This window comes from Schistocerca serialis, chromosome 1 (assembly GCF_023864345.2).
Source record: "Schistocerca serialis cubense isolate TAMUIC-IGC-003099 chromosome 1, iqSchSeri2.2, whole genome shotgun sequence".
NCBI lineage: Eukaryota > Metazoa > Arthropoda > Insecta > Orthoptera > Acrididae > Schistocerca > Schistocerca serialis.
Window position 1 is genome coordinate 387039623 of NC_064638.1, and position 72089 is coordinate 387111711.

Here is a 72089-nt window from a genome sequence, read left to right on the forward strand (position 1 = left end):
AATTTTACGGCATCCTGGGGGCTTTTCATCATGTACCTGCACACAAACACACACACACACACACACACACACACACACACACAGTGGTTGCAGCTTGGCTTGTAGGTCACATGGCTGTTTCACAGGCAACCCTGCCTTTGATGGGAAAGTACTGCAACACTGCCCGATGAGAAAGACCAATGCAAAGGAGTTGCAAAAAAGAAATGTTTTCAGTGAGAGTGAGAAAAAGTTAAAAAGCAGCAACAAGACACAAGTGACCAAAAAGTTTCCCTCCAAGCATTGAGGGGAAACATCTTGCAGAGATATTAAAGTATTGCCAAAGTTACCCAATAAACAGACAGTAGTATGGCAGCAAATTATCACCAATAATTAAGAGATAGTTGTTGGTGAAACACCATGGAAGGAGATATTTGTCAAGACAGTACATAATATCTGTGAGGTGATTAATGCTTTCTGTGTTGTGATGATATGGGATGATGTCTCCCAGTCAAATCCATAAAAGTTGATAAAAGAAGAGCTCCATTTCAGAAAAGACACCTAAACAAGCATGTCAAAGGGGGTTACAAATTATTTAGTAGACCCTGCACTGAAATTTCCACATATAAATATAGATTTTTTTCAATGTTTTATTCATATCTGACGCCTCATACTTCCTACAACTGAGAAACCTGAAGAGATCTGCGTGTGCATATATCATGAGAACGTGCATACTGATCATCCAGACCTACTATTAAGATGTCCAGATGTCATTGTGTTCAGTGGCTACCCCCGATTACAGATGTCGGATGTCAGGCTGGGCAGACTGGTAAAACAGGACAAGTGGTGAACTGCGCCAGAGCTAACATCAAACTTTAATGCTGGGCAGAGTACAAGAGCGTCTGACCACACAGTGCACCAAATACTCCTAACAATGGGCCTCGCAGCTGATAACCCATGCATGTGTCAATGTTAACGCCACAACATTGGCAACTACAACTGAAACGGGCACATGACCATCAGCATTGGACATTGGTGCAATGGCAGAGCATTGCGTGGTCTGATTAATCCCAATACCTTCTTCACTGTGCTGATGGGAGGGTGCGAATCCGTCATCTTCCAGGGGAACGGCTCCATGACACCTGTACTGCAGCACAGAGACAAACTGGCGGTGGCTCCATTATGCTATGGGGTACAGTCACTTGGGACATCCATGGTTCCAGATCTCTTTCAAGGCACCATGACAGCCAAAGGAGCATTGTACATCGGTTGCAGACCATGTACACCCTTCATGATGATCATGATTCCTGACAGCTCTGGTATTTTTCAGCAAGATATTGCACCATGTCACAAGGCTAGAAGTGTCATGGAGTGGTTTGAGGAACACAGTGATGAGTTCCAACTGATGTACTCGCACCCCAACATGCCAGATCTGAACATGATTGAACACATGTGGGATGTGACTGAACATGGCGACAGAGCTCATTGTCACCTCCCCGGTATTTATGGGAATTAGGTGGCTTGTGTGTGTAGATGTACTGCCAACTCCCTCCAGCGACCTACCAAGGCCTCATTGCTTCCATGTCATGATGTGATGCTGCTGTTCTCCACGCCAAAGGTGGACATACCAGCTATTAGGTACATGGCCATAATTTTCTGGCTGATCAGTGTAGTTACTTGAGAACAAACTTTGTAACAAAATATGATCATTTACAGGCAATGCAAATGATAAAACATTTTGCATAACTGACAATATCACACGTGGAAAACAAGAATTCTAAAATTGTGGAATAAACACTATGTACGAATTTCTTTCTCAGGTTGATGTTACTGAAGACACTTCCCTCATCCAGTGGGTCTATGGAAAACCAACTTCAACAAGGATGACTCAAGTCATAATTATCACAGAGACATTTACCCTTTTAAAAAGTAACTAAAAGATTTCTCTCTTCAAGCCTACAGCAGCATTATGCAGCATAGAGAACTCTGTGTACTGAAGGCAAATTTTAAGGACGGTGAAATAACTCTACATTCTGATTTCACATTGAATTATGTCATCAAGTTCAAAAGCAACCACTGCAAGCTCACTGTGATTCTGAAACTAAAACATTATTCACAGATGTGACATACTATTGTGATACTGGTGGTTCTGAACTAAAGGCAGTTTCATATGGTGGTGTATCTGATTCTACAAAACATAACAAGTATACTGTTGTTGGCTTTTATAATGCTATTTCAATGATTTTCAATAATGGGGTCATAAAATTAATTCTGTCATTACTGGACTGAATGGAACAGTGTCTCTGTTAAAAAGTAGATTTATTTTTGAGAACCTTCTGCACAATGAAGAAGATCAGAGTTTACAGATGACTGGAGCTTTTTGCAATGGCTCATGGAAAAGATATAGCTAAAGGAATTGTAGACGTCAAGAATACAGTAGGACTAAGTGTCCTGCATGGGAAGCTGCATCAAGGGTTGAGAAAACCACACAATTTATATGTTCCTGCAGAAGAAATTGTTCAGCTTACTGTTTGTCTTGAGGGACAACGGGAAGATGTGTAAAAAGGATCAAGAACATTTCCTTGCACTGTGTGACAAAAATGAGGTAGCAAATATATTCTTTGTGTGGCTGGATATATCAGACAAATACATTCTGGCTGATGACACTGACATAGCATTTGTTTTACTCATACAACTACTTGGTAAGAGGGAAGAACTGATTTTTGCTTTTGGGTTTTCTGGGAACAACATGTGTTAACTAGTTACTTTAAGCATAATGTTGCCTTGTTTATAATTTAATGACAGTTGATGGATGTAGCCTTGTCAAGTAACTGGGGCCTATAACATTATCTTGTAGAACACCACAAATAACTTCTGTTTTACTTGATGACTTTTCATCAGTTACTGCAAACTGTGACCTCTCTGACAGGGAAACACAAATCCAGTCACATAACTGACACAATATTCCATAAGCACGCAATTTCATTACAAGCCACCTGTGATTGGCATGGTGTCAAAAACCTTCGGGAAATCTAGAAATATGGAATAAATTTGAAATCCTTTGTCAATAGCACTCAACACTTTGAGTAAGTAAAGATCTATTTGTGTTTCACAAAAATGATGTTTTCTAAATCCATGTTCACTGTGTGTCAGTCGACCATTCTCTTTCAGGTAATTCATTATGTCTGAACACAATATATGTTCCAAAATTGTGCTGCATATTGAAGTTAATGATACGGGCCAGTAATTTAGTGGATTACTCCTACTGCATTTTTTTAATTTGGGTGTGATCTGTGCAACTTTCCAGTCTTTGGATATGAATCTTTTGTGAAGCAAAGGATTGTATATGATTATTTAATATGCAGCTAATGCATCAGCATACTCTGAAAGTAACATAGTTGGTATACAATCTGGACTGGAAGACTTGCTTTTATTAAGAATTTGTTTCACTACTCAGAGGATATCTACTTCTAAGTTAGTCATGGTGGCAGATGTTTTTGATTCAGTGGGGACACAAGCTCTATGGACTTCGGTACCCAAGAATATTGCAGCAAAAACGGTATCTCTGGACCTAGAGCAGTGTGTCCTGAGATGCCAAGTGTTTAAGTTGTAACTGTCCATATAATGTTTATAAATAAATACTGTGTATGTGAATCAGTAACACTGACAGTCATTACACATCATGAACATCATTTTTGCTACCCAAATCCTACATTGGTGACCCCGAGTTTTTTGACAACTGCGCCGTGACATTTTCGTGTGACGCGTTGCTCCACTTGCACCGAACGTGAGAATCCAACACCTTGCCAACGTGGACCCTACACACACACCAATGGTCAGCCAGCTACAGTCAACAATAGCACATGTTTGCGAGCATTTATCTAACGATTTTTCATCGTTACAAGACGGAAATTGCAATACTTCTGTGTTTAATACCCGCACAACAATGTAACCATTGTCTCATCAGTGCGCACATAGGGACTCCAATATTGAAATTACATCGACCACAGGGCCTTTAACGAACACTGAAACTAGTGCTACAAGTGCTTATGTGGACACTAACTTCATCAGACTACATAACGAACGGATGACGATGGTTGGCGGTAATGAACAATGGTGCTACCCTACCACCCCCATCATTTTCGAGTGCAATATTCCAATTGATATACTTTCAGCCAGTACTAATGCTACTCACAAGTCTCCCTATCAGCCGACTGACCACCGTTATAGAGATGTCAGGCATTGACAGGCTAATTACGGACACCAACCACAGTGACATATCAAATGCCGAACAGTCAGTGACAACAAACAAACACGCAGGCCAGTGTATTTGGTGGTCTCAGGGACAGATAGTGCCAGTTAACAGTGATTTTAAAATGAATGGCATACTTCTGCAAACCGCTTTCACTTACACACATCACACGGGTGATGTTATGGTAGCCACGCTGCGTACCACGTCAAACCTCGGGTGTGACGTCATGGCCCGACCCGGCCGGCCACACCACTCTCCACACCCCAGCTCACACTGGGATACGCTGATGCCTGCCACGTGCTCATATGGACGCATGACACGACCATTTTAATATGACCACACATCAACAGCTACCAGGATGCCACAACAGACGCATCAACAGCACTACGACCACAAGGTGGATATCAGAATTACAACCTGACTGCTACACCACCCGCACTGACAACGAAGAGCATGAACTTCGAGCCAGACATTACTGCCAAGCCTACAGTGAACTCCATACCATGTGGGCCAACGATCTACCACAAATTTACCCACCCAACAATGAATACACGATACACTGCCAACCCTATGGGCACACTGCACAGACCTCCTGCGCCGTGATGGCCTCTGGCCGACCGTGACTTCACTCCACCTACCGCAATGTGTATTAAGACCAAGGGGTGCAACGCCATTAATATGTAATTACTTGCTACACCACCTGTGCTGCGTGCTACGTTTCGTTACACCGATGCCACCACAGCAACCTCGATGTGACTAACGGAACAGTGTGCACAGTGGGCACACAGACAAATACCGCCAGAAAACTGTGATATCCAACAGAACTATATTTCCTCGCAGTCCACCAATACCTCTATATGTCACACAAGTGATGGCACAGAGATATAAACCATGCCACAACACTCGCTGCTCCAAGAGCATGATGCCACTGCCCGGCCGGCCACACTACATGACGGACCACAGCTCCAACCAGAATATCACACCACACCATGCCAACAGGCACAACAAACAGTGGACATACCTCATCAGGTCACCACAGTCGGTCTGAGCAACACTATGCTGTTACTGCATGGCGACAGCGCGGTGGGACCAACACAAAACAACCACTATGGAACCACCCGCCATCTATCAAACTCCACCCGCTGCCCATTCACACACTCACCTGAAGTGTTGAGAGAAAATAAAACACTTACAGCCATCCTTATGATTTTATTTTATTTTGTTGCAACCTACACTAGAAGTGTGGTTTGCTTTATGCGAATGTATGATGAGGACAGCAGGGATCGAGGACGACCAGAGCAAGCTGTTAATCCTTCTCAACCATCTCGGTGAACATGCAGATCTCGTCAGCAATCTGCTGCTAAATACTCCGACTGCGCACAAGTATAAGACGGTGAAGTCATTAATATTGCAATGATTATCATGCACACTGGAGCAACAACTGCACCTTGCCATAAACGAGATGACGCTGGACAATGACACACCATCGGTGTATGGCACAAACTGAGCCTGGAAATTGATAACAACCTACAACCAGACTGGGCTCTATGATCATTATGATTACTCAAGCTCCCAGAGCAAATACAGACAGCACTTCTAGAACATGCGGACACACCATTCGAAACATGCCTATAACAGGCAGACAGGATGCTGGCACTCACACACCACCCGACACTGATCAGTGTCAGGACACCTACCTACGACCCCCATGCCAGCAACAAATAAAGTGCACAACAGACGAGGACGGCAGCAGCCGCAGACACATCGCAAAACACTGCATGCCAACCCCAGGCAACTTGCCCCTCCTCCTACTCTTCCTCTGCCCCCCCCCCCCCCCCTCCGCAACTGGACCCCAGCCACCTTGCAGGCTGCAACCGCTGCAGTGTAGCAACAATTATGGCGCATGGATCCAGCTCCTGCAGGAAATAAACAAACAAGGGAGACAGGCAACACCCAAGCCGCCACAACACAGCCCAGCCAAAACAAGTCTACAAGCAGCTACAACCGGTTTCATGCGCAATTCGGCGCCAACGCACACCGCTGCCGACAACCGTGCGGCTACCCAAACTACACCGGCAGACTGGTCTAAGCACATCAGCCCGCCTCCCTACAACAAACTGCCTTTCTACTGGAGATACCAAAGCACATAACATGCCACACACATGGGCAGACAGTGCGCAACTGTTACAGCCACACACCACGTCCATGGACTTTCTTTGTGTCTGAAACAGTGGAACAGGTGCTCGGAGTGAACTTGCTCCATCATTACTGCTTCATTCCAGATCTTCGCAGGGCTCTGTTATTACAAGGCGATGGACTACACCCTACAGGGTGTGTCTGCAGTGACAGTCTACTGTACACCACAGATCCTCCCTCTCCATCGCTAGACATGGAGAACACAGCATATCTTGCATTACAACGTGCTACAATGTGCTACGAACTCCACAAAAAGATCACGGCCTACGAGAACATCTGCAAAGAGAACAACATAACATGTACAGAGAGCGAGCAGCTATGCACTTGCCATCACGAACTGGACAGCCAGTTGCAATGAATCCAGCAGCAACTACAGACGACCCGGCGTACCCGCGACACACAGGATAACTGAACAAGCACTATCATGAATACACCAGTTAGTACAGTGCCCACTATACTTGGTGACACAGCTCTTGCGAGCGGGTAGAACAGTGACAGTGTTTACGCTCAAGTGGGTGGGTCAAATAACAACAGTGTTTCTGCTCTCACAAGCGAGTTACCCACCGACAGGGCTACCACCTCTGAGGACAGATCAGACAACAGGATTCTGCCCCCTGGACCACACCTGCCAAACAAAACAGTTAGCATAGCTATGGACAGCACCGTACACAGAATTAATACCACTCTAGGACTGCCCATACACCACTGCTTAGCCTCCCAAAAGCTCAAAGCAGCCACAGCTGCCACTGAAGAATTTCTCCAGGATGCATGGGCATAACCTATCACTATGCGGCCAAAGAAATATGGTACATGGCGCCTATGCGGCGACTACTGGTACCTCAATGCCAGAATGATTATAGACAGCTACCTGGTCCCGAAAATCCAAGATTTTGCACACAAGTTGGCAGGGGCAACCATCTTTAGCATACTGGTCTGTAAAAGAGCGCACTCCCAAATACCCATAGCTCCAGAGGACATTCACAAAATGGCCATTATCACTCCATTTAGTTTATATGAATTCTTATTCATGCCGTTTGGGTTGAAAAATGCCGCACAGACATGGCAAAGATTCACTGATGTGTCGTTTTTCAATGTGCTACACTGTTACTGCTATTTACATGCTTTAATTATATTCTCAAAATCCACAGAGGAACACGAATGACACCTGTGTGGAGTATATGGCAAGCTGCCACAACACGGGGTGGAAATTAATCCTGACAAATGCCAACTGTAACAGCATTGCATCACGTTCGTCGGCCACCTAGTCGACGTAACAGGCATAGGGCCCACAAAGGACAAAATTGAGCAGATTACTAACAGGTACCCTGCAACAAATTACCAAGAACTACGTAAATATCTTGGTGTTGCCAATTTCTAGAACTACGTAAATATCTTGGTGTTGCCAGTTTCTAGTGACGACACCTACCCCATGCAACTCAAACTCTACTTTCCATCACAGAAGCTCTACAGGGGAAAAATACATGGGGGAAGAGGAAGCTAACATGGACAGCTGAGATAGAAACTGCATTTGACAACATTAAAACTCAACTAGGCCACACTCGCACTACCTTCACCAGATGCTCATCTTATCATTACATCAGACATGAGTGACCGACTGATAGGTGCTCTATTACAGCAGGAAGTGCCAGGGATGACACAAACTCTCCGTTTTTTCGCAAGGAAACTGACGGACTCTCAAAGGAAGTGGTCAACCTTTGACCGTGAACTACTGACCATGTATAAAGCGGTGCCCTACTTCTGCGACAATATTTAAGGGCGACCACTTACTACCTGTTTAGACCATCGACCATTAGCTGATGCAGTAAAGAATCCATCTGCCAGTGCCACACCACGCAGGTTTAGGCACTTGGACCACATCGCACAGTTCACAACAGACATTCGCCATGTGTGTGGAGCGAACAGTATAGTTGCAGCCTACCTGTCCTGCCTAGTGGCCATGACAACTCAACTGGATTTCGATAACCTCGTGGATGCGCAGGCAATAGATACAGAGCTGGAACGATTCTTGTCAGGCGGTGACATGGGATTACAACTACAACAATGCCCAGTGCCTGGAACCAACAAACTAGTTTGGTGCGATCTGTCAATGGGGAGGCAATGACCTTTCGTCTCTGCCAACTATCGCCGAACAATATTTGACTTGCCCCATAACTTAGCTCACACCAGAGTGCGCCCCACGATGAAACTAGTTTCGGAACATTATGTCTGGCTGAATATGAAGAGGGATTGTGCCACTCTATGAGTGTGTATTCCTTGCCAGAGGACGAAGACAAGATGACAACCAGCTGCCATTTAGGAGCTTCCCTGTCCCGAAGGGCCATTTTTCCCACGCACATATAGATTTAGTGGGGCCACAACCTGAATCTAACAGATTTTGTTATATCCTAGTGGTCATCGACCAAATGATTTGGTAGGTAGAGGCCGCTCCGTTCAGGGACATATCAGCGGATACAGAGGCGAGATTGTTCATCGACCTATAAATAACGAGATTTGGCTGCCTTGAGTCGCTAACAACCAATCAGGGTAGACAATTTGAATTGACCCTGTTTACAGGACTGAGCCACCTCTGTGGCTGCCATTGATTCCATACCACAGCCTACCATCCATAGTCAAACTGTTGCCTAGTTGAACAGTGGCACTGCACACTGCAAACAGCACTGGTGTGCTATGATACCGAATGCTCAGAGGCCTTACCCTAGGTGCTGCTGGGTATCAGAAAGGCCCACAAAGAGGATCTATATGCCTCACTAGCAGAGATCCTCTATGGTGAAGAGATTAGCCTCCCAGCGGTATTTGTCACACAGACAACAGTGAAGGCAATGAGGACCTCCCAGACCTCGTACGATGGATCAGAGAATGGACAGGCAGCATCAGAGCCCCCCACCGTTGCCCCACAGAACACCCACTGTATTTGTGCATGAAAACCTACAGACTTGCACTCACATAATGCTATGCACAGACACCATCAAGCCAGCGCTGTACCCAGCGTATAGTGGACCGTATAAAGTACTAAGATGGGAACACAACTCATCGAAATCATGATAGCCGACAAACCCTCTACTGTGGCCATCAATAGACTAAAGCCAGGACGGACTTTGGTGGAGACGCTGGGGAACAATACTGCCCCTTTGACCCCACGCCACGACACAACCCCTTTTTCCATCACAGTTGATGTTAAGCACTACCTTCTTGAAGATATCAGAGCGTCTCTACATGGCACAACGATTGTGGTATTTGCCACATATGAAAAGTGACAGGTCGGCAGCAGCATGGCGTTGCAATCATCATACCACTCCACACCGATACGACAATCAGTTGATACAGCTGCACTGTTATCTACACTATGTAGGGACGGCATCCTACATGTGTCAACCACAGACCACAACACGGAAAACTGGACACAGGATCACATACAATCACCAGCAGATGACCTAACCATGGCACCTCCAGTACCACTTACTCAGCCAGTACCGACGTCACCAACAGGCAGAGCGCTGCACCGACCAAGACATCTAGACGAGTATGAGCTAGACAGCATCTCCTAAGATGACCTGCACCACACAGCAACACAACTTCAGCACTCCATGCCTTTGAAAAGGGAGGGGGGGCAGGTGCCCTTTGGGGACACAAGCTCTATGGACTTCTATCCTCAAATCGCAGCAAAAACAGTAGTATCTTTGGACCCTGAGCAGTGTGTGCTGAGACACAAAATGTTTAAATTGTAACTGTCCGTATAGTGTAGATAAATAAATATCATGTACATGTATCGGTAACGTTGACAGTCATTACACATTATGAACATTGTGTTCATTACCCAAATTCTACAATTCGAATCCTGGAATATTTACTTCATCTTCTTTGGTGAATTAATTTCCGAAGGTTGTGTTTAGTAACAATGCTTTAGCAGTATTGTCATTGAAAGTGTTTCCATTGCTATTGTGCAGAGAAGGCACTGACTGTGTATTAACGCTAGCATACTTTACATTCAACCAGAATTTCTTTGGATTTTCTGTTAGGCTTTGAGACAAAAGTTTCATTTCATTGTGGAAACTATTATCAGCATCTAAAATTGAAGTCTACATTAAATTTTGAGCTTCTGTAAAGGATCGCCAGTCTTGAGGATTTTGTGTTCTTTTAAATTTGGCATGCTTTTTTCATTTTTCTGCAACAGTGCTCTGACCTGTTTTGTGTACGATGGGGGATCAGCTCCATCGTTTGTTAATTTATTTGGTATAAATCTCTTAAATGTTGTCAACACTATTTCTTTGAATTCATGCCACATCTAGTCTAAAATTACACTGTTAATTTGGAAGGATTGGAGACTGTCCCTCGGGAAGGGGTCAAGCAAATTTGTTTGAATAGATGTATTTTTCGTTTATTTTTGGACAATTTGGGAGTATTCACTCTCACTACAACACCCCTGTGTTTACTAATCCTGCTATCCGTTTTGTGCTCATTATTAGTTCAGGATTATTTGGAGCTAAGAGGCCAAGTGTGTTTTCACAACCATTTACTATTAGAGTGGTCACCTGAACTAATTGCTCAAAATAATTTTCAAAGAATGCGTGTAGCACAATTTCAGATGGTGTTTTATGCATATCTCTGGATTTAAACATGTATTTTCGCTAATGTGTCGAGGGTAAATCGATGTCACCACCACCCATAATCGTATGAGTCGAATAGGTTTTTGTAATAAGACATAAGTATTCTTTGTGGTCCGTATATCAGAGATGGCAGTTAAGTAAAAGGATCCAATTATTATTTTATTCCTGTTGGCAAGAATGAACTCTACTCATAATAACTCACAGGAACTATCTACTTCAATTTCGCTACAAGATAAAACTACTACCAACAGCAACAAACACGCCACTGCCAATTGTATTTAGCCTATCCTTTCTGAACACCATCAGATCCTTCGCAAAAATTTTGGCTGAACTTATCTCCGGCTTTAGCCAGCTTCAGAGCCTATAATGATTTTAGCATCAGTGCTTTCTATTAGCATTTGGAGCTCTGGTACTTTCCCAACATGGCTACAACAATTTACAACTGTTATACTGATTGTCCCTAGATCTACATTCTTCCTGTGTTTGACCTGCACCTTTTGAGACTGAAGACCATTTTGAGTTTCCCCAAGACACTCAACCTAAAAAACCACCCAGTCCACACCACACAGCCTCTCCTACCCTGTAGTTGCCTCCTGCATGTAATGGACTCCTGACCTATTTAGTGGAACCTGAAACACCACCTCCCTATAGTGCAAGTTGAGGAATCTGCAGCCTACATGGTCGCAGAACCATTTGTGCCTCTGATACAGACCCTCCACTCGTCTCTATACTAGAGGCCTGTTGACTGTGCAGAAAATGGTGAGCTCTGCTTTCATCTTGAAAGCAAGACTGGCAGCCTTTACTACTTCTGATAGCTGCTCCAAATCAGAGAGAATCTTTACCAACCCAAAGTGACAAGCATCACTGGTACCAACGTGAGCCATCATCTGCAGTTGGTTGCACCCTTTACTCTTCATGGGATCCAGAAGGGCTTGTTCCACATTTGGAATGATTCCACCCAGTATGTACAAGTGGTCATTGGCTTTCTTCCCCTCTTTGGCAGCCAAGTCCCTAAGGGGACCCATAATGCGCATAACATTGGGGCCCCCAACTACCAATAATTCCACCCTCTGTGACTGCCCACATCTTGCAGGCTGAGAAGTTTTCTCTGAAACAGGACAAGTGATTGCATCTGGCTGAGGGACAGTGTCAGTCACACACAGCACCTGGGACCTGTTTGTCAGACTAACTGGGAAGGCCTTATATTCGGCTCCCCAGGAAGTCTTTCGTAGCCTGCCAGCCCCCCGAGACGGCTTCCCACTCGACCAGGGGTCACGGGTCAACCTCAATGTGAGCAGTAACTGGGCTGTCCCACTGGTGCATACTCATTGGCGGACTCATGGGTCATGTTGAGTGTCCGTTGGATCCCCACAGCTGGTCTACAACAGTGATGCCCATCAAGCCTCAAGCTCTGTAACTCAAGCCAACATAACCTAGAGTTGAGAGCAAAGTGTCACCAATTCGGCTCGAATCTGCACACAGCAAACACAGTCCCTATCCATACTAAAGATTGTGGAAAATTACACTATATAGACAAACAAAGGACTATGAACACACGCTGCAGAACTCTATGTAGACACTGACAAAAACACAAGAAGTATGTCTAATAAATTAGATTAATGCAGAGATTAAAAAACTAACTATGCAAGCTTAAAGGAAGTTTTTGGCTACCAGTAAACAACAAATTTTCAAAATATTTCCTCAAATTACCAAAATGATTTTTTCCCCATATATTTTGTCTGTCACTCTCCACACAGATGTAAACTAATTTATTTTATATACTAAAATAAAATTCTAACTTGTGATTAGTGGTTACTCTAACTGTATACTTATTTGTAAATTAGAAGGTGTGTGAAAACTATTAAACTTTTAAATGCCACACAAGTAACAAAACACTGGGAAATGCCCCTCTTATTTATTCTGCAACAGTACGATATCAGCTTGCATTGATGTAAAAGCACATTGGATGATATACCTCTAGCCCTCTGGTTTGCATTATTGATATTAGAACTGCATGTTTTTGAGAGGATTTCTTACATTTTGATCAATAATAATAATTATTAAGTTTAAGATGAGATCCATAGATTCAGCCACACAGCAATGTTTTTCTTTTACAGTACCAATTTCAAATGCAATATCATTTGCTATGCATTTCTGTCTTTTGTAAGAATTTGTTCTAAACAAGTCTTAGGTGAAACCACTGTGATAGGATAGACAGAATGCTGCTGTCAACTAGCTGCAGCAATGTTTTACAAGATGTGTTCACAACAATATATTATACAATGTCACATCAGTAGTTAATATTTAGTACTGCCAAAAAAATTGGGATGTGCTATTCTGTTATTAGGTTGCCTCTTACATAAAATATATTTATTCCAAAATATTCAGTCACAACATTAATACTTTGTGTTCAGCTTGAACATCCATCTATATTTACAACAGTTTCAATGTAGAAATATTGCCTCAAGAAAATAACACACATTCTTAATCAACAGATGGCTTTGAGCCACATATAATATAGAATTCAGTATCAAATGCTATAAATTTTCTGGTCCTTGCAACATGACAGAAATGTATTGGTGAGACAACTCAAGTAATAACAAATGCATAAGAAAATCATTCATATACAACATACAGAAATACCATATAGAACACAGCTCTTTTAATTACAATACATATTATACTTAGTCTTTTAGCTGGCTCTATTCTCAAAAACACCCTAGCTTAACGTTAACAAAGGTATTACAACTTTCTTTTGTTAATTTTTTTAAAGACTGAGTTACTTTACTATGTAGTCAGAATCACATGAACCTTACAAATAGGAAACTTCAACTGTACACCACAGTTCACCATTTGTTATGAAGCTTCGCACAAAGTCCATACACCAGCAAGCACAATTGGCAGATTCAAGTATAGTGTCGACATTCTGTGTGTCAGGAAATGTCATATCTTGATAGGACACACTTTTTCTTCCATCAAGGCGAAAAATCCTCACTGTATACTTGAACCTGTAATTGAATTAAAAATATTACAGGTTCTTTCTTACAACTGAGTGAAGGTACAAAACTGGAGAATGAAATAATCAAATACATATTTAAGACAGACATAAAAAAGTGCAAATTATACGAAAGGAAACTGTTTACTTAATTAGTAACAACAGTCGAAACAAATCTGCTTTCTTTCAAAGAAATGTAATTCACAGACACAATTAGGTTAGCCAATGATGGGGGTCATCATTAGCCTTTACCAAAGCATTCAGCAAACTCCCTTTCAGATAGAATGTCTGCTGTGAGTTTTCAGGTGCACTAAATCTACAGCAGAATCCTTTATAATTAAGATAAACACTTTAACTCCAAATCTGAAGAAAATATAATTATACAGGGCTGAATGATGTCTTAATGTACATTGAACTTTTCTTGTGACAGTTGTGGAAGGCACATATTGAAATGCTATTGCCAATATTTCAGAAGGAAAAATAAATAAATAAAATGGTAGAATGTTGAAATTAGCACCCAGTACCTTGTTTTTTTTGTTTTTTTTTCTATAATAAAAAATGTGTCATTATTTTGTAGTATGATTGGACCTTTTAGTGAGAAATACTTTAATTTCCTTTACTTCATGCGTAGATACAATTTCAGTAACACTTTATGTAACATGCCTATTATGGCACGTAATATTCGTGATTTTGCTGAAGAAGATACAATCTGTTATAGTGTACAAATATTTAAGATTTGTCATTTGTTACAAAAATCAGAAAAAAATTGTACAACTAATATCTACTGTATTTCTTAGCATGAAAACTGATTTTTTGTCACAAAAAATATTCTACTTAATATTGGATTGAAAAGTCACACACAGAAATTATTTCACACGACATTTACTATCTCAGACAAAACAAACATACATACCCTGAAAATGCATCTCCTTAGTTACTTCGAATACATGCACCAAGTGTTTCAACATGTATTTCCCAGTAGGACAAGAGTTTCTTAGAACTCTACTGATTGGGAGAATACGCATTTGGGAATGATCAGTGTGACCTCGGCATTTGCACAGGATGCCTCATGCTTTCTTCTACAACAGGCCAAACTATGGACATCCATTGGTGTAATGTCAGGACAGTATGGCAGGTGCTAGAGCACCTGCAGCTGAATTGTGAAATCTTGGCACAAACAACATGGAACGATTCAGTGGCATGGGGCAGTCAGATGTTTCTGAGCTTCTGTTTGGGAAACACAATACTAATGCCAGAATTTTTTGGGCACTGATAGTATCTCATCTGAACTAAATTTCATTATCAGAACATCAAGCATGTCTCAGAACAGTAATTTAGAACTTCTTGGAATTGCATTGTTTCAAATTATTCCACCGACAGAAGGAAACAAGTGTGGAGGTTAACATTTTACAGACATGAAGTGCCAGCTCAGTTGCATACAACTGGGAGAAGAATATGGCCTTGGTTTTGCTGTAGGAACCCAGTCATTTATCTGAAGTGGTTTGGAGAGATCACAGAAAATTCATGTAATGTGGGCTTTTGAGCCCCAATCCTAACAAATCCGAGTTCAAATTGCTGACTAAAGAAATATCAACTTAATCCATCATTACAAGACTCAACATCATCATAAGCAACAGTAGCAGCAGGATCAATTCCTATTGATACACAAGAAGCAGAGGCCATCCACGAAACAGTTACTGGTGGCTCCATTTTAGCAAAATATTTTCTCTAATCTTCCTCTTTGATACTTTCAGTGCAATAGTGCATTTTCTGGTATTCTGAGCATTCTTCTGGCTGTCACTCTCCAGTTCAGCATCTCCTGCTCCACAGTTCCTTTAGAGTATTTTCAATAACTCTACTTTGCTTTGTTGAGTGAATAGTTTTTGCAGTGATTCTCCCTTTGTAGTGATGGAAAGAAAGATTCTACAATAATAATCACCACTATGAAATCTGCGTATTCTAGTCTAGGGGTCAAGAGTCCATCACAAAGTGGTTCTTCTATTTTGGATTCTGAAAGTGAAACTTTAATAGTAGTGCTATCTGTGAGAAGCTGGAAGAAAGGCTTCAGCCTTGGCTCAAGCTTATGGGTATATTTTTGTTGTTATCTGTGGCAACAGGCTGATTCTGTAACCACAAATGCACCTGTCATATGGTGATAAATGGACGTTGTGTTTGCTGCTGTTTTTAAAGCAGCGTGAACGAAGTGGGTGGACAATGCTGACAACTTTCAACTCTTTTCAACAATCATTAACAGCATCACAGCAGCACTTCCAGTAGATGGATGTATCAACAGCAATATTGCCTGCTGTTCTGGTCACTAGCAAAGTCCATATCTTTCCCACAATCATATTCATTGGTTGTATTTGGCTTATTTCCACCACCTCTCAGTTCTTCAATTCATTAAATGGCTGCTTTGCTGTTGCTGAAAAATCAACTGCCATATATCTTTTCTAGTGAAAGCCTTCTTATGTACCACTAGCAGAGCTGTACCAAGGTAACTTCGCATCCCTGGTCGAATTTCCAAAGCTTGCACGGTTCAAGGGAAGGAAATGCATACACAATGAGTGACAGCTTGGTGTGGCTTTCGGGTGGGTAGCATCATCAACCCTAATTTTTTTTTTAAGGTAAGGCAGGGGAAGCTGTGATAATTAATTGAAACCGATACCATACAATAATAAGAGATTTTTTTGTGGCCTCATTTCAATGGAATGGACATTCAAGAGTTGTTGTATCAAAAGGATGGTGCCATATGTCACACTTTCAGCAAAACAACCGAGTTGCTCCACAAGCAGTTTCTGGATCACCTCATCTCATGTAATGGAGACCAACACTGACAACCAAGGTCATGCAAATGAATCCCTTGTGATATTTTTTTTAGGGTTATCTTAAATCAATGGTGTATGTTCATTATTTCTATTTTCTGCTGAATTATTTTGTATGTTTCTGTACGTCCACCTTTACGGAGATGGTTGCAGGATCTCGGCTGTGCAGACTGAAATGTCAAGAGTTCCAAATTGTTATTTTATTGGGCTACCAGTTTCAGCAGTATATTACACCATATCCCTTACTTGGTTTGTAACATCATTTTTCTAGGCTGCACTACAATTGTGCAGTTACTATTTTGAGATAGTACAGATGATGTTAGTATTTTGTATTTTCTGAGTTTTTTCACAAATCCTGTATGACGTAAGTTAATATTGTCTTTGTGGTGTCACCGCCAGACACCACACTTGCTAGGTGGTAGCTTTAAATCGGCCGCGGCCCATTAGTACATGTCGGACCCGCGTGTCATCACTGTCAGGTCTCGCAGACCGAGCGCCACCACAAGGCAGAGACTGACGAGCACTCGCCCCAGTTGTACGGACGACGTAGCTAGCGACTACACTGACGAAGCCTCGCTCCTTTGCCGAGCAGATAGTTAGAATAGCCTTCAGCTAAGTCAATGGCTACGACCTAGCAAGGCGCCATTAGTAATATTGCATGTATCTATGGAGTCTCACTTATATCGTCAATAGCGATGTACCAAGGATGGATTAGTTAAGTATTCCAGAAGCTACGTACTTTTCTTTATAGCATTCATTACGTATCCTGTTACAGACCTATCTTTTGCCTGCGTGAACTAAACGCGTGTCTTTCGGCTACTTCCGTGGCGTGGCTGTCTTGCTACGCCACAACAGTCTTGACCTACTTATTTGCCTTATTTGCTTACCTTCAAAAACCACATCTTCATCTACACAGATACTCCGCAAGTCACCAAATGGTGCATGGTGGAGAGTACCCTTTACTGCTACTAGTCACTTCCCCTCCTGATCCACTTGCAAATAGAGCGAGAGAAAAATGACTGTCTGCATGCCTCCGTATCAGCCCTAATTTCTCATATCTTATCTTTGTGGTCCTTATGCGTGGTGTATGTTGGCGGCACTAGAATCGTTCGGCAGTCAGTGTCAAATGCCGGTTCTCTAAATTTTCTCTGGTTTTTACACATCTGTTGTCATTATGGTGTAAGCCTGTACATGTCAAGTGTTAGTTTTCATGCAACTGTTACTTTTATTACTTGACACAGGTGTTTATTCAGGTAGCACAACTGTATCTCTAATGCCTTGATAATACCCAACACAGTGTTCTGGTATATTCCCTGACATTCACATTCTCAATTAACCATCTTCTCATAAAGGTACCAACTGTCATATTAGACACTGTATGGTATACCCTGTCACATTTTCTGGTGGTTTCTCTGTCCGTAGGTCATATTGCCCTTTGTCCACCTGTTTAAGGGCGACATGACGTATAGAGGTACATGTCTTTGGTTGTTCTGATTGAAATGTGTAACTTTCTAATATTCTGTGTATGCATCGCAGTCTCTTCTTTAGACTCATTTCATAGGTTACGGTTTGGTATATCACCCAATCACATGCCTGCTTACCAACAAACCTATCACTTTCATGAGAACTTACCTCCAGTAAGTGGTTTATGTTCTTCTAGTATACGACAAAGTGTAATCAAATGTTTTACATTCAGTCTGTACACATACAGTGAATGACTACATTGTTTACTCCAGTTGTTTCACATGCATTGCATTAGATTTACACCCTGATTATCTAATTGTAACATGCAATATTGATCTCCATTTAGTAGGTTTTTGTTTATGATTATATGACATATATATTTGCCTCCCTAGTTTTTGTTAATACAGTGTGCAACTGTTCTCTTATTTTATTTCTTAAATTATCTGTAGCTTTGACGTAGCTCCCTGTACAGTTTGCTATTGTTATGTTATTACATATTACCACTGTATATGACTTGCACCACCCCCCTTTGTTATCTATTTCATACTTTTACCACTGATGTCTGTATACAGGAGCCTGAAGATGGCATAATATATTGTCCAAACTGATAGCCCAATAAAATAGCAATTTGAAAATTTAAACAGCTGAGAGGTGTTCGATTTGACATTCTATTTTGTATGTGTCCTTACTGAAAACATTTATGTTTGAAGCAAATTACACAGCAGGCAAGAATTGTTTTATCATAGAAGACACGAAATAGAGCACTGGAGAAAATGGGATCACGGATGACTTGCTCATATCGATACCACACTGGTGGACACCCTGAAAGTTATCCTGCAAATCTGCTACGTCAGCATTTGCTGGTGTGCCTGCATCACCCTTACTCTTGTGCAGTACAAGCTGCAAACTGCAATTGGAAAGGTCAGCTGCATCAGATATTTCACATCTCTGAGTTATATGAGGAAATTATATGTGATGTTGGTGAAATTCAAGTGGAGTTTTGTCATAAAATCATAGCGAATTCATGGACAGAATTCTTGCATGCCAGTGCTGTAGAGGTCATACGAAATATACATTTGTCTATACTTGAAATTACAAGATGTGTTGAACATGTTCATGAATTTTGTTAAAGCTTTTTTCAAAAATTAATGTTCGTAATTTGTTATGCGAAAATCACCACACTTTTTGAACAACACTACACATGGTTTAAATGTTTAGCAAAGAAACTTAAGGCATAAGAAGTTTTAGTATGTATCATTATTTTATTTGAACAAACAGAATAACATCCAAATATCTGGTACATATGTAAGGCCTACTTCCAGTGGTTTACGGCATCAGACACTTGATCAATTGTTGCTGATAACCAATGGCAGAGCATACCGTTGTTTACATGAGGCTTTAACTTAGGTGAACAGAGGATAGCTGTTTACAAGCATGATGACTAACCCCTACAGAAATATTACTATTGAATTCTTTTTTGTTTAAACACCAGATTTTACAGACCAAAACTTGATAGCAAAAAAGTACTGGTTGGAGGGGCAAATAAATTACTACTTATCCCCTCCACCTTTTTTCCTTGCTTCCTCCACCATCACGTCTTGCTCAGTCCCTAGTTGTCAGAAATTGGAAGTCTACAATGAAATAGCATATGTGTTTCAGCACCAAGTCACTGAACTTTGAGATCATACAATATTATATTGAAGTAGGCACAAGAACACTGTTGAACAGGAGTGAGTTGTATACTTAGCAGCTGTGTGCACCAAGTGTACTGAAATGAAATGAAATGAAATGTCGTGTGGCTAGGGTCTTCCATCAGGTAGACCATTTGCCTGGTGCAAGTCTTTTGAGTTGACACCACTTCAGCAAAACGCGCATCGATGGGGATGAGATGATGATGATGATGATTGTTGCGCTGACCACTCAGCTATCGAGGCGGACACTGTGTGTACTGTTGTCATGTTAGCGATAGACATCTGTTCAGTAGTAGTTGTTTCTTTGTGTTCTATTTGGCCACAATGACAATGTAACACCAGCATGCATATATTGTCCCAGGCCGAGGGAAAACCTCTTCTTGCAGGTAGGAAGTAGAAACCTGAGGGGTAGCTTCTTCTTCTTCTTCTTCTTCTTCTTCTTCTCCTCCTCCTCCTCCTCCTCCTCCACCCCCCCTCCCTCCCACACCCTTTCACCTGCTCTGAGCCTAAGGTGTCCTATCTCGGCCCCCTCTCAGTACAGCCTTGATCACATGATCTAGTCTAGAAATAACAATGGTTTCTACACTGGCCATTTGTCTATTCATTTCTCACTTCTCTGCTCAATGTATCATTTCAGAATAATCTTTCAACTCTTGCCTATCTATTAAAACACACACACACACACACACACACACACACACACACACAGAGAGAGAGAGAGAGAGAGAGAGAGAGAGAGAGAGAGAGAGAGAGAGAGACCAGTATGGCTACATTGTGCCAGACAGCTGCATACGTTGTACTAGAACTAGTAGTGATTCGAGAATTTCCACATAAATTCTGCAACCACTCGACCTTCTGCCGCCTCGAACACGCGTTGTTTCAAAGATAAATGTGTGTGTGAGAGAGAGAGAGAGCCTATTTACTGCGCAACACATGTCTGTGTGTGCAGGATGGATATTGGTCATGGGAGGACAGGAGTTGCATCAGATGAGCGACGCCGACAAGCGTTTGCCGCTCATGCCATAGAACCTGTATGGAGGGTGCAAGGAGTAACTACATATTATTCCTTGGTGGTCGAATAATTGTAATTGTTATAGACAATTGAAACATGATGTGTCTAGAGACTCTTACTTAATCTTGGTGTTAGACTTCCTAGAAGCAAGACCTGTTTTTGAATTTCCGAGTGATTCTAAAACGAAACTCATTTGTAAATGTTAATTAAGTGTGTTTCTAAAGCCCGAAGTATGAGTGCAATATAACATGACGGAGGCATTTATGTCTAAGAAGAGAATTTGACGATGTAAAAATACATCGTGAATTGCCTACTTTTTTTAATAAGGACGGCAATCCGACTTTACACATTCTATCGTCGAAACCTTTAGAATGTGGCAATCGATGTGATCAGAGCTCGAAAAAGAGGAAATTTGAAACAAAATCAAGATAAAAAGATATTCTGAGTTGCCATAGCAACCAATAGTAACAAGACAGAGAAACTTTCGCAGAGTGGGATTCTGCATAAACAGTAAAAAGGGGTGAAAATTAATAAATACCATACAAGAAAAGAGGCAAGGAAAATCTCAACAGTTTAGACTAAGAAGAGTTACGACGAGATCTATTTGGTGATGAAGATCCAGTGTGGAGAGTAAGCAGCCCTCATACACATCAAGGGGGCGTGAGCCCCGTAACCAGCAAGCGACACCAATGGCGCCAGCTGCTGCTAACGAGTGCTGACTACAAATCCATTCACCGCTACCGATGCTGAAACCAAACCGCCGGCGCCCATGCTGTTCATTGATGCTGATTCCACACCGGCTCACCGACGCATGCCTAAAACTCTACGCAAGGTGAGCGAAAGACAATAATTATTTGAGTGAGAAGTTAAGGACATGGTTCAATATAGACTGTTAATATAGTTATCACAATCAGAGGTGAATTTATTTTAATGATCACTAGAGCTAAAAGTAAGGGGAACATGGACAATACTCAAAAAACTGGGGAAACATCAGAACCAGCCACGGCCATGCCAGCAAGAAAAGAAATGCCAGACTAGACTGAGGTAGCAAATGTAATTAAAGCACTAAGTCTTAAATTAGACTCAGTGAAAACTCAACTAAATGCTAAATTAGATGAACAGAAAGCGGATTCCGCTGCTAGAAGAAAGGAACTAAGTGCTATTTTTAGTGAAAAACTAGAAGCACAGGGCGAGGTTTTAAATGCTGAGTTCAATGTCTTAAATGATAAAGTGGAGAGTTTGCAATTAGATTTAAAGAATGAATTAAGTAATTCCATGACTATCCATGTAAACCAACTGCTCACTGACTTTAGTCAGAGACAGAGTAAACAATTTCAGGACTTAGCTAAAAAAACTAGAATTTGATATTGAAAATAAATTTAATAATGTAGAAACTGAACTTGGCAAAAAGTTAGGATCATTTCAAAGTGTATGCAACGTTACATTTGATGCTGTAAAGCAGAGATTGCACACCTTAAAAGAGGGTTTGGAAAAACAGGATAAATTAATACCTATAGTCCAATTGCAAATTGCAGGCGTTAACACATGAGTTAATAACATGGAAAGAAATTTTAAAGAGAAACTAGTAACTTCAGACTTAATAAATATAAGTAATCTGGAGGAACAGGTAGAGGAAATAATCGATCGAAAAGCTGCCGTGAGGAAGGAAACGTTTTGACTGTTGCTTTTTCTAAATTTAATGATAACAGCAATGTTATAGACAACTTGTGTGAAGAATTTACACTTGTCCATGACAGAGTAGAAAATAGAATAACTACTTAATGTTGTGTTTCCTAATAAAGTGGTAATTGTTTTGTTGTGGGGAGGCTTTCACACAAAATTTAATGAGCAGTATTGGTCCATAAGTAACTGAGTGACGTTAAGGTTGGATCCACGGGATCCGGGCAGAGTCACATCTGTCTCCCAGGGATGTTAACGTTCTGTGTTAACAGGCGGAGGGACAGCCGTTGGATCCCTAGTTTTTTTCGGTGTTTCTTCTGTACTATTTTTCCTGCACCGAATTCCCTTCAAATCTTAAAACTATTCTGTGATCTCTTCTTGAATTTTTAAACTATCCCATATTGTTAGTACCTAGGAAACTATAATGACTAAAAGATAACAGACTTAAGAGAATCACAGATGAACAGTGTAAACACAAAATGCAATGAACAGTATATAGTATTAGTGGAAAACATAATATGATGGTACTATTCAAACAGAATGATATCTAGATGACACAAACTGAACATAATCTTTTATATGTCTATAGAAATATAGTGTAAACTTAATGACTAAACAACTATTTAGCATAGTGTATAATTTTCTATTTAGTATAGAATATTTTATATCTTTTATGAAAGGTGATGTAGATGGGAGGGTTTGTATCAATTTTAATCTTTTATATGTCTATAGAAATATAGTGTAAACTTAATGACTAAACAAGGGTAATGTAAGTAATAGCATGATCTACACCGACAGATAAATCATGACTAACACTAAACACACATCACACCTTCCAGACAACCCTCACAGACAAGTGTGACTGATTCTTCACCATTTGCCGTTCCATAGGTGTTGCTAAGATTTTTCTTCGGGGACCTCAAGGGTGGAGGTGAGAATGTCTGTTCTGTAGGAGACGATTTAACACCATACCTCCTCCAGCTTCTCACTCAAGTACCGGCGAGGTAGGGTCCTGGGGAAGGGGGATGGGAAGGGTTTCCTGTCTTTGGGCCCATCTCGTCCTCTTCTTCAATCTTAGCAAACATTTCTACTTTTTCCTTTCTTACTTCTCATTTGAGTTCCTGTCTATCCATCCCTCTTTACATATTCATATACTTCTATTGCTGAAGTCCTTATTTTCCGTGGTTTCCAATAACCTTCAACTTATTTCATATAAGTAGGCCGAAGAATCAGGATACACAGACACACTTAAGCATACACACAACGGAACACAAAGACGCAAACAATGAAAGGAGAGATTTAAAACCATCAAGTATTGTGGGGGAAGATGTGTATACATCGTGAAATGTGCACACATTGTTGTTTATTGCGACGGTTTTACAGCACAAACACCTGTGTATATATATATATAAGAACAATGATCGTTCCATATCGCCTATGTGCACAGGTATAGAAGAACTATGCTAATTTTACATTGAGTATACCTAAGTAGGAAGTGTGAGTAAGGAAACAGAACATAAGCGAGACAGGTCAGTCTAACAAATATTCTGATGAATTTGAATTGTAGGATGATAGTGGGACTCTTATAGTTTGAGTAAAATGTACTGAACAGAGCATATAGACATCGTTAGAAGTTGTTGAGTAAAGGAGGACTCGGGTATGAGATGAAGTATTAAGAAGGAAGCGTAAAATGTGAAGTTGATTTTCAATTTTACCAGAGAATATTTAATTATAGTGTACATAAAGATGTATACTAGGGCATGGAACCATGAGGCCTACTCGTAAAGTATAAGGGGGGAGCACCCAGCATTTATTGAATGTGAAAGGCACTAGCTCAAGAAAGGATTCACCCAAAAGCTAGCAAAGTTTTCAGTCTTGTCTATGTGCCTCTGACGACCCAATGCCTCTACCGTTTGTTTGTTTGATAGTTATCTTTACTATTAAATTATTCACATTCTACCAGGACTTCTGATTACCAAACTCGGCAGTGAAACACTTCAAAACATGAATTTGGAAATAATGTACACATCAAAGCTTTAAAAATTTAGGGTACTGAGGTGTTTAGAAAAAAGTTATTATTACACCTGTCTCACAAACACATCACCAATGTGATGTCAAAACTAAACTTGCCAGTCTACTTCAGTGAAGTAAAGATACACGACATTTTCAATACTGTAACTAAGTAATCAAAACCAATGGAACAATGCTAAAAATGAATATTAATACAAAACTAGAATGCAGTTACTTAAGAGTAATTCCACATACAACATGGGATGATGATGACGATGATGATGATGACGACGATGAGGAGAAGGAGGCGGAGAAGAAAGAAAAATACAACTTACTGCTTTGCATTTTCTTCTCGACCCAAATACTGGACTGTTGCATAAAACAACTGTTTGGTTGTATCAATGCGACGATGGATAAGAAACATTTCTCCTCCCAGCACATGCAGCACATCCATATTTGTACCATCAAATTTTGTGTACACAAATGTCACACTCTGTTCTGCCCAGAGCTGAAAATGGCATTTTAAGATCATTACAAAAGCATTTTATCATCAAAATACAGAATGATGAATATTAAATTATTGCCTGTAGGCATAACAGGCTCTCAGTGTCTTGAGTAGCATCAGTATGACTCAAAGACCTTATTTGTGGATCACATATCAAGAGTGTGTGTGTGTGTGTGTGTGTGTGTGTGTGTGTGTGTGTGAGAGAGAGAGAGAGAGAGAGAGAGAGAGAGAGAGAGAGAGAGAGAGAGAGAGTTTTGAGAAAATGACACTTTCCACATCAAAACAAACATCACATGTGTGAGCCATGGAATTAGTTCAATAACTACTAACTGGATGAAGTCTAATAAGATATCAGTGGCTAACCTGCTCATGATGCTCCTCTTGTAAATGTGAAACCATCTGATGCAGTTGACCTTTCCAATTGCAATTTGCAGCATCTACTGCACAAGAGTAAGGGCGACGAGGGCACACCAGCAAATGCTGACTTAATAGAGTTGCAGGATAGCTTTCAGAGCATCCTGCAGTGTGGTATCGACATGGGAAAGTCATTCGTGATGCCATTTTCTCCAGTGCTCTATTTCGCGTCCCTACAAGCATATTCTGTAATAAAATAATTTTTGTGCAACTACACAATTTCCATCAAACGTATTTTTAATGAGAGCACATACAAAATAATTCAGCAAGCTGATGGAGCACTATACCCAATGCTTTTCCTATACCATAGACAAATCTCTGTCTTATTAACAAATTTACAAAGTTTATGAAAACAAATAAAAATGGTCTATTTGGTGATGTGGCACCTACTATCCATACCAGCAGTCTACGAGTTATTGGTACACATGGGCAAGACATGTGTGTGGGAAACAACTAAAACTTCCCACTCACTGTTCAGACAGTTTTCTGCAACTACTTCAAAAGCTTTGCAAAGATATGTGAAATGGATAAGTTCAAATTATAGTTTGCAATTAAAATGTATATGCTGGGGAGAAGAGAACTTCTTTCAAACAGAAAAAATAAGCCATAAATTTTAAATAATATTATTACTTAATTTCCAATAACAAAACAAACACAACATCCTGGAAACATAATACTGAATGGAAAAATTATACAACCGCTGGGGAAAATGCCAACACAGCATGCTGAAGGCTATTAATGCTGTATGGTGGTGTATCAATATTATCCTGTGTCCAAAAGATGTCCACTGCATGTAACGAGGCACACAGGACAAACACATACTTTTTATTCATATTTCTGTAGTTTTCAGATTTCAAAAAGCCCTCTGGATCTGACAAAGAGTTGTTTTAATAAATATATGTGCCATCAATAAGTTATTAAAAATCAAATAAATGAGTGAGATGTGAATGTACTGAATGTTAACATACCTTTCTACAAAGGGGACATGTGTTTAGCTTGTCAGAACATCCAAAACATATGTTGTGTCCAGCTTCACACATACGTATATTCTCATACATGAAATCAAGGCATACTGGGCACTCCAGTTCCTTCATGACCTCATCCTCTGGGGACAAACTTGTCCCCGTTGTTTTGATATCTTCAACAGATAATGAAGACATACTTGAAGAGATATTCTGTTGACAAAAGAAGAGAATAATTAAAAACCTGGTAAGGTCTGCTAATTTTACAATAGTTAGTGAAATGTGAAAATTCTAATCCATGGAATATGGCACATTTACAAGTAGCACCTCACAAGATTAATGCAAACAATAGGCTTTAAACACAGGGGAAAAATTGCTCTACATTACATTTGCAGCCTACTGCATCATATGAAGGCAGCTGGATTGGGTGTCAAAATATTGTGAATAAAACGAAACAAAAAATTCCACTCTTCACTAGAAAGCACACCAGTAATCAATCACAATGAGAAAACCTGAGATATCACACACCGATTGTAATAAGCAAATCTTTAACATAGTGCAGCTCTTCAGCAACTGTGAATTGTTCAGAAATTTAAAAAAAATCAGCCTTCAGTTGCAAGGTAAAATTTTACTAGTTTGCCTAGGTTTCGATGCCAATAATATCACTTGTGCTGAATGTTCCTGTTATTACATTGACCAGACAGGAAGGGCCCTGTCCGTTAGGTTTAAGGAGCATCTGCTGACTACAAGCGGTGATGGAACACGAGGATCTACATTTGCTGAACATCTTGTCCCTAATGGCCCATGCTCCCAAGCCTCTAAAAGATGCAGAACTTTTGCATAATGAAGTCAAAAGCTGTAAATTAGACACCCTTGAAGAATTGCAAATTTTTAAACATCATATTATTGATAGAGAAAATTTACTTAATGATCAGCTGCAACTAAAAAATAGAAATTATTTCGAAGGATTTCAACCTTTACTCCAGAGGAGTTGACCCACAGTCTGCTTCGAATGGCTGATGCTGTTTCCTATCTGCTTTGTCCCTTTATTACAGTGTGATTGGACAATATGTGTCTATGTATTTTGTATTGTACTGGTAATGACATCTAGTTGCTAAGGTGTTTCTTAATTTGCCTGTTTTATGTTCAAGATATTTTATGCTTCGCACATTTGTGTTTCCCATACTAATTTATTAGTTACTGTAGTGGGGCTTCGCCTTCTTATTACAATATTTGAATGTAAATTTTCATGCCCTGACTTTCTAGTTAGTTCCCAGGTAAATTGTTTAATATACTATACCAATATGTAGGTTTGTCCATTTGCAGGACTGCTTCCCATCACAATTGGTTTACAATTTAAGTTTGCTCTAAGTAATTTTGAGACAGCTTGTCTCTAGTGCTTGCACTTGCGCATGTGCTTGGCTGCTGGCTGAGCCTCGCCATGGAACTGCTCGCGATGCCTAGTTTCCTTGTTGCTTACATGTGACTCTTATTCCTGGCTGGTGTAGCTCCGTCTAAGTTTGTCTTAATGTTTTTAGTTTTGACAGACATAATCTTATGGCTATGCGTCTTTATTCTGTTTTAATTTTATTCTGTGACATGGCCAACGTTTGGCCCTCAAAATAATTTAAGTTTTGTAAGTACCATGATTTTCTTTATTATGAAATAATTAGACTGGTGATATATTTCAATGTGTAACATATGTGCATATGGGTTAATTTATAGGTTCTGAAGAAGATACCATTATTAGTATCGAAAGCTAGGTAAACTAATAAAATTTTACCTTGCAATTGAAGGCTGATTTTTTTAAATTTTTGATTTTAATAAGCTTTGTAAAGTTTTCATAATGCTCTACTTTACAAAATGTGAAGTCTACTTTCAAGTAAATCAAACACCTTTCAATTTCAGCAGATGAAATGATCACTGTATCAAGCAGAAATCTACAGACACCAGTACTTGAATGCTGGCCCCAATTTTGACCAGAACCGAGGTTCGAATCTTCCTGCACATCAGTTGGGGGTCTGAAGATGGCATAGTAAATCACCGAAATTTGTAGTCAAATAAAATAACAGTTTGGAAATTAGATGGCTGAAAGGTGGTTGATTTGAATTCTGTTCTACCTTAGTGGTGCCACTGCTGTCCCTGGGCCATCATGGGCTAATCTCTGCAGGTAAACAAGTTCCCATTAAGGAAAGATTCCTCCAGACTATGTAACAATAGGTTAATCACGAGCTGTTTGTTTTAACCATCCCTTTACTTCATCCTCCTTATATTTTCATATCACACTTCCAACCCTTTCAGTTTTTCAGATCTGGAAAATGTATTGTAAATTTGATCTCATGTAGGATTCCCTTTCCAGTCTTAGACAATTCGTTTCAATAATTCTCAGCTTTTTTTATTTCCCAACAGGTCTCGGGTGTGAATCAACTTCTAGGCAGATGTCAATATTCAAATCTGCAGTAATGTTCCAGTTCTTTTTAATTTTTTTCCATCTCTCTCAATACTAAAACTGATCTCAAACAGAAACATGACCATTTAGAAACACAAAACATACTTTATTCGTGCAAATCCTCACTGTTTATTGTAGGAAAAAAATCCAATGGCTCATTTGCTACAATGTGGCAATTTTGATTCCACAGTAAACACCAATCTACTGTAGAGTCTCATTCCAGTCTAAATCAATGAGTAATAACTATTTTTCAAAGATAAATCTCAGTAAAAGCTACAGGATAGGCAACATCAAATTGAGGAAGACTTTACAAATAACCACAGGCTGGAAATATACTGCTATGGCCATAAAATGATAATACCTACACAATGAGTGCAGAGAAGGGTGTGCTTTTGAACTAACTAGGCACAGCTAGTACTTTATGCTAAAGAGAGCCATACTATTTAACGATTTCAGTTAAATAGTCAGGGCTGAGCAAGCTTTAAATTCTTGTCCATGATTGGGTACACTAACCACAAGTTTGATGTGACGTTTACTGTCTAAAGCTAGACAATAAATTAAACTATGCTAAAGATACTGAAATGTCACTGATCTGCTAAGATAATAAGCTGTACAACAAAAACAGCACTGCAGTAATACAGTCAACATGGTGCCATGAGGTGCCTATGTTATTAACAAAATGCAATGGCCACATATTTTGATTTTTGTTAATGTACTGGGAAAATGAACTTTTATAACATTAACAGCTAATCAGTAAAAAAAAAAACAGAAAATAAATTTTAAACTTTTTTTTCTCAAATCACATTTTTAAGAGCAAATGCTCAAAATTCCAACCTACAAGGTTGACAACATTGAAAAAATAATTGTAACTTTTTCTCTCAAAATACCTGGCATGTCATATTTGATAGTCATAGTCTCGAACAACAGCTTCGCAACAGTGTATTTCTGACCTAAGATGACTTGAAAAATTGTGCTTGATTCAATGTCCTCAACAATACTTTGACCTTATTATCAGACTTGTTTTTCTCCGCCCTATAAGTTCACCTCATACACACGAGGGCAATGAAATATGGCACTTACAAGTACTAACATAACCGGCTATACTGAAGTTGCCTCCCCAACTGACAGTACCCTCTTCATCACCAACACTACTGTATCCTGTGACAAAGGCACGGTTCCTGACACAGGCGGCCATGCCTCAGACAGTATCAATGCACCTGTAGGCACTGAAGGACTCCACTACATTGCGCACATAGAATCTGGACAACTTGTTCCCTACTGTCACCAGCAAAAGAGACTAAACTTTGTTGGTGGAGGATTATACAGATCCTGACAAGCCAATGGATGCCAGTATTCACCAGGAGACCGACTGGTGGCAGCTCGGGTGTCCCCCATTACAATTGTGCAATTCTGTCAAGTGATCTGGACAGTACCACCAGACACTGCTGCTCGTCTACTGGTGTCGAAGACAAAAAGGCCATTAGATATGGAGCACAAGCTCAGGTTTGAGGTGAAATTAAACCACAAACTCCTCAAAGGAATTACTCCACCACTAGCCTTAAGTCAGGGGATGGTAACATTTAAGGGCATGCATTACACATTGCCAAAACTGGAAAATCTTGTATGGTACAAACAGTTCTATTTTAATATTTTATAGATTTTCAATAAGGGATAAGGTAAAATTCAACAGCTTTTTGTTTTATCAGTCATACCTTAGAAATTAGCTTAGCATGACACATTTATAACAATTTAGTGACAGAAACATATTTAATATTTTTGAAGTGTAATTTCATTCAGAAAGAAAAAAATTTGCAATCAGTATGCAGAGGCTTAAGCGTATGCAGAAGGAGGAATTTACATGTGTAAGTATTATTGCTATACAAAATAAAATAAATAATAAAAAAACAAATGTGACATAAAGGGTTTCCTGATGCTCTACAATAAAAAGCTTTGCGATTGCATAACTTCGAAAATATTATTCCAATCTGGTATTACTGAACACAACATAGCCAAGTGAAGGTTATATATCTCAAACCCGAATGAAAATGCCGAAGAACAATACCTTATTAAATTTCTTTACAAAAAGTGATGAATATGGGTTACTATGTGATGTTTTTGAACATGAAGTGGTATCAGTAAATGAGATGAAAAAACACTGCCTGGAAATTTTGATGTCAGAGATGTACCTGAATCTTCTTCACAAAGCACTGAAAACATTGATGAAATTGACAAAACTTGAGCAATGTTCGCATATTAGCACCCATGATATCTGAAATGAACTTAATATTTATCAAGAAACAATTCTAAACTATTTAGATAATATTCTATAGTAACATCTTGATCCCATATGATCCGGTTGCAGACCAACATTCAATGTGCAAAAAAGTAGCTGACACAGAAAGAATTTTCACAATTTTCGAAGTTATAATACATAAAAATTCTGGTCAAGTGCGACATTGATGACTGAAGAAGGTGATTTTCGAAGTAAAATGAAAAAGTGAGGACTGGCCAAGAGAAGCACTGCTGCTGCCGCTGCTGCAAAAATGCACACACTGTCCTGATAAATAATGTTGTGGACAGAACTTTGTGCATCATCTCATCACCCTATCTGCACCTTCTTAGAAGTGACATGAACGGGCCACTTACGGCCATATATGCTGTTGACCAGGACAGGGTTGTAACATCTGAGGGCATCAGTTTCATCTATAACATGCCTCAGCCAATACTCTAGCAACAAGTTGTACCAGCCTCGGCCTTTCTCATAGTCACAGCATACAGGAGAAATGGGTCAGCAACCTTTTTTTTTTTCTTAATTTATTAAAACTAATATTTTTAATACCGTTGAAGTTGCATCGAGAAATAATCCTTACTTGCAGCAACTAGTTTCGAACGTACTATCCATATCAAACCATTGACTTCATCATAAGTATTGAAACTCCATACAACCATTACATTAGCAAATACCCAAAACTGACAATCATGAGTAACACGTACATATCATCAACCTCATATTACCAGTGGTTCTTGCCACACAGTATCCTTTAGCTACCAGGATACTGTGTGGCAGGAAGCACTGATAATACATTATAGCTGATTTGTACATGTGACTCTTGATTGATGAATGTGGCTATCTGAAAATGTACTGGCTGTATTATGTTTCAATACTTACAATGAAGGCAATGGTTTGATAATAGACATTGTGCCCAAAACTAGTCATTGTAAATAAAGGATATTTCTCATCACAGCTCTAACAGAATTACAAATAGTGGTTTTAATATTGCTTTACTCATCACTAACCTCTGTTGCTAATAAAATGTTTAGGGATGGGTCCTCCCACAACCACCTTCACTTTACTTGGAGATTGGCTGTGGATTCCAATAGATGAGATTGTGTATGTACTCCTACTTTGGATGTGTCTCTGTACTTTCTTCAGGTCACAAATTAGATAGTATTAGTACCATGCCTATGCTGCAACATCACCTCTTAAGTTCTGAAGGTGTAGTGCTATATTGGTTGGTTGGTTTAAAAGGGTGGGAAGGGACCAAACTGCTTGGTTATCAGTCCCTTGCTCCTGTTAAAATAATTCCACAAGAGAAAGAATAAAACAAAACGAGACATACAGCGCAATACCGAAACGACGGAAAAATCACAAGAATGACAGAAATGCAACAAACACTACATGAACAAAAGAGGACAAGAAAATAGAGAGATGCGAGAAACAGGTAGAAGAGATTAAAACAAGAAAGCAGATTACCATGGCTGGCTGACCACGAAAATAAAAAGGAGAAGCCAGCTACTCTACAACACATTAAAACCTCCAGCCTAAAAGCACTAGGGTAGAAGATACAGAGGGACAAAGGACATGCACTAAAACTTAGATAGGATGTTAAACCCACCCTCACATGTAAAACATAAAACCAAATCAGCCGATGAGGCATAGTCAGCTAAAATTAATGGCAACGAGTCCAATAACCAAAGATTTCATCACAGGGCAACCAAAGAAGCACACCACAACAGAATATGGGCCACCATCAACCAGGCGCCGCACCGACACTGAGGTGGGTCTCCACGGCGCAGGAGATAGCCGTGGGTGACTCAAGTGTGGCCTTTGCAGAGCCAGCAGAGAACCACAGAGTCCCTGCCAAAGGCCCACATGGAAGATTTCCACACTTTCATAGTCTCCTTAATGACACGTCATTTGTTGTGTGTACTGTTAAGCCATTTTGTCTCCCAAATCTGAAAAACTTTGTGGCATAATAACGAACACAAGTCAGTTACAGGAATGCCGATCTCCATACACAGTTTCCATGTAGTCTGGCCAGCCTGTTGACCAGTTCATTGCCTGGGATGCCGACGTGTCCTGGGGTCTAAACAAACACCACTGAATGACTGGATCGTTCCACGGCGTAGATGGACTCCTGGATGGTTGCTACCAAAGGATGACAAGGGTAGCACTGGTTGATAGCTTGGAGGCTGCTCAAGGAGTCAGTGCAGAGAAGAAATGACTTGCCAGGGCATGAGCGGATGTGCTCAAGAGCACGAGATATAGCCACCAGTTCTGCAGTGAAAACACTGCAGCCATCTGGCAAGGAGTGCTGTTCAATATGTACACTGTGAACGTAGGCAAAGCCAACGTGACCATCAACCATAGAGTTGTTGGTGTAAACCACTTCACAGCACCGGTACATGTAAAGAACTGAGAGGAAGTGACAGTAGAGAGCTGTGGGAGTAACTGAGTCCTCAGGGCCATGCGAAAGGTCCAGACGAAGGCGCAGCCTAGGTATAAACCATGGAGATGTATGCAGATGGACCCAGAAGGGAGATGGTAAAGGAAAGGACTCTAGTTCACACAGGACGGATTGGGTATGAACTGTGATCGAAGCCCTGACCTGGGCCACCAATGCGGGAGATGAACTGCCGTGGATGGGAAAAGGAGACAGTAATTCGGATGCTCAGGAGAACTACGAAAGTGTGGAACGTAACTGGCAAGCAGTTGTGCACACCTAACCTTCAGTGGAGGGACTCCAGCCTCCACCAGGAAGCTGGCGCAGCAACACCAGTACTGGAGGAGCAATACAGTACTGGAGGAGCAGTACAAAATGCAGAAGTCGTCTGCATAAAGAGAAGGTGAGACTGACGACCCTACAGCTGTTGCTAGACTGTTAATGGCCACCAAAAGTAGAGACACACTCAATATGGAGCCCTGGAAGACTCTATTCTCCTGGATGTGGGGGGAACTATAGGAGGCACCAACTTGGACACAAAAAATACGGAGCAACAGGAAGTTTTGGATAAAAATCGGGAGCAGACCATGGAGACCCCACTCACAGAAAGTGGCAAGGATATGATGTCACCAGGTTGTGTCATAAGCTTTCCGTGAATAAAAAATGACAGCAACCATGTGTTGGTGCCTGAAAAAGGCTGTTTGGATGGCAGACTCGAGGGAAACTAGATTATCAGTGGTAGAGCAACAATGGAGGAAACTGCCCTGGCATGGAGTCAGTAGGCCCAGTGATTCTAGGAGCCAACACAGCTGCCGACTTACCATACATTCTAGCAGCATAAAAAAAATGTTGGTGAGGCTGATGGTCTGATAGCTATTCACATCAAGCGTGTTTCTACCAGGTTTGAGCAATGGAATGATGATGCTCTCCTGCCACTGTGATGGAAAGACACCATTGCACCAGATCCTATTGAAGATGATGAGGAGATATCACTTGTAGTCCGATGAGAGACATTTAATCACTGTGGATCCGATCTGGACAAGGAGCTGTGTAGGGGCAATGTGCAAGGGCACTGATGAGCTCCCACTCCGTAAATGGAGCATTATTAGGTTCACTATGACATTCAATGAACGAGAGGAGTTTCCCTTTCATCTGCCGTTTGAGGATGCGAAAGACTAGGGGGTAATTCTCCAATGCAGAGGCTCGAGCTTAGTGCTCAGCAAGTTGCTCAGCAATTGCATTTGCATCGGTAGATAATACGCCACTGATGTTAATGCCAGGGACACCTGTCAGGGTCTGATACCCAAAAATACGTGTAATTTTCATCTAGACCTGGGAAGGTGACATATGGCACCCAATGTACCTCTCCCAACACTCCTGTTTCCATCTTTTTATAAGGTGGCGAACACAGGCACAGAGCCGCTTAAAAGCTATTAGGTGCTCCAGGGAAAGGTGCCGCTTATGTCACTGTAGAGCTTGCCGATGCTCCTTAATTGCCTCATGATTTCTGGCAGCCACCAAGATACTGACTTTCGCCGGGGGCACCCTAATTAACAAGTAATCTCGTTTTCAGCCACAGAAATGATTGTCCTGGTGACTCGCTCAACCACAACATCGATGTTACCGTGTGTGGGAGATTCGATGGTGACAGCGGAGGTGAAAGCTTCCCAGTCGGCCCTTTTAAAAATCCATCTGGGTAGGAGTCTGCGGGCATGACGCCGGGGGATTGACAGGAAGATGGGGAAGTGGTCACTCCCATACAAGTCATCATGGTCCCTCCAGTGGACAGATGGGAGAAGTACTGGTCTGCAAAGTGATAAATCAATGGTCAATGAAATGTGTGGGGGCCCCAGTATTTAAAAGGCAGAGGTCAAGTTGAGAGTAAATTTTGGACATCTCTACCTCGGCCAGTAAGCACGGTGCCACTCCACAAGGGGTTATGAGCATTAAAATCTCCCAAAAATAGGGAAGGTTTAGGGAGTTGATGAATCAGTTCGGCCAATACATTTAGGAGTACTGCACCATCTGGAGGAAGATATATGTTGCAGATGATTATTTCCTGTGTCATCCTTACCCTGACAGCCACAGCTTCAAGAGTAGTTTGAAGGGGCACAGGTTCACTACATACCGAGTTCAGGACACAGACACAAACTCCACCTGACACTCAATTATATTCTGCATGCTTCTTGTAATATCCCCTACAGCCACGGAGGGCAGGGGTCCACATAGCCGGGAACCAGATTTCCTGGAGGACAATACAGAAAGCAGGTTGGTCGGTTGGTTGGTTGGTTGGTTTGGGGTGTAAAGGGACCAAACTACAGGGTCATCAGTCCCTTTTTCCTGATGGAAGCAAGGCTCAAGGTACAAAAACACCCAACACCATCACCCAAAAAGAAAACGAATGGAACGAACAAAAAACGGGGAAAACATACACCACAGGAAAAGTAGAAGAAGGTATTAAAACCATAGATCATATGGTCCGGGTTGGCTGATCACAATAATAAAAGAGGATGAGCCAGTCACTTTGCAACATGTAAAATGTCCACCCTAAAAAGACAAGGCAAGATGAACACATGTATGGAAAAAGACGACCACCAAGACAAACAAATGTAAAGTAATTGCAACTGAGTTAAAATGGATGGAGGGTGGCAACCTCAGAGAGAAGGCTAAATGCCCACCCTTAGATGGTACGATAAAAATACCCCTCACGAATAAAATGTAAAAACTAAATCTGCTGTTGAAGCACTGTCACCCAACACCGAAGATAGGGTGCTGGGAAGGTTAAAAGTCCGCCACAGAGCGTCTAAAAGTGGGCAGTCCAGCAAGATGTGGACGATAGTCATATGTGTGCCACAGTGACACCGAGGTGGGTCCTCGTAATGGAGGAGATAGCCATGTGTTTGCCACGTATGGCCTATGCAGAGCCGGCAGAGAACCACCGAGTCCCTGTAAGAGGCCCGCATGGAGGTCTTCCACAGATTCGTAGTCTCCTTAATCGTACGCAGTATGATGTGTGTACTGAGATTATGCCACTCCGTCTCCCAAAGCTGAAACACCTTGCGGCATAATAATGATGGCAGGTCAGTAACAGGGATGCCGATCTCCAGAAGCGGTTTCCGTGTAGCCTGTTTGGCCAGCCTGTCGGCTAGTTCATTTCCTGGAAACTGACGTGGTCTGGGGTCCACTCAAACACCATGGAGCGACTGGACCATTCCAGGGTATAGATGGACTCCTTCATGGTTGCTACCAAACGATAGTGGGGGTAGCACTGGTTAATAGCTTGTCAGCTGCTCAAGGGGTCAGTACAGAGAAGAAACGACTCGCCAGGGCACGAGTGGAGCAAGAGAAATGGCTGCCAGCTCTGCGGTAGAAACACTGCAGCCATCTGGCAAGGAGTGCTGTTCAATATGTCCTCCATGAACATACGTGAAGCCAATGTGGCCATCAGCCATCGACTTGTCAGTATAAACCACTTCATGGTCCTGGTACATGTCAAGAATCGAGAGGAAGTGACAGCAGAGAGCTGCAGGGTTAAATTGATCCTTAGGACCATGTGAAAGGTCCAGGCGAAGCTTCGGCCTATGTGTACACCATGGATGTGTACGTGAATGTACCTCGAGTATAGGTGGTAAAGGCAAGGACTCCACTTCAGACAGAAGAAATCGGATGTGAACCACAATCTTAAGCCCAGACCTGGGCCGCTTACGCAGGAGATGAACCGCTGGGGATGGGAAAAGGAGACGGTAATTTGGATGATCACGAAAACTATGAATGTGTGCAACGTAACTGGCGAGCAGTTGTGCACACCTAACCTTCAACGGAGGGACTCCGGCCTCCACCAGGACGCTGGTCACCGGACTCGTCCTAAAAGGTCCTGTTGCCAGTTGAACGCCACAGTGGTGCACTGGGTCGAGTAAAAACAACACTGAGGGTGCCGCCGAACCATAAACCAGACTCCCATAGCCAAGGCTGGATTGAACAAGGGTTCTGTAGAGCAATCTGCACCCCAGTTACTGTTGCTCAGGCAGCGGAGGGCATTGAGGCACTTCAACTGACAAAGATAAGGAAGCCACGTCAGTTTGGCGTCAAAAATCCAGTCCTACGGATTGATATGTCTCCACTACAGTGAGTGGAGGGTCATTAAGGTAAAGTTCTGGTTCCGGATGAACAGTACAACACCGACAGAAGTGCATGACACACAACTTCGCAGCTGAAAACTGGAAGCTGTGGGATGGAGCCCATGACTGCACCTTGTGGTTGGCTCCCTGTAGGTGCCGCTCAGCAACACCAGTACTGGAGAAGCAGTACGAAATGCAGAATTCGTCTGCATACAGAGAAGGTGAGACTGACGGCCAGACAGATGCTGCTAGACTGGCCACTAAAAATAGAGATACACTCAATACAGAGCCCTGACGGACCCCATTCTCCTGGATATGGGGGGAACTATGTGAGGCACCAACTAGGACGTGGAAAGTACAGAGCGATAGGAAATTTTGGATAAAAATCGGGAGCGGGCCACAGAGACCCCACTCATATAACGTGCAAAAGATATGATGTCGCCAGGTCATGTTGTAAGCTTTTTGTAAATCAGAAAAGATGGCAAACAGGTGTTGGCATCTGGAAAAGGCTGTTCAGATGGCAAACTTGAGGGAAACTAGATTATCAATGGTACAGCGACCCTTGAGGAAACTGCCCTGGCATGGAGCCAGTAGGCCACGCGACTCCAGGACCCAACACAACTGCTGACTTACTGTACGTTCTAACACCTTACAAAGAACATTGGTGAGGCTGATGGGCCGATACCTATCCACATCAAGCGGGTTTTTACCGTGTTCGAGCACTGGAATGGTGATGCTCTCCCGTCTTGCAATGGAAAGACACTTGCACCAGATCCGGTTAAAGATGACAAGGACATGTCGCTTGTAGTCGGACGAGAGATTTTTGACCATCTGACTGTGGATCTGATCTTGCCCAGGAGCTGTGTCGGGACAATGTACAAGGATGCTGAGGAGCTCCCACTCTGTAAGTGAAGCATTATATGGTTCACTGTGACGTTCAGTGAACAAGAGGTCTTTCCTTTCCATCCTCCGTTTGAGGGTGCGAAATGCTGGGGGGAACATTCCTTGATGCCGAGGCTAGAATATAGTGCTAAGCAAAGTGCTCAGCAATTGCGTTTGCATCAGTAGATAACACACCATTGATGTTAATGCCAGTAACACTTATCGGGGTCTGGTACCCACAAACTCATCTGATCTTCGTCCAGACTTGGCAAGGTGACATACGGCACCCAATGGTCGAGACGTACCTCTCCCAACATGCCTGTTTCAGTCTTTTTATAAGCTGGAGAACGCAGGCACGGAGCCGTTTAAAAGCTATTAGGTGCTCTAGGGAAGGGAGCTGCTTACGTCACTGTAGAGCTCGACCACATCGATGGTACCACGTGGGGAACATTCTATGGTGACAACAGAGGTGAAATCTTCCCAGTCTGCCTTGTTTAAAGGTTTAAAGCCCACCTTGGTAGACGTCCGGGGAAATGTCACTGGGGGAGTGACAGGAAGATGGGAAAAAGGTCACTACCACACAAGTCATCGTGGGCTCTCCAGTGGACAGATGGGAAAAGTCCTGGGCTGTAGAGGGATTATTCAATGGCCAAGTAAGTGCCATGAGCTACACTGAAATGTGTGGGGGCCCCAGTATTTAAGAGGCAGAGGTTGAGTTGAAACAGGAAAGTGTCGACATCTCTACCTCGGCCAGTAAGCACAGTGCCACACCACAAGGGTTATGGGCGTTAAAATCTCCCAAAAGTAGGAAACGTTTAGGGAGTTGAACCAAGGCAGCCAATGCATTCAGGGATACCGCACCATCTGGAGGAAGATATACGTTGCAGACAGTTGTTTCCTGTGTCATCCTTATCCTGACACCCACAGCTTCAACACGGCTTTGGAGGGGGCACACGTTCACTGCATACTGAGTTCAGGACAGACACAAACTCCACCTGACACTCTATTATAGTCGCTACAGTTCTTGAAATATCCCGTATAGCCACAAAGGGCAGGGGTCTGCATTGCCAGGAACCAGGTTTCCTGGAGGGCAATGTAGAAAGAAGGTGTAAAGCTTAACAGTTGCCGTAGCTCAGCCCAGTGGTGGAAAAAACAACAGCAATTCCACTAGAGGATGACGTTATTGTGAGGCTGGTACGGCATGAAGCACGCAAGGAGGCAGGTTACGCAACAGGGTCACCTGCTGCCATCGATTGAGTATCTGTATCCATTCCTATTGTGGATGAGGCATCAGTGAGATCCAGGTCCTCAGGGACACTGAGATCTCCACCTCATCTGCAGGTGCAGAACTGGTAGGGAGTGTCGTGTTGGGGCTACTGGAGGGTCCTTTTTCTTAGTAGACTTATTTCTTTTCTTGCCCCCTCACATCTCTTTAGGGGCTTGCTGGGAGGACTTCTCCGAAGTAGCTTCGGGCTTCAGGCACGGAGGAAGACAGTGAAGCTCTTAATCCAGCAGCTTCTGGCTCCTTTAGCCACTGGCGAGTGTCTGCTGTGGCATTAATGGAGACCTTGGGAGAGAGGATCCCAAGGGACCCCCTTCTGCATGAGAGGAGCCCAAGGAGGCCATTGCTTCTCTGGCTGAGGAGGGGAGGGGGGGGGGGGGGGGACCGATGTCCCTGCGTTTGGGGGGGGCCATTGCTCCCGAAGTATGTACTTTGGGAGCCATGGAAGGAGATTTGCCCCCTACCACAAGGGGACAGATGTATTCCAGAGGGCCCACTGTTCGTGGCACAGAGTGTGGTACAACTGGTACTTGTGATGGTGATGGTAAAGTAGCTGCTGCATATATGGTCACCAACCGAATGGGGTGTACTCATCCAAATTTACGTTTAGCCTCTTGGTAGATCAACCAGTCCAGGGTCTTGTACTCCATGATTTTACAATCCTTTTAGAGTACTGTGCAGTCTGGCGAGCAGGGGGAGTGCTGCTCTCCGCAGTTGATAGACGTGAGAGGAGGCGCACAGGGAGTATGTGGATGAAGTGGACGTCTTCAGTCTCGACATGTGGCATTGGAAGTGCTGCAGGAAGACATGTGCCCGAATTTCCAGCACTTGAAACACCACACAGAGGGGAGGGACATATGGTTTAACGTCACAGCGGTAAACCATCACCTTGACCTTTTCAGTCAACGAATCACCCTCAAAGGCAAAGATGAGGGCACCAGTAGCAACCCTGTTGTCTCTGAGTCCCTTGTAAACACACCAGATGACATGAACACCCCGCCATTCTTGATTGGCTTGGAGCTCATCGTCAGACTGCAAGAGCATGTTGTGATGGAAAATAATCCCCTGGACCATGTTGAGGCTTTTATGGGGAGTGACAAAAACAGGAATACCACCCAGCCGGTCACAAGCGAGTAACACCTGAGACTGGGCTGGGGATGCTGTCCGAATCAAGACTGCACCGCTTCTCACCTTGGACAGTGCTGTCACTTCCCCAAACTTACCCTCAAGATGTTTAATGAAAAATTGAGGCTTCATAATGGTTCTAATGGCTCTGAAGCACTGTGGGACTTAACATCTGAGGTCATCAAATCCCCTAGAACTTAGAACTACTTAAACCTAACTAACCTAAGGACATCACACACATCCATGCCCGAGGCAGGATTCGAACCTGCTGATGGACTGAAGCGCCTAGAACTGCTCGGCCACCACGGCCGGCGAGGCTTCATAGGTAAAAAGGAGTCCCCACCAGTTCTGCTACAGACAAAAAACCAAGGCGAATGTGGTGCTCTCCGTTCTGTAGCCCTACCACGAAATGGGTAAATGACAGCCCCACTACAATGGACTGGCTACCGTGCTGGATATTGGGCACAGAGAAATCCAATACTGCCTTGGGGGCGAAAGAGGACAAGAGACAACATAAGAAGATGACATACCCCGGGAAGTGTCCTCGCCCAAATAGTTGAATTGCAGGTGAAGATTCAAACCATGACAAGAGGTTCAGGACACTGAATCTAAGGGTACTATGGGTAACTCATGCACCACATAAGGCATCCTTCCCATATGGCCAGCACTTCTGTAGAATTTGGAAAGTGGCAAGTTGAACCATAAAATGGGACCTGAACTTATAGGGCCAAATAGTGTGAGACTCCTTTGTCACCTCTTACAACAGGCATGGATACCTCGGGCCTATTCTAACCTCTGGACTCACAGGGGGACAGAAAGCAGGTGTAAAGCTTAACAGTTGTTGTAGCTCAGCCAGGTGGTGGAAGAAATCGTTGCAATTCCACTGGAGGATGACATTATTGTGAGGCTGAGAAGGCATGAAGCACGCAAAGAGGCATGTCACGCCTCAGGGTCACCTGCTGCCGCCGACTGAGTATTTGTATCCATTCCTATTGCGGATGAGACATCAGTGACATCCAGGCCCACAGGAGATGCTAAGATCTCCACCTCATCCTCAGATGCAGAAGTGGTAGGGAGTGGCAGTGTTGGGACCACTGGAAGACCTTGTTTCCTACCAGTCTTCTTCTTGGTTTGCTTGCCCTCTTGCTTCTCTTTAGGGACTTGCTGGGAGGACTGCTCTGAAGTAGCTTCAGGCATGGAGGAAGACCGTGGAGCTCTTCGTCCAGCAGCTCTTGGCTCTTTTAGCCACTGGCGTGTGTCCGCTGTGGCATTAGTAGATACCTTGGAAGAAAGTGTCCCAAGGGACCCCTTCCGCACGAGGAGCGGAGGACACTGTTGCTTTTCCAGCTGGGGAGAGGGAACTGATGTCCCCTGCATTTGGGGGGTGGGGGTGGGGGGGGACATTGCTCCCAAAGTAGGTGCTTTGGGGGCAGTGGAAGGAGATTTCCCCCTACCAACAAGGGGCGAATGTATTCTGGCAGCCCGGAGGGCCCACTGTTCATGGCACAGAGTGGGGAACTACTGGCACTTGTGATGGTGATGTGGAAGTAGCTGCAGATCATATGTGGACGTTAACTGAATGGGGTGTAATCGTTCAAATTTACACCTAGCCTCTTACGTCTTGTACTCCATGATTTTCCACTCCTTTTGGAGTACTGTGCAGTCTGGCGAGCAGGGGGAGTGCCGCTCTCCACAGTTGATACAAGTTGGAGGTGGTGCACACGAAGTATCTGGGTGCAATGGACGTCTGCAGTCTCGAAATGTGGCGTTGGAAGTGCAGCGGGAAGACGTGCCCGAAATTCCAGCACTTAAAGCACCACATAGGGGAAGGGATGTATGGTTTAATGTCATAGCAATAAACCATCACCTTGACATTTTCAGGCAATGAATCACCCTCAAAGGCAAAGATGACGGCACCAATAGCAACCCTGTTGTCTTTAGGTCCCCTGTAAACGCACCGGATGAAGTGAACACCCTGCCATTTCTTGATTGGCAGTGAGCTTGTCATCAGACTACAAGAGGAGGTCACAATGAAAAATAATCCCCTGGACCATGCTGGGGCTTTTATGGGAAGTGACAGAAACAAGAATATCACCCAACCGGTCACAGGTGAGTAAAGCCCAGGATTGGGCTGGGGATGCTGCCTGAATCAAGACTGCACAGTTTCTCACCTTGGACAGCACTGTCACTTCCCCAAACTTATCCTCAAGATGTTCAATGAAAAACTGAGGCTTCATAGACAGAAAGGAGTCCCCATCCCTTCTGTTACAGACTAAATACAGAGGTGAATATAGCTCTCTTCTTTCTGTAGCCCTACGTTCCTTCCCATCTTGCCTTTCTTAGAGATTGATGGTGCCGTGCGGTCACCCGAGAGAGATGACTTGGTCCACTTCACTGCACGTCATCCGCCCTGATGCCACCCACTACGATCAGGGGCTCCCCCCATGGGCACCACCCAGCAACTGCAAAGAGAGATGACTTGGTCCACTTCACTGCACGTCATCCGCCCTGATGCCACCCACTACGATCAGGGGCTCTCCCCATGGGCACCACCCAGCCACTGCAAAGGCCACCTGGCATGATGGTTCATCATTTATTCATCACTGTCTCAACATACAAACATTACAAAATGGTTGGACAGTGTCTTGTTGACATAACAGAAAATCCACTTAGGCAGCTTTCTTTGAAGGGACGTCCTATTATATAAACTAATCCACACTAGAAAGCTGTCATATGACTGCAGATCTTTAGCTGCTTAACATCAGCAAGATCACATAAGGTAACCGTGAGGAATCGGGTAACACTGATGTGCCTAACTACATGCCATACTCTCTGTGTAGATTATATAGTATTTCCTCATACAGCAGATTTCCAATTAGTTTATATGCACAGAACTGGCCAGATGTGCATGAATGTATCCAAGGAGCAGAAAAGAGGTAATGATTTGACTGACTGGATTTTCTTTAGTCTCTTGCACAACAGTTTTAAGTGGTGGTAAGTAAAGTTAGTATACCTTTACTTGCTTATGCAGCACTCCAAATGCCCTCTTGGTGGAGGACAAAACCTCTCAGCACATAATCATCAATAATTGGAAAAAGTCTGTCTTGTCAGCAAATGCAGAAATGTCTTCTTTGCGCCAAGAGCTTGTTTTTTCATATGAGTTCTAAACCAGTTTAGGACCAACTGTAACGTAAAACTGTGTTAATGGTGTTTTATTTATTGTCTTGTTATGGCAGAGGAGTGGCAATGGCCTTGCTGCAGTGGATACACCGGTTCCCGTCAGATCACCGAAGTTAAATGCTGTCGGGCGTGGCCGGCTCTTGGATGGGTGACCATCCGGGCCGCCAATTGCTGTTACCATTTTTCGAGGTGCACTCAGCCTCGTGATGCCAACTGAGGAGCTACTCGACCGAACAGTATCAGCTGTGGTCAAAGAAAACCATCATAATGACCGTGAGAGCAGCATGCTGACCACATGCCCCTCCTATCCGCATCCTCAGCTGAGGATGACATGGCGGTTGGGTGGTCCCGATGTGCCACTTGTGGCCTGAAGACGGAGTACTGCTGCTATGGTAGAGGACCTCCAACAACTGGGGAAGCTACTGAAGACAAAATTCAAAAAATTGTCATACCAAGGAAGGAGCATTGTTGGGCTGCAAGCTCAGATAGTACAAAGATTGGGAAGGAAATCAGCCAAATCCTAGTCAAAAGAAATAATGCTGGCACTTGCCATGAGCTATTTCTGGAAACCCTGGAGAACTTAAATTTGCATAGAAGCATGGAGATTTAAACAATAATCTTCCTGAATGTCCACTGTGCTACCATTCCATCACCTTGCTAGATTTTCGGTTATTACTTTGTCACTGGCTTTCCCCGTCAGTGGGGACAGATATTAAAATCTAGATGGTAAGATACTGACTATGGCAACGTATTTTCTTGAAAAACTATGACATGAAATGGATGTGTTACTACTGTACTCATAGGCAAGTAATGAGTGAGCACCAGGCTTAACAGAAGTGACATTCCTGGTAAATCCATTACCGGAGTGATGATTCTGGCATTTGTGTTACATGACTCATGCAGAAACACAATGGGAAACATAAATCATGATGGTCAGCTGCATTGTGAACCTGGTTCTTCCCAAACATGGGTCTAGTGCCTAAATCTTTTTACCATCGCATGAGGGGCTGAGGGATAACATGAAGACATGCATGTGGCATTGGTGCAAGTTTACAGGCATGTGATCAGTTTCCTGCACATACTGGAGGGAGTGCAAGGGACATAGCAGCATGTTCGTGGTCCAGGAGTCCATAGTGTGCAGTGATGCAGTGTAAAATTTCGTTTTATAAGTTATTAGGTGCAAATTGTCTGTAAATCAAAGAACACTGTGCAACAGGGAGCAACCAAATCAGGCAATACAGTTGTAGATACCGACTTTATATTCGGGAGGGTGGACTTTGCTCTGTCCGGTCATCTTGGTTTAGGTTTCTCTAAATGATTTAAGGCAAACGGAGGGATAGTTCCTTCAGCAAAGCCTAAGCTGACCACCTGGCCTATCTATATACAAACATATTTATATCTAAAAATAAAGATGCTGTAACTTGCCAAACAAAAGCGTTGGTATGTTGATAGGAGACAATAAAAAACATACAAACACACACACAAATTTCAAGCTTTCACAACCCAAGGTTGCTTCATCAGGAAAGAGGGAAGGAGAGGGAAAGACGAGATGATGTGGGTTTTAAGGGAGAGGGTAAGGAGTCATTCCAATCCCGGGAGTGGAAAGACTTACCTTAGGGGGAAGAATAAAGACAGGTATACACTCGCGCGCGCGCGCACACACACACACACACACACACACACACACACACACACACACACACACACACACACACACACACACACACACACATATCCATCTGCACATATACAGACACTAGCAGACATATATGTGTCTGTATATGTGCGGATGGATGTGTGTGTGTGTGCGCGAGTGTATACCTGTCTTTTTTTTTCCCCCTAAGGTAAGTCTTTCCACTCCCGGGATTAGAATGACTCCTTACCCTCTCCCTTAAAACCCACATCCTTTTGTCTTTTCCTCTTTCCTGATGAAGCAACCTTGGGTTGTGAAAGCTCAAAATTTGTGTGTGTGTTTGTGTGTTTTTTATTGTCTCCTATCAACATACCAATGCTTTCGTTTGGTAAGTTACACCATCTTTATCTTTAGATATATTTTTCCCATGTGGAATGTTTCCCTCTATTATATACAAACATATTTACATATTCTGTGTGCGTGTATATTTTGAGCTATTTATTTTCACTGTATTACAATGAAAAATAATTTATCATTGTGAGATGATCCCTGGATGAGCACATGAATCAAATCAAATGTATTTCTTTGGGCTCAGCATAACATACCTTAGAGCTACAAAATGTCCTCTTGTTCGGGACAAATAAAAAGTTCTTACTGTACACCAATTTACCACAACAGATAATCTTAGCGTATTTTGAATTGCTAAATTGTGAGTGTGCATCACTTTTCACAAGTTGTTTGTCTTGTTCATGAAAACAAGACATTGCATAATTCTAATATTTAAAACATTACAAAAGATTGGAACAGCAGGGGTGTGCTGTCAGATGAGTAAAATCAACTTTCATATGTCCTGGCAGAATGAGTGATTTGAAAGTAAGTACAAGAAAAGCTGCCTGTTTCTTTCCCCATCTACTCCTACAATCCAGTTCAAATTACAAGTAACTCTTTTTTGACAATATTCAACATGTTGCATACATTACTCTACCCATGAATCATTTTTGCAAATCCTTTGCATATGACAATACTGTTAACAACATTTAGTGTGTTGAGACTTCTGGACAGTAATTAGATGTTACATCAGTCTATCACGTTTTGAAAGAATGTTCCATTGATGCAAGTAGCAGTCTATGGAAGCAGCTCTGGTTTTCTGTCTTAGACTAATACAAGTAAAATGTGTCAGATAGTTTCACAGTCATCCCCCCCCCCCCCATTATAATACACACATTCAAATCACTTAAGCCAAAAGCCTCAGTCTATGAAATGCACAACATTCCACTGTCTTGAATAGTCTCCCCAACTGTTTCACAATTCTTTGGTGTCGTGTACTGCAACTGAACATCCCTTTGCTATACAACTGAACATCACTTTCCTATAAAGTACAGTGAACGGCACAGCTCAGTACTTACGGCATATTTTCCATACAACTTCAGATTTCGTGACTGCTTTATGGGTTTGATTAATTTATTTCATTGTTTTCATGGGTATTAACATCCCTGGATCTTTCAGCTTGACACATCTTGAACCAGTCCTGAAAGACTGGCCTAATTGGTGAAGGTGAATGTTTGCAACCTGCATGAAATCTTTGTGTGAATCCCCATCTTGAAATAATTTTCAGTCATTGTTACAAATGAATGTTTCACCTGGACAAGAATCCATATGAAGAGCATATAACTCATTTTTTTCCTTCAGTGAATTTTACAGAGATGTGCACTCATATTTGATATCTGAATGACTGAGCCATGATTCCCACTGCCAAAACACACACAGTATTTAACTGTCATACTCAACAGTTGTTACTAAAGCATGCCCCCTAGTTTACAGTATTAGAGGATTGGTGGTACTGACCAGCCCTAAGTGGAAAAACCTTTGATTTGCCAAGTCTGAACTCAGGTATGAGTCTCTGAGGTGCTTGCTATTTGGCAAAAGCAGTTTATTAAATTCTACAGGTGTAGATAGCGTCACTCCTCAGAAACTTTGGCAAATACTGACCACATCCTTTTCTCAAGCAACCAACCAGTGATGAATGTATTGTGAATATAACACAATACTTCACTAGCCATGATCAAAATGCGTGTATCAATGATTGCTGATACAGGAAGGTAGCCAAAACACAAGCAGTAACTTGTAATCTGCATGTTATTGACACACCTGCCCACCTATTGGAGAAAAACTGCAACTTTCAAAGTGTTTTCATACTGATCTGGTCACACAGTCTCTTTTGTTACTAGGTTCCTCTCTACTGTCTTTGCTTAGTTTTTCTTCCTTATTTCTGTTCTGTATTTCACTTTTTGTGCCATCAACTTTGAGATTGCTAATATTACTTATTTCTATGACAATCAGTACTGCAGTTTGATTTTTCAATGCTCTTATTAAATAAAGCAGAGCATTACATAAATTAAAAGACATAAAGTATAGTTGAGAAAAAAGTTGAGATGTTCTGTGAGAAAAATTGAAACAGACAGAATTATGCATGATACTCCTCAATTTGTTAAACTACAGACCTACCTTGCCACAATGATATTTTATTATTTATTATTTTTCTAATTTATCATTGAATCCCTGCACAATTCCTTATATTCCCATATAATCCTGGATACCTCTTTCTTGGTATGAATGATGAAAATAACCATGAGCAGTTAAGGCATCAAGACAGCAAACATGATTGGGAAACAAAACTAAAGTTGCACTGGAAGAACCTGATGTATGATAAAGTTCATAACATACACACAATATTTCTAAAATCTTGCTGTTTTGCAGTACAACTTTCCTGAATTTACCTCATCATTTCATTTATTTATTCTAAAATATGTTAAACAAGGAGCAAATATTAGCCTTCATTTTGTATTTACATTAACTGTCTTTGCCAACTCACAACTAAACCGCAATCTTACAATCCAACCTAGACCTTGAACAGTACAGATAAATGTACCACAACCAAGATAATGAAGGGTGTTGGGGACACTATCACAAACCAGTGACAACATGCAAATTTTCATCTTCACAACATTTGTATTTTCTTTTCACTTTTTATAATGGTTTAGATATCATTTCTTTGATGATGGTGCCCTTAGCACTGGGGTCATTCCATGCCAAACTGAGCCTGAGGCTTATTTTTTGAAAAAATGCCAAGTTTAACAATGTTATAGTTTTTCGAATCTACAAAAGTTAAATTTTACTGTCCTGAAAAAATTATAAAAATTACATAAATAGCTGAGGAAATATAGTTAAACAAAGTTGGCGATTCTACAGATGAGGATGAAAAACAAAAGGTTTGCTTTCTGTGTTGGCAGCTGTTTAAATTTGGGTTGCAGCGATTGTTGATGTTTTAATTGTTAAATTTCAAGAGCAGAATCTTATCTTTCTGACAAACTTCAGTTTTTAAAGAAGGGTAAGTTATTAAGTATGCAGCTAATTCACAAAAGTTACTATGTATTTACTGTCCCACCCGTGACAAAAAACATGAAAAAGTTTACCTTCTAACTCAGCAACTATAGTAATTCTATATATTTTAGGTTAGAAGTAAGAAAAATAAATAAAAACATCCAATGAGCCCTAAGGCACCTTCTAAGTTGTGAACGATCATTTATAAATGTTAAAAGAAATTGTGTCCCACCCATGACAGTTTTTTGGATGTTACTCAAATCTAAATCATTTAACACTTCTTGTTATTGTTAAGTTAAATTGGTTGATATAACAAGTGCTTTGATGGTTTACACAAAATAAAAACTTACTGTTTATTCAGAAAATGGGGAAAACAACATCAGCAGAGCATATGAGAAAACTTCGAGAAAAACTGAAGAAAGATACCAGCAAGTACAATGTCCATAAAGAAAAAGAAAGAGAGCGGAACAAAAGAAGAAAGGAAAATTTGAAGATGAGGGTATCCTCCAGCGAAAAATCTTTATTGGAATATCGAAAGAAGGAAGCTGAAAGAAAAAGAAAGTACAGACAAACTAAAATCAGTATTAATTGAAGATCAGTCTGAGACCTGTATTTCCCAGTTAGGATCATATAAACGTCCTCAGTCCCTTGGCAAAGCTGTTTCTCGGGTAAAGAAGGTGCTTCCCTCAAGCCCCTAAAAAAAAAAAAAAAAAAAAAAAAAATCAGCAGTAATAAAAAAAAGCTTGTAAATGAAACCTTACCTAAAAATGTAGTAAAGCAGATTTTCCCAGTAGTGAAGAAAACATCTCGTAAACTTACAGGTGATAATCTGCTCAAAATACAAAATTTTTTCACAAATGATGAAATCAGCAGGCAGACACCTGGTATAAAGGATGTGAAGTCTATTGTAGACCTTGAAACTGGGAAAAGAGTAAGCTTGCAGAAACGTCACATGAGTATGACAGTTAAGGAAGCATTTTTTTCTTTTTACGCAAGACAATCCAGATATTGATATCAAGATTTCAAAAGTCTACGAGTTGCGGCCTAAAAATGTTGTTCTAACGTCACTAATGCCTCACAATGTATGTGTGTGTGTGCAGATATCATGCTAACTTCAACTTCATCATTGAAGCCATTCACAAAGAAATAGCTACTCACACTCACCTTATGAATCTTGTTTGCTGTGATGTAGAAAGTGAAATATGTGTGACAAGTCAGTGCAAGAAATGCATCATGAATTTGCACACATTAAAGATGGAAGTTTGATTTGTGTGACATAATATCTTAGAGAAAATGGACCGAACATGAGTGTCACCCTAAACAGACTACTACCAGTGGAACAATTTGTGAAGCTCTCTCTGAACTTCAGTCTCAACTAAAAACATTCAAAGAGCACTTCTTTGTCAAAAGGATGCAATCTCGAGCTTTCAAGACTGTGAAGGCATCAGTTAGTGATGATGAAGTGATATTGCAAATAGATTTTGCAGAAAACTATGTAGCACTGGCACAAGATGAGATACAAAGTGCCCACTGGAGTCATACACAGATTACAGTGGTCACTATTTGTGTTTGGATGAAAACAGGGCTACAGTCATTTGCAACTGTGAGCGAACAACTGTGCCATGACAAGTATTCAGTTTATGCATGTTTGAAGATTATAATAAGTAAGCTGAAACAAGAGCTTCCCAATTTGACCTCGATACAAATTTTTTCTGATGGTTGCGCAGGTCAATTTAAGAACAAATTCACCATTTCTAACCTCTGCTACATGATACAAGACTTTGGAGTGTCTGGAGAATGGTTTTTCTTTCCAACAGCACATGGGATATGTGCAGTGGATGGCATTGGAGCTGTAACAAAAAGGGCTGTTTGAAATGAAGTTAAGCAAAGAAAAGTCGTCATCAGCAATGCACAGGAATTTTTAGACTGTGCCAAATCATCTGCTTCTGGAATAAACTTTCTTCTTCTGACAAAATATCATATTGACGAAAACAGAGACCTTCTGGATGGATGCTGGAAAGCTGTTAAAAAAATAAAAAGATATTCGCAGCAAGCATTACTTCAACGGTTACAATACCTGTAACCCAGTATGTGGTAGAACTTTTCTAAAATCAGATTTAGAGAAAGTTGAGGTTTTTCCACTTTCACCCAACATATATTCACTAATCTACAGATTCTGAGATGAGTGATGAGGAATCATATCCTGATATCCTGTTGACACCCAATTCCCAAGAAGTTACAGGTTCAGAACCAGCTGCGGAACAAATCATGCCAGAAACATTTATTTTAGTTGAGTTCCAAACTGCAAGAAAGAAATCTACTACATACAGATATGCTGCAATTGCACAGAGACGTGTAGAAGACAATGGGGAAATACAGATTATGTGTATGCGATCTGTTGGGGACTCAGCAAAGGTATTTAAAGCTGACGAGCAGGATGTATCCTACATAGAGTTTAAACAAGTTATTGCTATTCTCCCGAATCCAAATGTCAAACATGTTAGGGACACCTTATATTATGAGTTTCCCGGCAATTTAGACATTTTCGAAAGTGGGTGAGAGGACAAGTGTATATTTTTTCGAAGTGGTACATTCTTCAAGTGAAATAATTAAGTACTCAGAACTGTCAACTAATACTGTACCAAAATTTATATTATTTATAAGCAACAAAAATGTTCTACAAAGTTATTAAAGTGCCCTCTAAGTATATGTTACCTACTGATTCATAGCTAACCGACATAATAAAATCAGTTTAAATAAAAAAAAAAAAAAAAAAAAAACAGATTGCACTTCGCATGAGTACCACCCATGACAATTCCTTGTCCCACCCGTGACAGTCTTTGATTGCAATTATTGTAAGTAAGTATTACTAATCAAATATTTATTGATATTATCTTATATAGAGAATGGTTTTATTAATGTGAATTCTATATTTTCAAAAGAAAATAAGTGCATAAATCACAGAATTCTTCTAAAATGTTGGTGGTTATTCAATGCTACGTCTATTTGCTGTCCCACCCGTGACAAAGTTTTAAAGATGAATAACAGCTCAATTTGTAAACTTCTGACATTCAGATTTAAAGGGAAGGTAAAACAATTATTTGTAAGGCAACCAGTCAATCTTTATTTTATTTCTATTTATACTTTATGTTATATCAGCAACTGACTGTTGAAAAACGTAGTGCAACTGTCCCATCCGTGACAATGGAATCCCCCAGTGGTAATCGAAAAGGCACATAATTACACTGAATCAAGGAACTTCTGCCCATATACATCATCACTATAACTTAAACATTACCGATGGCTATCTATGTGATGATGGCTATCTATGTGATAAGAACAAACAAAAGAAACTACCTCAATTGTTTAGCAAAAATGCTATGGGTATATTTAGTAGACCATTACTTTAGTAGCAGAATTTTGAAAGCATGGGAAATACATGGGACTTCATACAATAGTGTAAAATATCTGTTACGGAAAAGACAAAAATCATTTATTTACTTCAATTTTACTGTTAAATTTTCGGCACTTTATATGTGTGACTCGAGTTGCACTAAATTTGTCTGAGTAACTAACAAATAAAGGATGCAGCTTCTTCTGTTTTACAACATAAAAAAAGTATGGATCGGAATCCAAATCGTGGAAACTAACGGCAACTATTATAAACTTAAACGGCTTCTAGATACTGCATCTGTGTTGTCTGTGAGACTCAATGCATGTCCGGTTATCAAAAATGTCACAGATAGATGTCAGCAACATTCGTTATATCACTACGACTAAATATCATACCGAATATTTCCAGCTTAGCACCGGACCCTGATACCAAGATCCGATTCAAGTAGTCGGAATTGCGACTATCAGGCTGTCTCCTGAAAGCAGATTAACACACTGAATGGTTCTACGAAACGCAAACATAAATGTTATAAATTTGTTTCCGCGTAACAATACCATACGTTTCGTATTTACTATTTACCAAGCTACTCCCAGATATTAAATGACGTAGTGGCTTCGCGCTCTTATCTTTCTGAAACTGATTCGCATACTTCAATCTTTGAAGTATCATCAGAGCATTGTGCCTTCGTTTCTTCTGTTACCCTCAAGAATTTCTTTTATGAGAGCACTGATGTATATTTCAACAATTACAAATACCCTTGACAACAAATTAAGTTGTCACGTCCCGGCTTTCGCAGTTTGACCAATGCATACATCGAATACCACATACTTCCAAAATACGTGTCGAAATTTATTACCACAACAGCACCGTCAGATTCGAAGCACTGACAAAATTCGAGAAGTTTTTGACCAAGTGTGAAAAATTAAAAACTTAGTTGGGGACGGTGTTAAGCTGGGTTCATACACGCAAGTAATGTGGCGCCACAACTTTTGGCTTTCCGTAGTGGCATTGTGAGCTGCCTATCATACAGGACACCACATATTCTGTATATTTGCGCAGCTTTCAATATGATGTCTATTGAAATCATATGGATGGGTATGAATATTCTAGTGCCGGTTATGACATTAGAGCTGTGACAAATGTTAAATACAAGGAAAAATAGATTTCGCACAGAGATAAATCAGGGGTCACAAACACATTTAAAACAGCTGCCACATTACTATCGGGAGCTTTTTCCCGCATATAATCCACAATTAATACGATGCTTGGTCTCACAAATCACGAAGGTTACGGACACGCTTTTTTGGTTACATATGTTACTTACTTACTCCTCGGCTCTACAGCCCTTGAAGGGCCTTGGCTTGCATCACAATATCCTACCATTCTATCCAATCCATGGCTTTCCATCCTCTGACACCCAGCTTTTTCATGTCTTCTTCAACTCTATCCACCCATCTCTTTCTGGGGCGTCTGCCTCCAGCCTTGCCATCAAAAATCCTCTTACATGTTCTGTCTTCTTCCATTCTGACCATGTGCCCTGCCCGCCGCAGTTTTCTTATTTTAATGGTAGTGACAATGTCAGATTCTTCAAAAAGGTGTTGTAGTTCTGCATTCGTACGAATACACCAACCTTCTTGATCATATATTGGGCCATATATTTTACGTAGTACCTTTCTCTCCTATAGCCTTTCCTCATTTATAGTCATGGTACACGTTTCGACACCATACATAACAACTGGTCTTATAATTGTTTTGTAAATGAGGATTTAGGATTTTCGTGATAGATGCGAACTCCTAAGCATGGGTAATTTGTCTCAATGATAGTCGACCCTAGGTACTTGAAGTCCCTCACTCTTTCAAACTCCCTGTCGACTATCCTGAGATTTGGTAGGTTTTGTTGGTTGGTCATTGCCATATACTTGGTCTTTTCGACATTGACTGTCAGGACAAGTTCCCTTGCACCATTCTCCAGTTGTTGATAGGCTTCGCCTAGCACAGCCATGTTTCGTGCGAGTATTGCCACATCATCAGCATAGGCTATGTACTGTAGTGAACGATTTAAGAAGGTTCCTCCTTTATTTAACTCTATCTGACTTATGACTTTTTCTAGGCAAAGGTTAAATAGCAATGAGGAGTTATTGTCACCCTATCTAAGTTCTTTCTTCACTTCCACTTCTCTGGAGATTTTGCCCTGTATTTTCACTTTACATTTGGTTTCGCTGAGGGTCATCATAGAAAGTTTAATGAGGTTCTTAGGTATTCCAGCCTCTTCCATTACATTCCGCAATGCCACTCTTGAGATACTATCATAGGCTTGTTTAAAGTCGATATAAAGCTGGTGTATGTTAATTTGATGTTCGTAACATTTTTTAAGTAGTATGCGCAATGTGAATATCTGGTCAGTTGTTGAACTATTTCTTTTAAAGCCACTCTGATAGTCTCAAGCTCTCTCTTCCACATATGGAGTAAGCCTGTTGGTTAGGAATCTTAGAGAAAACTTTGTATGTAGTATTTAGTAGGGAGATTCCCCAATAGTTTTGGCAGTTTAATTTATCTCCTTTTTATGTGTGGGGGCACATTATAGCTGTTTTCCACTCCTTTGGCATGCTCTCCTCTTGCCAGATATTCAGTATTATTTTATGAATTGTTTTCCACAGCGCTTTCCCCACCATATTTGAGAAGTTCGCCCTGGATCTGATCTTCTCCAGGCCGCTTTTTAAGGTCTTAATGGCTTGCATCACTTCCCCCAGTGTAGGTTCTGGTGTTAAAACCTGTGGTCCATAGTAAGTTAGTTCCACCAGTTCCTCTGGTTCTAAACCTTCTAATTCTGAGTTCTGTAACTCTTGGAAGTATTCTGCCCACCTGTCAAGTACTTTATTACTCTCCTGTATCAAATCCCCTTCTTTGTTCCTACACATATTTGTTGTGGCTTGGAATCTGGTCTTTCCTTCTTTAACCTTTTGGTAAATTTCACGACTTTCCTTCTCTTCTCCTAGCTGTTCAATTTTTCCAGTTTTTTTTCTAGTGCTCTTTTTTTCTGTCTGCAGACCGTCTTCGCTACACGGCGCTTTTCATTATATTCATTCAGATTTGCTCGAGTTCTTCTCTGCAATAATTTCATTCGTGCTATATTATGTTCCTCAGTTCTCCTCATACATTCTTCGTCAAACCAATCTTCCTTCCTTTGAGCCCATTCATGTCCTAAAACCTCTCCAGTTGCCTCAAGGATTGCAGTCTTACATTGTCTCCACATTACCCCTGTATGTTCATTTGATGTGTCGGTCTCATTCTTAATCCCCTCTTCTATTATTGCCTGATATGCTCTCTGTATTTCTTCTAACTTCAGTTTCTTAATGTCAAACCTCTTTTTTTGTATCCTTCTTGTTTACTCAATAGTGAGAGCCTTTGTTTATATTTAATTCTCATTAGATGGTGGTCTGAATTGCAGTTATCTCCACGTTGGCTCCTAACATCCATTATGTCTGATCGATGTCTCCGATCAATCCCTATATGGTCTATCTGATTTCTGGTTTGTCCATCTGGTGAAATCCATGTTTCTTTGTGTATTTTTTTTGTGTGGGAAACATGTACTGCTGACAGTCATGTTTTTGCTTATAGCAGAATCTACAGCCCTAAGTCCATTGTCATTTGATATTTCAAGGAGGCCATGTCTTCCTATGGTGGGTGAAAGGCCTCTTCCTATTTTTGCATTCAGATCTCCTATTAATATCTTGACATCATGTTTGGGAGACTGATCATACAGTTGTTCTACCTTGTTATAAAAGACATCCTTTAGTTCTTCATCTGCCTCCTCTGTGGGTGTATGTACATTTATCATTGTAATGTTGAAAAATTTTCCCCTTAATCTTAATATGGAGATCCATTCATTGATTGGTTGGAAGCACATCACCGCATGTTTCAGTTCTTTAGCCACCACATAACCTATTCCAAAGGTAATCATCTTCCCACCACTATAGATGATAGTGAAATTTCCTGCATCCATTATGTCACTCCCCTTCCTGGAGAGTCAATATTTTTATACTGTAGTTGTTTACTTGGATTAGCAGCTGACATAAGGCTCCAGCTTGGTATAGGCTCCACACATTCCATATTCCTATGTACATATCTCTTTTTTTGTTTGCTGGGGTCGTCATCGAAATATCTCTCCGGCTTATTCCTTTGCTAGCATTCGCAACAATTGATGTTTTACAGGGTGAGACTGTTAATCTTCCGCCCAACCGTTTGGGGGCTTGCCCCTTACAGCTTGCAGGGTAGCTGGCTACATGTTCAGGGCAGCATCCTTAGCCTTTGTAGACCCCCTACTAACTGCAAGGCAATAGGTGATTTGTATTGGGTTTACTCCCTTAGGCAGACTGGCTTCACCATGTCTCTAGAGCCCTCCCTGCCCTGTGTTGTAGTGTTGTAGGATGTTAAGAATGGTAAGGGAAAGGGATAGGCTTAGGATAGGATTGGACAGGAGACAGGAGATAGGTCATTGTGGGACACATTTCGTCTGACTCCTCCCCATTAGCCTGTCCAGCATGGGTGGCCCTGCTGGTAGCTACGCCACCACCAGCATAGCCATCTGGATCCAGAGCACACAAACCTCCTCACCCGCATGGACAGTGCTACGTTAAGGCGGTGTCCCCTGAGGAGGTACATATATTATGTTTATTTATTTATTCATCAAAACAATCTTTGAAGATTGTGGAATATATCATTAGTTCGCAAATATTGTCCACACACAAACACACACACACATTGCTGCAGAAAATCAAACATAGGTTGCTGTTCTTGTAATTCCAGAAGTTGCGAGTGTTACTAGAATCTAACATGACAGTCGCGACACTTCGCGTCAATTTTGTTGCCTATTGTGCCAGCAGTGCGCCAAGAGACCCGTAAGTAAAACTGTTCAGTTCGGCACGGTCGTGAAAGCGAATAGTAGTTGCTTATTTTGGTTAGTAGAACGGTTTTTACAAACGGTAGCGTCTGTAGCGCAATAAATTGCAGCAACAACAATAACAACAACAACAAGACACCACATCTTTTTGTTTTAGGTTTCCTAAGGACCCTGAGAGGTATATACCATCATGTTACTAAACGGTATCGTCAGGATTCGCTTGCAAACTACATGTGCATTAATGATTAATGCTTCGTTTTAGGAGCAGAAAATGGCTAGTGAATAGCAGACGAGAAGATCTTATGAAAAAATACCCTGTTGACCTTTATAATAACGTTATGTTTTGTTTGCTACACTACAAACCAAACCAGTTCATGAATGGAGACAATAATAAACTTTTGTGGAGTGTAGTACTCACCGTGTTTGACATCTCAGATTAGCCACCTCAGCTGATGAAGAGAAAACTGCCACAGAACTTTGACAATCCGTATAAAGCTGAAAAACAGTCCTATGGCACAGAAGCAGCCAGTTCAACTACCCATATATCAGTGCCAGTTTCACCTGACTCGTCAACACAGACCTGCTTTGCCGATGAAGTTGTTAGATTAAGTGCAGTTATTTGTGTCTCGCAAAAGCGTGTGACGTTTCAGAATGTGCAGATTGCTAGACTTCGTGCAAAACTATTATGGGACAAAGATGTGCCTATCATTTTAAGTACAGACAGCTACAGAAATTGCATCAGAAGGATCAAGTGAAGGAGTACAAGTAAATTTTGAAGACTGTAGGATCCCAATATTTGACATGACTTGACATGAAGATAGATTAGTATGCCGTTGAGCCTGTCGGGGTGGCCGAGCGGTTCTAGGCGCTAGAATCTGGAACCGCGTGACTGCTATGGTCGCAGATTCGAATCCTGTCTCGGGTGTGGATGTGTGTGATATCTTTCGGTTAGTTAGGTTTACTTAGTTCTAAGTTCCAGGGGACTGATGACCTTAGAAGTTAAGTCCCATAGTGCTCAGAGCCATTTGAACCATTTGAACCAACCATGCCGTTGAAGGAGAGACGTGCCGCAAGATGGAAAAACGAAAATAAACTGTTTCCTCTAAATTTATTATATTACGGCGCTCAGGCATACAGGTATTGCCAGAATGTTTTACGCTTCCATCAGTGCATACATTACAGATGTATGCGGAAGGCATACAAATAAAACGTGGGTTAAGTGACAAAATATTCCACCTTTTCAAGCAGAAGGTGCAGCATTTCTCTGATTCTGATAAACTAGTGAATATGACATTGTATGAAATGTATCTAATGACAAATTTAACATATGACAGCACTTCTGACAGTGTCATTGGCTTAGAGGACTTGCAGTCTACATGCACAGCATATTTCTCTAACTATTTGGTAGTTGCTTGTCACACTTATAATAATATTGTATGTCAACAGGCGACAATGACTAAAACACAGTAGTCCTATAGAACGACAAATGGGGTGTAGATCACTTTTCCACACAGAGGTACATGTCCGTGCTTCTTACATGGTAAGCTGCACTTCTGTCCAACATTACAAGTGTTTCTTCACAAATGCGTTGTAACGTTCTACTGGATTCATGATTTTTATCCCTACTTGGGCTTATTTTAGAATCATTTTTAGAAACATCTATGTCTTCTGACATTATATAAACTCTTGAAGGCAAAAAAGTAACTCAAATATTTTGTAAATCACATAGGAAAGGGATACAGAACAAACATTACGCTTATGACGCACCTGACATTCTCCTTTCTTACCTCTTGGAGCGCTAGTGTCGCACCAGCTGTTAAACGGCAACAGCTTTTACAGCAGAGAGCGTCAACACTATTATGTTAGACTGCGATGTTACTGTCGACCACTATTTTCACAACCATGTTGAACTTATTGTGGTATGACAAATGAGTCTGTAAAGTTGGTTCACTAGCAACTGGGAATTCACACACGACTGCAGTATGCCACCAGCTGTGGCGACACTTTAGTTGCATGTGTGAGCCTGGCTTTAGACACTGTTAACAAATGATGCTTGAAAATATGGGAAAGTTACTGCATGAACAAATATTATGATAAATAACATAAATAATATTTTTAGAATATACAAAAAAGAAATATGCTGATGACTCAACACACAACAAAAACTTTTTCCAAGTTATCTAAAACAAAAGAAAAAATCGAATAGAAGATAAGGACCAGTAAAAGGTAATAAAAATTGAACGTTTCTGTTCGTTTCATTTCTGTACTAGTCCGTCTGTAGCTGACAGATTTTCAATCCCCTACCATCGGGCACTTGGCGCCTAGATTTGTGACACCAGAGCAATCGAGGATGTCTTATTTCATGGCACAAGTAAATACCTTTGTGGTTTAAATGTGCGTTTACACTGAGTCCGAAACACGTTCTGTGCCAATTTTCACAACGTTGTTTGCAGTTTGTATAGAATACCGATTTTTTCAACTCGTTGCACACACAAACACCATGTTCCACGACTTAATCGGCACCAGAGATCACTGGTCAGTACATTTCAAAGGAACGTTGTTTCTGGTCTGTTACCACTGAATGCCACTATGCTTTGCAAGTATTTGTTTATGCTCTCTCCTGCTTTGTCCAGTGTTGCGTATTGTCTTCTGTTGCTTGTATGTTCCTTTTTGAAAGTAGAAAATATGGATTGGACAAGAAACATAATAGAAACATAGTTCACGAGTTTGTCACTCTCTATGGGACAGAGGAGTGCCCCTGCAATGTTCTAAGTTGTCGTTACAACTATACTAATACTGCAAATGGTGACTCATGTCGGTACCAATGACATGTGTCACTTTGGATTGGAGGAGATTCTCTCTGGCTTCGGGCAGCTAGTGGAAATGGTAAAGACTGACAGTCTTGCTTCCATGATGAAGGCGGAGCTTACCATCTGCAGCATCGTCGATAGAACCGACTGTGGTCCGTTGGTGCAGAGCCGAGGTGAAGGTCTGAATCAGATGTTCAGGCAGTTCTGTGAACAAGTAGGCTGCAGATTCCTTGACTTGTGCCATCAGGTGGTGGGTTTCTATTTTCCTCTTAATATGTCAGGAGTTCACTGCACACAGGAGGTGGCTACATGGGTAGCGGGCACTGTGTGGAAGGGACTGGGCGGTCTCTTAGATTAGAGGGTCTCAGGGAACCACAGAAAGGACGTCTGTCTAAAAGGAGGCAGGTAAAACACAGTAAGGTAGTTGTAGAAACGATCGGTATTGTAGTTGTCAATTGTCGTAGCTGTGTTTGGAAAGAACCAGAGCTCCAAGCCCTAACAGAAAGCACTGAAGCTCAAATAGTTATAGGTATAAGCAGGAAATAAGTTCAGCCGAATTTTTTTCAAACGATGTAACAGTGTTCAGAAAGGATAGATTAAATACAGTTGGTGGTGGAGTATTTATTGATGTCAGAGGTAGTTTGCCTTGTAGCGAAATTGAAGTAGATAGTTTGTGTGAAATAGCATGAGTGTAGGTTATACCTGACAAGCGGAATAAACTATTAATTGGATCGTTTTACCACCCCCCCCCCCCACCCTGACTCAGAAGATATAGTTGCTGAACAGTTCAAAGAAAACTTGAGTCTCATTTCAAATAAGTACCCTGCTCATACAATTATAGTCGGTGGTGACTTCAATCTATCCTCAATATGCTGGAAAAATTATATGTTTAAAGCTGGCGGCAGGCACAAAACGTCATCCGAAATTGTATTGAATGCTTTGTCAGAAAATTATTTTGAACAATTAGTTCGTGAGCCCACCCGAACCGTAAATGGTTGCGAAAGCATACTTGACTTTTTAGCTTCAAATAATCCTGGACAAATAGTGAGTATTGTGACGAATACAGGGATTAGCGACCACAAGGCAATTGCCGCTAGGCTGAATACCGTAATACCTACAACCATCAAAAAGAAACGCAAAGTATATCTATTTAAAAAAGGTGATAAAAATGCTCTTAACGCCTTTTTAAGAGACAGTCTTCACTCCTTCCGATCTGATCATGTAAGTGTAGAAAAGTTGTGGAATGTTTTCAAAGAGATAGTATCGACAGCAATTGACAGATACATACCACATAAATTAATAAGAGATGGTACTGATCCCCCATGGTACACAAAACGGGTCGGATCGTTGTTGCAGGAGCAACGAAAAAAGCATGCCAAATTTAAGAGAATGCAAAATCTCCAAGATTGGCAAAGTTTTGCAGAAGTTCGAAATATAGCGCGTACTTCAATGCAAGATGCTTTTAATAATTTCCACAACGAAATTCTGTCTCGAAATCTGGCAGAAACTCCAAAGAGATTCTGGAAATACATAAAGCCCACCGGTGGCAAGACGCAATCAATACCTTCACTGCGTGATAACAACGGCGAAGTCACTGATGACAGTGCTACTAAAGCAGAGTTATTAAACGCAGTTTTCCGAAACTTCTTGACCAAAGAAGACGAAGTAAATATTCCTGACTTTCAATCAAGAACAACTGCCAAGATGAAAAACATAGAAATAGATATCCTCGGTGTAACAAAGCAGCTTAAATCACTCAATAAAGCCAAGCCCTCTGGTCCAGATTGTATACCAGTCAGACTCCTCTCAAGAGTATGCTGATCCAATAGCTCCATGTTTAGCAATTACATACAACACCTCACTCACAGAAAGATCCATATCTAAAGACTGGAAAATTGCTCAAGTTACACAAGTACCCAAAAAGGGAAGTAAGAGTAATCCGTTGAATTACAGGCCCATGTCACTAATGTCGATTAGCAGAAGGAATTTGGAACATACACTGTATTCGAACATTATGAAGTATCTCAAAGAAAACGATTTATTGACACATAGTCAGCACGGATTCAGAAAATATCGGTGTTGTGGAACACAACTAGCTCTTTATACTCATGAAGTAATCAGTGCTGTCGAAAGGGCATGTCAGATTGATTCCATATTTTTAGATTTCCAGAAGGCTTTCGATTCCGTTCCTCACAAGCGTCTTCTAACCAAACTGCATGCCTATGTGCTATCGCCTCAGTTGTGCGACTGGATTCGTGATTTCCTGTCAGAAAGGTCAAAGTTCGTAGTAACAGACAAGGAGTCATCGAGTAAAAAGGAAGTAATACCCGGCGTTCCCCAAGGAAGTGTTATAGCCCCTCTATCGTTTCTGATCTATATTAACGACATAAGAGACAATCTGAGTAGCCCTCTTAGATTGTTTGCAGATGATGCTGTAATTTACCGCCTTGTAAAGTCGTCATATGACCAAAACGAATTGAAAAATGAATTAGATAAGATATCTGTATGGTGCGAAAAGTGGCAGTTGACCCTGTATAACAAAAGTGTGAAATTATTCACATGAAATCCGTTAAATTTCGATTACGCAGTAAGTCACACAAATCTTAAGGCTGTAAATTCAACTAAATACTTAGGGATTACAGTTACAGAGAAATTGGAACGATCACATAGATAATGTTGTGGGTAGAGCAAACCAAAGATTGGGATTCATTGGTAGAACACTTAGAAGTTGCAACAGATCTACTAAAGAGACTGCTTACACCACACTTGTCCGCCCTATTCTGGAATTTTGCTGTGCGGTGTGGGATCCGCATCAGGTGGGACTGATAGATGACATAGAAAAAGTACAAAGAAGGGTAGCTCGTTTTGTATTATCGAGAAATAGAAGAGATAGTGCCGCAGACATGATATGTGAATTGGAATGACTATCATTAAAACAAAGGTGTTTCTCGTGGGGATGGGATCTTCGCATGACATTTCAATCACCAGTTTTCTCCTATAATTGCGAAAACATTCTCTTGGCACCTACCTACATAGGGAGAGATGATCATCACTATAAAATAAGAGAAATCAGGGCTCGCACAGAAAAATTTAAGTGCTCGTTTTTCCTGCGCGCCGTTCGAGAGTGGAATGGTAGAGAGACAGCTTGAAGATGGTTCATAGAACCTTCTCCCAGGCACTTTCTTGTGAATAGCAGAGTAATCACGTAAAAGTAGATGTAGAAACTGTAGCATAATTCTCTTCAAAAAGTTGCTGTGTTGCTTGGCAACAGCAGCAATGATGTGGGAAATACAGATGAAGTCTCTTGGAGCACAGTGCCTAGGAGAGAAACAAAAAGTTGAAGACAACAAGAAATCTGAAGTGGAGTAGATTCTTTGTAACAACCAATGTGCTTTGGTTTCAATTATCTATAGTTCCTAGATGATATTCAGGAACCCAAAAAAAAAAAAAAAAAAGCAGAGGATACAGCGGATAAATAGGTAAACAAGGTAGTGACTGTTTGTGTTTATTCGTATTCTATAGCATGCTATATATCAATACTCAGCGATAATTATTTTATCATTGCACAACTCGCTTGGGCTTACAAAATAATTTGCAAGATCGTAACGAATTTCTTTTTTTGCATTAGAAGTTCTCCTTGGTATATTTGAGAGTGCAGTAATAGATGACGCTGCAGTGTCTCATCTCCATGCCACTGAGATCACTTTACCTCTCTGTAGACAATAAGAATCGATGCAGTAATATTTGCTTAATTTGGTATTTCACCTTAAGAAATAACTGAGACACACTGTTGTCATAGTGATAGTTCATACCCTCTCAGACTGCAACAACGTTGGTTTTTGGAAGACACAAGACATTGAGACCATAATACCGGATGTATTTTCTACAACCATCCTTACTCTAAGGTCCTAGACAATAAGAAGTTAAAAGTACTTTATTTTGAGCCTTGGTTGAGAGTTCCTGGAAATGCATCACCGGCCAGGAACATGTATGATAGCAGCTTTGTCCCTCTAGGTAAACATTCATGAGGTGGTAAATTTAATTTTATGTTAATTGAAGATGGAGGCGGAGAAAGAAAAAGAAAGGGGAGGGACTATTGATGTCAGCTGCATTGGGAAATTCTGTGGAATTAGCGACGATGAGTAAAATGTGTGCCAGACCGGGATTCAAACCTAGGATCTCCTGCTTACTAGGCAGTTGTATTAACCACTGCTCTACCTGGACAATGTGTTTTTCGCAGTTGTGCAAACTATCTTGGCATGCCTCTCGGCCGACCCACACTCTCACCTAGTGTTACCTACATGCGGTCCCCATCCATATCTTCCATGCTCGCTACTTTGAGAGTCCCACAGGAAGTTGTACATGATTGCGCATCAACACTGGAAGTGGGGGATTTATTGCCCGTTGAGGCGAATCAGTTACATAAATGTGTGGTGTCTGTTCTTTTGGACATGTCTGAAAAAACAGACAGGACGAAACTGCAGATGTGATACTTATTATGTAAACTGAAAGTGAAGGGGGGTGGGAAGAAAGGAAAGGAAACGGAAGGGATTATTGATGTCAGCTGCATCGAGACTTTCTGTGGAAACAGTGGTGATGAGAGAAATTTGTACAATACTGGGATTCAATCCTGGGATCTCCCGCTTTCTAGGTAGTTCAGTTTACCAATTTGCCACCCAGACAGCATTTATCACAACTGTACACACCAAGTCAGAATGCCTATTGGCTGACCCACATTCCCACCTAGCATCACATATCTGCAGTTCCTGTTCATATAGTCCATGCTCACAGGAGGTCAGATGTAATTGTTTATCCGCACTAAAGATTGTGGATTCATTTCCCATTAGGGTGAATCAGATATGAATGCATGGTGTATGTTCTTTTGGACATGTCCGAAAGAACAGACACCATGAGGAATCCCCAGCTGTGAAGCATGTTATGTAAACTGAAGGTGCTGGGGGGTGGAGAAAGGAAAGGAAAGGGAAGGGATTACTGACGTCAGCTGCATCGGGATATTCTATGGAATCAGTGGCAATGAGCGATATTTTGTGCTGGACCGAGATTCGAACCCAGGATCTCCTACTTTCTAGGCAGTGAAGTTAGTCACTGTGCCACCTGGACAAAGTGTCTATCGCAATTGCGTGGACTATATGAGCACGCCTCTCAGTCAACCCACATTCCACCTAGTGCCACCTATTCACAGTTCCCGTCCATTATTTCTATGTTTCCTACTTTGAGATCTCTGCCAGAGTTCAGGTGTAATCAGGGATCTTCACTGAAGGCGATGGATTCACTCCCATCGAGGCGAATCTGTACACGAAGGCGTGGTGTCTGTTCTTTCTCCCAGCATAATTGAAGATGAAATCGCTCACCCATGAACAGGGGGATGTGAGTGTCTAGCAGACACAATATTTTGCAAACGACTCATAGTCATCATGAGGCGCGCTGACGAACTGAGCAACTCAGAGCTAACACGGGACTTATATCTCCTCCACCCTCCCTCATACCTGGCATTCTGTACAAGGTCCATAGCTAGATGTGGGTGTGCGTCCACCGTCTCCTCTACTCCTCCTCCTGCCAAGTTGTTCCATCAGAGGGTTGCACCCAGAAACATGAGCTGGCGATGTCTCTGCTGTAACTCTGATTGCCTGGAAAGCAGTTTGTTGTAAGATATCTCTTAGTTTTCTAAATCAGACTCAGCATGGGTTCCCAGGCTTTATTGAGAATGTAGCCACTATCCTTATTTATCAATAGCTCCCTTACTCGAATACCGATATATTCTTTAACGACACACTTTCGTAATTTAGATATCTTTATGTATGGACGTAATCCATTACATATATTTCCGGTAGGCAGTGTTCTGTGACTGTTGACATGTTAGGCTGCTGCAATCTTGTGTGTCTTTGGCGTTTTCGGTAACAATTCTCGGCAGTGTGCACAGTTTAGCCTATGTTAGTCATGCCACTTTGGCAGGGCATGTGAAGGGCACAGGATTTCTGTAGTCCAAGGTCATCCTTCATACTACCAAGATGGAGGGTGGAAGACAGTTTGGATTTGATGCCTGTGTATAATTCTCCCGATCTTCCCAGATAATGAGACACAAAGTAGAATAAAAGCACTGCCACGTCCTCCTGAGATTCCTCTTCTGCTTCTGTCAACTGTATGGTTGGCGTAGGATGTACAGCTCTCCAAAAGTGCCGTTCTGTGTAGTCGTTTTTCTGGAACACCACCCTCCGATACCAAGTACTTAGTTGAGGGTGTTAATGTTAGAGATGGTGCGAGCCCTTAGTACCAGTCTTTTGAGCACATCATTCCTCTGCCTCTGGTGGTGTCCGCTGCCCGCATGCAAGTTGATATGTCTTTTTATGGTACATTCTGTGGCCCAATGTGTGGTCTGCTTTTGTTTTACCAGGACATGCAGAAAGGAGTGCACAGCGTAATTCCAATTCGATGGTAAAATTGTTGTTCTGCTGAATGGAACTGAATGTCTGAAGAAATCATACATCTAGTCTCTTCCATGTGGCCATATGACTAAGATATAGTCAACATTCCGGAAGAAACAGGTGGGTTTCCATTGAGCTGATTCCAGGGCTTTCTTCTCCACATTTTCCATATACATTTTGGTGACAGTTGATGAAAGTGAACTCACCAAGGCTACCCCTTCCATCTAGTCATAGGAGCCATAATCGAAAAGAAAATATGGCGATGTCAAGATATGCCCAGAAAGGTTGGTCAGTAAGTTAGAAAGATTCTTGTAAAGGCGCACTGATGAAAAGAGATACAACATCGAAGCACACAAGGATGTCAGAATCATAGCTTAAAGTTGTTACAGTGCCTACAAAATCTATGGAGTTTTGAATGTGATGGGGACTTTTCTGACATGAGGGTAATGCATATCTATCAGGAATTTAGCAAGTGCGTACACTGGGAGCCGATGTTTTAGCATCAGGGCATTAAGGCACACCAACTATGTGTAGATTTGGAAGTCCATAAAGTCTCGGGGGAATAGATGGTCTCTGTCATAGTTTCTTAAAAACTTCATTTAGGAAGCTGTCTTCTTTGAGTAATTCCATGAACTTTCTTTCAATTCTCGTGGTAGGATCAATGTCAGTCTTCTGACATGCACTGTCTCCTAGCAGGCCCCACATTTTCTTGATATAATCCTGGTGAGACAGGATCACAGTTGGGTCGCCTTTGTTGGCTGGTAAGATCAAGATATCTGGATCTTCTCTCCCTGCCACAAACGTTTGGTTTCATAGGATTTGTTCGTATGAGAACACGACAGTTTTCGCTACGTACGTCTTCAGCTGCTTCAGGTGACAGTACACTGTTACCTGCTCCACTGCACTGATGATTCCACGATTGGTGTAGATTTTGGAGTTGGTGCTAAAGTGAGGCCTTTCTGAAAACTGGAACTGCATCATCCAGTTACGGGGAGTGTCTGATTTACACTTAAATTCCGATGTTTATCCGATGACCCTCTTTTGGGCCACGTCTGCTATGGTCTAGATGACACCAGCAGTCCATTCCCAAGTCCAGGAACTGAACTGGTTGGCCTGCTCGAGATATGATTTCAGTAGTTCTCTGTTGATGGATTTCAGGCACCAGCGGCTGGTACATTTCTTGTTCCTTCTGGTTACTGCCGAGTCGATGCAGATGCCTGAGTGCCTCTGCAAATAGCTCATCTGGTGGCATAACTTGTCAAATCTTGTCCTTATGCAATACACCTTCTCCCCATAGAATTCGTGACGAAATAGTTCGTGAGGGATAGGCCAAATGTCCAACAGGCATAATATTTCAGTAAACGACCACCTTGCCATCATCAGGTGCACTGACGAACAGAATACCTGGGAGCTGGAGCAGGGCTTGTACCTCTTCCCCCCCTCACCACCATCACCTCCCCTCTACAGAGGTGTGGGCATGTGCCCAACATCTTCAGCCCCTCCTCCAGTCATCAGGTCTTTCTGGCCAAGATTCGCGCCCACAGGTGCATGGTGGCAGGGTCTCTGCTGTTGCTCTGCCTGCCCCTGAAGTGAGTTCGTTGTGGAATATGTCCTTCCTCATCTTAAACAGACTCAACACGGGTTCCCAGGTCTTACTAAGGATGTAGGCATTATCACGATTTAATCAGCAACTGTCTTATTCGTAATTACACAATACCAGAAGTTAGATATCTGTGTCAGAACCTTAGTATGGTTCCATATAATTCCGATAGGCTATGTCGTGCATCTCCATGGATTTTTCAAGCACCTTAACAACTTTAGGCTAAGAGATTCTAACATTCTTATCAGTTTTGATGTTGTTTATCCTTTCACCAGAGTGCCTACGCAAGAATCTTTGGAACTTATTGGCCATAAATTTGACATAGAGACGATAAACTTTTTTAAGAATGTCTTGATATTGGCGTACTTTCTTTTCAACGATGGTTACTACCAGCACACGAAAGGAGTAGCAGTGGGGAGTCCATTTTCACCATTTGTCACCAATATGTACAGTGTGGACGAGAAATTGCTCCCTAGTTTTAAATTTCTATAACCTTTTGTTAATGAATATTTGCAAACAGAACAAGTTGTAGTTGGTTCTCAGGACTATGAGAATATGTGTACTGTTTACAATTCCACATGTGCTCCTGTATTGTCGACCAAACGATGTAAATACACAGGAACTGATTTCTGATGGAAAGTCACAGGTATACTTCTGAGGACAGCTGTGATCTTTGTCTCTAATTCATTGAACGTTCATAGGTTTGTTTGGCGCACCACTTCTTTGGCCTAACCCCACAAGAACAAGTCATAAGGGATGAGGTGTTCATTGCCCCAGCCAATGTACTGGAAAGAGTTTGTCCAACCAGTCAGCACTGATGCAGGCAAAATGAGGTGGTGCTCTGTCTTGCTGATAAAGGATATCCACAACATTGTCCCATTGTGATATCAGTGGTCACATATTCATTCAGCATCTGGCGATACTGGTCGCTGTTCATGGTGGAACAATGAGACAATCTGCGGTCATAACACGCCAGACTGTCCATTTTGGTCGACTTTGGGCCTTTTTTAAATTGCCATTCCTAGATTTGTTTTTGCCCAATAATGGCAATTACGTCGATTGACGAGTCACCCGACGTCAAACACAGCCTCATCGCTCAAAATGATGTTCTTGAACACAGGCGGCCAATCATTATGCCATGAAACCATAATTTCCCCATGGTCCATCTGTCTGTCACAATCGTTCAACGATAGCTCCTGAACAAAATGGGGTTTCCAGGGTTTCAAGATAAGATTCTTCTTTAACACAACACATACACTGTGTGCCTAATGATTCCAATATCACGAGCTGCCTGGCATATTGATTTACTAGACTGTGCGTGAAGATGTCTGTCATTGCTGCTATATTTTCTGGAGATTGCGCCACCGAAGGTCGTCCTCCTCGTGGTTTATCCACAACTGGCTCAGCTATCATTAAATCGGTGTGACAATTTGTAATTTTTTTAATATCAAGTATGGCATGGCGCCACCATCGCTGAACAAGGGCTACCGATCACCTACACTGCAAACAGTGAAGCGACCTGGGCGCACTCTCGTAAAGTCAGCTTTCCTGCCATCTCATCTATCACTGTAAGAAGATGCTAAGGCTGGTCCAAGTATTCTCAGGGATCCTGACACAAAACACAATAATGTTCACTAATAGATATCAACAGTCACAAAACATATGGACATTTAAAACTAGGAACCGACTTCTCATCCACCTTATTTATGGAACAATTGGAGGAGGAAGATCTAGATTCAGCTCAATGGAAACATACCTTTTTCTTCTGGTATGTCGACGACACCTTCGTCATATGGCCACATGAAGGAGACAAGCCAAATTATTTCCTCAGAGTCATCTCAATTCCATATTTCAGAATATCAGTTTTACCATGGAATTCAAAGTGGATGGATTACTCCCCTCTCTAGATGTCCTGCTAAAAAGAAGAGTAGGCAGCCCATTGGGTCACAGCGTGTATCATTGGAAGGTGCACACTGATCAACACCTACATGCTATCAGCTGTCACCGGCAGTTGCAGACGAATGGTGTGCTCAAAACATTGCTACACAGGCCTCGCACTCTCTCCAACATAAAGAGTCTCAACCAAGATTTTGAACACCTGAAGATGATGTTCCAGGAAAACAACTACACAGAATGGCAGGTTTGGAGAGCTCCACGTCCTACACTGACTGTGCAGCTGGTGGAAGCGCAAGAGGAACCTCGGGAGGATGCAGCCATTGTAATTATTCCATTTTGGAGCATTATCCAGCAAGAGTGAAAACTGTCTTCCGCACACCAGCTGAATCACAGGCACTGCTTGGTAGTGTCAAGGGTGACCTCAGAGTACAGAAATTCGCAGTCTATCATAATCCCTGCCAATGTGGCATGACTAACATAGGTCAAACTGTGCATACTGTCGAAGACCATAGCCGAGAACACCAGCGTCACACCAGACTGCAGCAGCTTACATATACATACATAGTCTGCAAGCCGCCATATGGCGCATAGCGGAGGCTACCATGTATCAAAATTAGTCTTTTCCCTTCCTGTTCCACTCGCAAATGGAGTGAGGGAAAAACGATTGTCTAAAAACGTCTGTATGAGCCTTAATTTGTCGCATCTCACCTTCGTGGTCCTTATATGAAACGCGAGTTGGTGGCAATATAATCATTTTGCAGTTGCCTCAAATGCTGATTCTGTATATTACTGTAATAGTGCCTTGTGAAAAGAGCGTTGGTTTCCCTCTAGGATTCCCATCTGAATTCGTGAAGCATCTCTGTAATACTTGAGTATGGATAGAACCAACCATTAACAAATATAGCAAAATACCTCAGAATTGCTTCGACGACTACTTTTAATCCGAACTGGTGGGGATTCCAAACGGTACTCAAGAATGGGTCGCACTAACATTCTACATGCTGTCTCCTTTGTGGAGAGCTACACTCTCCCATAACTCTCCCAATAACACAAAGTCGAGCACTCACCTTCCCTGCAACCAACCTAACTTGGTCATTTCATTTAATACGACCTTGGAACGTTACGGCTAGATATTTAATCAATGTGACTGTGTCAAGTTACACACTACTAATTCTTTATTGGAAGTTTATGGGATTGTTTTTCCTACTCATCTGCATTTACTTACATTTTCTGCGTTTAGAGCAAGCTGCCGTTTGTCACACCGATTAGAGATTTTGTCTAAGTAAAATTTTTTAATCCTACAGTCACTCAATGACGATACCTTCCCGTACACCACAGCATCATCAGCAAACAGCTGTAAATTGCTGCTCACCCTGTCTGTCAGATCATTTATGTATACAGAGAATAAGAGCTGTCCTATCACACTTCCCTGGGGCACTCCTGACGATACTCTTGTCTCTGACAAACATTCACCGTTGATGACGATGTACTGAGTTCTATTACCAAAAAGTCTTTCAGCCATTCACATATCTGGAAACATAAATACACTACTGGCCATTAAAATTGGTACACCACGACGATGACGTGCTACAGACGCGAAATTTAACCGACAGGAAGAAGATGCTGTGATATGCAAATGATTAGCTTTTCAGAACATTCACACAAGGT

At 41.5% G+C, this 72089-nt stretch overlaps 1 protein-coding gene across 3 annotated transcripts; it reads right to left on the reverse strand.

The window, feature by feature from the left end:
* Window positions 1-12934: 12934 nt before the first annotated feature.
* LOC126471059 (E3 ubiquitin-protein ligase sina-like) lies at window positions 12935-53579 on the reverse strand. Of its 3 annotated transcripts, none has more exons than XM_050099133.1 (6): window positions 53352-53505; window positions 53168-53247; window positions 26611-26817; window positions 25592-25828; window positions 25059-25231; window positions 12935-14057 (listed from the first exon to the last, which is right to left on the reverse strand). In XM_050099133.1, the coding sequence occupies exons 3-6, from the start codon at window positions 26800-26802 to the stop codon at window positions 13862-13864; spliced, it is 798 nt and encodes a 265-aa protein (XP_049955090.1). In that variant the 5' UTR covers window positions 26803-26817; window positions 53168-53247; window positions 53352-53505; the 3' UTR covers window positions 12935-13861. The 3 variants fall into 3 exon arrangements, with proteins under 3 accessions (XP_049955090.1, XP_049955099.1, XP_049955083.1); XM_050099142.1 differs by having other exon boundaries at window positions 53332-53354; XM_050099126.1 differs by lacking the exon at window positions 53168-53247 and having other exon boundaries at window positions 53352-53579.
* Window positions 53580-72089: the final 18510 nt, after the last annotated feature.

Bases quoted from the DNA above. Each gene is read 5' to 3' on its own strand.
- LOC126471059 (XM_050099126.1), bottom strand. From the start codon at position 53,441: ATGATACTTCAAAGATTGAAGTATGCGAATCAGTTTCAGAAAGATAAG. The intron at 26,818-53,351 runs GTAAATAGTAAA...TTTTGTCAACAG, and splicing joins TAATATCTGGGAGTAGCTTG to AATATCTCTTCAAGTATGTC. The intron at 25,829-26,610 runs GTATGTTAACAT...ATTTTATTACAG, and splicing joins CATGTCCCCTTTGTAGAAAG to AATATGCTTGTAGGGACGCG.